General features: G+C 35.6%; 4 protein-coding genes, 1 non-coding gene and 2 pseudogenes across 18 annotated transcripts; all 7 read right to left on the reverse strand.

Annotated features, from left to right (window-relative positions):
• Positions 1–7927: 7927 nt before the first annotated feature.
• On the reverse strand, positions 7928–12722 carry LOC148696238 (uncharacterized). Of its 12 annotated transcripts, XR_015963551.1 has the most exons (11): positions 12421–12718; positions 12042–12164; positions 11900–11922; positions 11709–11824; positions 11141–11179; positions 10608–10686; positions 10226–10271; positions 8977–9030; positions 8627–8699; positions 8399–8518; positions 7928–8191 (listed from the first exon to the last, which is right to left on the reverse strand). XR_015963551.1 is itself a non-coding variant. In XM_088695711.1 (9 exons), the coding sequence occupies exons 4-9, from the start codon at positions 11733–11735 to the stop codon at positions 8059–8061; spliced, it is 405 nt and encodes a 134-aa protein (XP_088551837.1). In that variant the 5' UTR covers positions 11736–11824; positions 11900–11952; positions 12042–12164; positions 12421–12722; the 3' UTR covers positions 7928–8058. The 12 variants fall into 12 exon arrangements, 4 of the variants coding, with proteins under 4 accessions (XP_088551837.1, XP_088551836.1, XP_088551838.1 ...); XR_015963549.1 differs by lacking the exon at positions 10226–10271 and having other exon boundaries at positions 12421–12719; XR_015963552.1 differs by lacking the exon at positions 8977–9030 and having other exon boundaries at positions 12421–12717.
• An 837-nt stretch (positions 12723–13559) lies between these two features.
• Positions 13560–15231, reverse strand: LOC137711582 (hydroquinone glucosyltransferase pseudogene; annotated as a pseudogene). Its single transcript, XR_015963557.1, has one exon. The product of XR_015963557.1 is annotated as a hydroquinone glucosyltransferase pseudogene (transcript).
• A 4567-nt stretch (positions 15232–19798) lies between these two features.
• On the reverse strand, positions 19799–21482 carry LOC148696239 (hydroquinone glucosyltransferase pseudogene; annotated as a pseudogene). Its single transcript, XR_015963559.1, has one exon. The product of XR_015963559.1 is annotated as a hydroquinone glucosyltransferase pseudogene (transcript).
• A 928-nt stretch (positions 21483–22410) lies between these two features.
• LOC137710543 (uncharacterized) lies at positions 22411–30949 on the reverse strand (the record flags this gene model as incomplete). Its single annotated transcript, XM_088695714.1, has 13 exons — positions 22411–22851; positions 23188–23238; positions 23558–23602; positions 23696–23827; positions 24053–24152; positions 24741–24810; positions 25041–25177; positions 26232–26296; positions 26903–26967; positions 28403–28589; positions 29280–29363; positions 30286–30346; positions 30794–30949. Coding segments are annotated over 7 exons (702 nt in total), but the record flags the coding sequence as incomplete, so codon positions are not given.
• A 1988-nt stretch (positions 30950–32937) lies between these two features.
• On the reverse strand, positions 32938–33040 carry LOC148696240 (small nucleolar RNA Z103). Its single transcript, XR_015963849.1, has one exon. It is a non-coding gene; the product is annotated as a small nucleolar RNA Z103 (small nucleolar RNA).
• A 1917-nt stretch (positions 33041–34957) lies between these two features.
• Positions 34958–35470, reverse strand: LOC148696241 (uncharacterized). The gene has a single exon (XM_088695164.1). The coding sequence runs from the start codon at positions 35465–35467 to the stop codon at positions 34958–34960; it is 510 nt and encodes a 169-aa protein (XP_088551290.1). The 5' UTR covers positions 35468–35470.
• Positions 35471–37682: 2212 nt separating this feature from the next.
• On the reverse strand, positions 37683–58715 carry LOC148696242 (uncharacterized). The gene is made up of 5 exons (XM_088695165.1): positions 58665–58715; positions 41451–41537; positions 41205–41366; positions 40057–40138; positions 37683–39316 (listed from the first exon to the last, which is right to left on the reverse strand). The coding sequence occupies exons 1-5, from the start codon at positions 58713–58715 to the stop codon at positions 37923–37925; spliced, it is 1776 nt and encodes a 591-aa protein (XP_088551291.1). The 3' UTR covers positions 37683–37922.
• Between the last annotated feature and the right edge of the window lie 9552 nt (positions 58716–68267).

Below are 68267 nucleotides of genomic sequence, written 5' to 3' on the forward strand. Positions count from 1 at the left end.
ATTTTCATACCTGGCCGAAGTCCAATTCAACCGGAAAGTGGCCTAAAAATGCCTCAATCCGCCGGGTGGCCGAAAATTTTCGAACCTCGCCTCTCCTCCGTCGAAGGTCTGATGACAATGATTGTTGTTAGGTTTTACTCCTGCAAGGGAAGGCTACCAACCCCAGGTGGTGTGCCACCGTGATTGATGTTGGAAGAGAGTTAATTGCTCTAGGGTTTTCAGCAAGCTGCAAGCTTCTCGTGCTCTGTTAGTCAATTATAGTAATCCATAGGTGGCATTAAGGTAAGGGCTCGACTAGGTTCACAGTGAGGAACATTATGGCACCAGCCCTATCGTCAACGGTGGCCAGAATAAAGAGATATGGCTAGGTCGAGTCGGCAGGTCAAGGAGGGAGTTCACTTTCCTCCTTCTCCTCTTCCTCATTTCCCTCCTTTTCTTTTTTTCTGATTGGTCACCTCCCCCCTTCTTCTCTCCCGCAACTCTCATTTTCCCCCATTCTTCTGCTGCCACCTGGCAGCATCCAGTCCTTTTTCTTCTTCTTTTTTTTTTTTTTTTTTTTTTTTTTATCTTAAGCTCTATTTTCTTCGATTCACAAACGGTTTTCGCCTACACTTTCGTAGGGTCGAGCTCTATCCTTTTATACTTAGTGTGACCCCGTAAAGTCCACGAATTTTTAATGGTTACTAACCAAAATTCAAATTTCGTAATTAGTTTATTTAAAATCTAAATTTAATATAAATTCCCAAAAATAATATAAAATGTAATACAAATACGTAGCTTGTAATAGTGAAATCCAAGAATAGGATTGCATAGAAGGTATTAATTATAATGACACTTTCTCACATGTGTCTTCAAATTATTCAATGAGAATGATTATGGCCTTAATTGCACATTTTTATCTAGATTTACAACAAATGGATGGAAAGACAACTTTCTTGGATGGTGATCTCCAAGAGGATATTTATATGGTGAAGCCTAATGAATTTATTGAAAGGGGGAACGAGCATATGGTTGCAAATTGAATAAGTCAATCTATGGCCTCAAGCAAGCTTCATGACATTGGTACCTAAAGTTTGATCAAGTGGTTACAACACATGGTTTTGTTGAAAATAAGTTAGATGATTACATCTAGCTCAAGTTCATGTAACAAAGTTTATTATACTAGTTTTGCATGTTGAGATATCCTGCTTGCTAGTTCCTGCACTCAGTTGCTAAAAGAGACAAAGTCAATGATCAGTGCAAATTTCAAAATGAAAGATCTTGGTAAAGCGCACTTTGTTTTGGGAGTTGAGATTGCAAGAGATAGAAACAGAAAGTTATTAGCTGTCATAGAAGGGCTACTTTGAAAGAATTCTACACAAGTATAACATGGAAAGTTGCAATGGCTGCGACGTACCAGTAAATAAAGGGCATCCATTGTCAAATGAACATAATCCTCAAACTGATCTTGAAGTACAAAAGATGGCTAAAAAGCTTTATGCATCTCTAGTTGGAAGCTTAATGTATGCAAATATCTGCACAAAGCATGATATTGCCTACATTGTAGAAATTTTGGGTAAGTTTCAATCAAGTCCTATTGACGCTCACTAGAATGCTGCTAAGAAACTTATAAGTAGGCCTGGCAAACGGGTCATGTTTGTCGTGTTCATGTCGTTTTCGTGTAACATATGTTATCTTAACGAGTCATGTTGTGTCATACCCGTTATCTTAACGGGTCCTTAATGACCCGACCCATTATGACTCGTTAAGAAAAAAAAAAATTCTTAAATTTGCATATACCACACATTGCCACATAAATATTACTTCAAAACATTAAAACATATTTGTCATTTAAGTACTACATCTACACTCGAAAATAAGAGTCTAATAAACAAACATCTATACACTACTAGTCTATTACAAAATATTAAATGTGTAAGGATATGCAAAATGAAAGAGTTTTTGTTTTCAAGGTTGTGAAGCCTTTCTCAAAAGTTTAAACCTTGCTAATGGAACTCAAAGCTTGCATGTTATTCCTTCTACAAAATCCTCAATTTTCATAGATCATCATGACATAAGATTTTGTGGTATCCACTAGTGTAAATATTGTAAAGTGAAGATTGAATTCATTCATTGTATTCATATAGGGTCAAGGAGTGTAGCTGTAAAAAAAAATCATCAAAGTCGAAGTTAAAATAACCTTTAAATCGTGATTTTTCATTGATAACCATCGAAAATTCTTGTCCCGTTACTTGATCTCTGAATGTTTATTTTTTGTGATTTTTGGCGTATGCGATCTTGAAGCATATACAAACAAGTTTGACAGTTGGATAGTTGAAATTAGTTTCGTAGAATGCGTATCCCATCAAAACGATAGATTCACTAACACTTAGACTTTATTTATACTTTCATTAAGTATAACATAAGACTTTGTGGTATCCACTAATGTAAATATTTTAAATTGAAGATCGAGTTCATTCATTGTATTCGTATAGGGACAAGAAGTGTAGCTGTAAAAAAAATCATCAAAATCGAAGCTAAAATAACCGTTAAATCATAATTTTTTTGTTGATAATTGTCAAAAAGTTTTGTCCCGTTACTTGAACTCTGAATGTTTTTTTTTTTTGCGATTTTTGGCATATGCGATCTTGAAGCATATACAAACAAGTTTGACAGTTAGATCTTTGAAATTAGTTTTGTATAATGCGTATCCTATCAAAACGATAGATTCACTAACACCTAAGAGTTTATTCATACTTTCATTAAGTATAACATAAGATTTTGTGGTATCCACTAGTGTAAATATTTTAAATTGAAGATCGAATTCATTTATTGTATTCATATAGGGTCAAGGAGTGTAGCTGTAAAAGATCATCAAAATCAGAGTTAAAATAACTGTTAAATCATGATTTTTCGTTGATAACCGTCGAAAAGTTTTGTCCCGTTACTTGATCTCTAAATGTTTGTTTTTTGCGATTTTTGGCGTATGTGATCTTGAAGCATATACAAACAAGTTTGACAGTTGGATCATTGAAATTAGTTCCGTAGAATGTGTATCCCATCAAAACAATAGATTCACTAACACTTAAAGTTTATTTATACTTTCATTAAGTATAACGTAAGATTTTGTGGTAACCACTAGTGTAAATATTTTAAATTGAAGATCGAATTCATTCGTTGTATTCATATAGGGTCAAGGAGTGTAGCTGTAAAAAAATCATCAGAATCAGAGTTAAATTAATCGTTAAACTATGATTTTTCGTTTATAATCGTTGAAAAGTTTTGTCCCGTTACTTGATCTCTGAATGTTTGTTTTTTTTCAATTTTTGGAGTATGCGATCTCGAAGTATATACAAACATATTTGACGGTTGGATCATTGAAACTAGTTTTGTAGAATGTGTATCCCATCAAAACAGTAGATACACTAACACTCAAGAGTTTATTCATACTTTCATCAAGTATAACATAAGATTTTGTGGCATCCACTAGTGTAAATATTTTAAATTGAAGATCAAGTTCATTCATTGTATCCATATAGGGTCAAGGAATGTAGCTGTGAAAAAACATCAAAATCGGAGTTAAAATCACCGTTAAATCGTGATTTTTTGTTGATAACCGTCGAAAAGTTTTATCCCGTTACTTGATCTCTGAATTTTTTTTTTTTTTTGTGATTTTTTGCTGATGCGATCTCGAAGCATATACAAACAAGTTTGACCGTTGAATCGTTGAAATTAGTTTCGTATAATTCGTATCTCATCAAGTTCAATGGTATATATATATACATATATATATATATATATTTATTAGGTAGATTTAAATTTATTTATTTTGTACGTTAACACTTAGGAAATTGAATGGTATGTATATTCAAGCCGATCCAATGGTCACCAATTTTTAATATTTAATTTAATATAATTATTATAGTTTTTAGGGGTATAAAATTGTTAAATTAATATATATAATTATTATAGTATTTGTTTAGGGTTATAAAATTATAAAATTAATACTTTGCTTATTGTGTATTGTGTTACCCACGTGTATACCCGAACCAACATGTTATCTTAACAGGTGCTTATCGGGTTATCCGATTCGTTATCGTGTCGACCTGAACACTTGTTCATTTCTTGTTGTGTCGTGCCGTGCCGGGTTATCGGGTTGTGTTAGGAATTGTCAGGTCTAGTTATAAGGGACCTGTAACAGACTAAGAGTCGCATGCTTGTGTATGACAGAAAAGAAGAGCTTGAAGTTATAGGATACACTGATTCTGATCTGGCAAAAGGTTTAGATGAGAGAAAATCAACTGGTGGCTTTTCTGTTTGGTAGAGGTGCAGTGTCTTGGAAAGAGTGCCAAGCAAACCATCAGTGCAACTTCTACTATGGAAGCATAATTCATGGAATGTTTTGAAGGTATGAAGCAGCCAGTTTAGCTGAAGAATTTTGTGGCAGAATCAAATTTTGTGAGATCAATACAAAAACCTTTGTGATGATCTATCTAAGTTAAGTTTTATTCAACTTTTAGCTAGTTTTAATATCTTCATAATATTAGTCTTTCCAAACTGTTACGATTGATTGATCTTGAAGGTGGTTTTTTAATTCAGTTCGGTGCTTTGAATAAAAGGTGTGTTATTGAATTAAGTTTGATAGTTTTTCAAGTTTTTCAAGTTTGGAATGAATTTCAAGTTTTTCAAGTTTGAATTAAGTTTGATGGTTTTTAGTTCACTATTATATTGGAATGAATTTCAAGTTTGATAGTTTTTCTATCTGTTTTAAACATAACGTTTTTTAATTAAGTTGGAAATGGGAGTGGATAGTTTGAGGTCTACTTATGTCAGTTTGATCATAATTTTATGAGTGCAAATTGAACATGTGTGATCTAAGGGTAGCAATTACATAATGGTTGTAATTGAAACCTCTTTGGTCCTGTGTTTTGAAATGCACGGATAGATTGTTGATGATGAGTACTCAAAACACTTAGTGACCCACCTTATTGTAAACTTGATTGATCTGACTTATAGGTTTCATACTTGCTCAAGTGAGAGAAGTAAGAATATGAGCATGAGGATGAGGATGAGTATGAGAATTTAGTTATTGGGTTCAAGATTGAATAGAAAGTCTTGTTAGGAATGGATTTGTAATCCATATTGTTCTAAAACAGTTAAAGAACAAAGGAATTAAACTACTATTTGAAGAGAATTACTTTTCTGTGTAGATTTTAATAGGGAAATCCTTACAGAACTTGGCTAGGATTATGTTATATATAGTGGCCTCTACTCTCATAGTTTACGCTCTATAATTGAACTAAGGCCTATTGTTAGTTGGAGCAAACTAATTAGTGGAGAAAGGAGAAGGTTCACTAGTTGTTTGCTGCAAACTTTGGACATAGCTGCTTCTTCGAGTTCATCTGCAGGCATGTTCTAAAATGCTGTCAAGGCGGCCGCCTAGGTGCTGGGCGTTAGACCGCCGCCGCGATTTTTCCAAAAACGTTCAATAAATCGGCAAGGGTATTAGACGGTGTCTAGGAAAAACGTTCAATAAATCAACAAGGGTATTAGACGGTGTCTGGGCGGTCGACTAGGCGAGCTAGGCAGTCTCGATGGCGAACTAGGCGGTTCTGTCAAAAAATTACACATCGGTGTTTCACTACACAGCGTAGAAGAGGAGGGCGACAACATAAAATCTGAAAGAAAAAAAAAGAAAGAGAGCGAGAGAGCATAAGGGAAGAGAAAGTAAGAGAGAGACCAGTAAAAGGAATAATAGTGCAATTGCTGGAAAAAAAAAACGAAAAATTTGACCTGGACTCTTCGGATTTCTTCGCCGGAGCCAGTAATGTTTTCGAGGATCATTGATGTGCTAGACTAGGTTTTGGGAAACTTTGCAGGGCAAGAAGATGGGGAATTAGGCAGAGAAGACGATGGAGAAATAGGCGGAGCAATCGAAGAAGTGGAGGAACACTGGAAGAGGAAACAGGACACCTCAAAGTAAAAGCCTCCTGATTTCCAAGGCGTCAAAACCAAACTCCCCTTATCTGATTGATTTCCACTACCAACTCCCCTTATCTTATCTGATTGATTTCCACAAGTTATAAATTATAATAAAAAACAATTACCCACTTCACTATTAAATAATATATTATGTAATTACTACTTGGGCTTATAAGTTATAAATTATAATAAAAACAATTACCCACTCCACTATTAAATAATATATTGTGTAATTATTTGGAAGATTTATATATGGAGATCAAAACTTTAACTATATTTCAAGAACCTTCACTAGTGTTTAAACAAGTCAATAAGAAACTTGTTTAACACTTAAATAAGCACATATTATATGTTTGCTCCCCATATCTTTATTATTGTTCAATACTTCATAATATATATGTCATTCTATTTTTTAGTTTAAGATGAAATTATATATATTTTAAGTATAAATTGACACTTATTTACACGAAATACAATAGATTTACTTAAATCCGCCTAGTCCACCTAGGCCCCCGCCTAGCTGCCTAGGCGCTAGGCCCCAACCCACCGCCCGACTAGCACCTAACGTTTTTTAGAACCTTGTCTACAGGTAGGTTTTCTTCTCCGTGCAAACAATTATGAATTCTGCTTTGTGTTTTAATTGCTGAGATTCATATTACATGATCTTGGTTAATGTTTATGCTAACAGGATAGTGGGTGATGAGGAAGAGAGATTCAGCGAAGAATAGCCTCTGTGTGTGTGTGTGTGTGTGTGTGTGTGTGTGTGAGATAGAGAGAGAGAGAGAGATGAGCTTTCAAATAGAGGGAGGCTTGTTTAGTTACAGAGAAAGAACTAATTAGAAGAACAACAGATCACTAGAAAAGAGACGGAAAAAAAATTGTTTATTCACAGCTGGAAAGCTTACGAACCGACCAGAAATAAAAAATTGCAAGCTACAAGAACATATACAGAAGGAGAAGTGAGGATACACACACACACACACACAGAAAATGTAAAGCATCTGCCAGCCTCAATCCAATGAACGTTTAAGCATCTAAGTAAAGACTTCAACTAACAAATTAATAATGCAAAGCTGTAATTTTGTTTGATGTATTCATTACTTCAGCTACCCAACTACAGTTACAGCTCATTTACTCATTTTGTCATGGGTGTGATGGGAAGTGGGAGAGTAACTCGTATGGTGCATATAATAACAGGGCATCGTCAAAAATATAAAAGGCTTACCTAAATGTGTAGAATAAAAGCTAAAAGCCAAATAAAAATCAAATTCCCCCCAAAATTTAGCCCATGTGTGGTCACCACGAGCGAGACCTCATCCACATAGGCATGTCTCCCATGATTTATTGAATCCAACGGCTAAGATCAAATATAATTAAATCTAATGGTAAAACAAAGATCTAACGGCCCAAATTTAAATCCAACGGCTAAAATAATTAAAAAAAATTATTTAACTCAAAATTCATCAAAATTTAATAATTTTTCAATATTATTGGAATTTAAATATTTTTAAGTTAAAATGTTCATAAAATTAAATTATGATAGTGTAATTAATTTTTTTTAAATTACTTTAAAATAAAAAAATTAGCCTAAATTTATTCTTTAATAATCTCAGGTTAAAAAATTTAGACCAGAAGGGTTGAAGCAGAAAAACTATTTCTGGGTTAAAACCTAAATTTTATGAGCTAAAAATTTTAGGTTTTAGCCCATGGGTAGGAAATGATCCTAGAGAACTAGATATGCCACGAATAGTATTCTAGAGGAGAACAACCTGCATGAAATGGGTTTGCCAATTACCATCATGTGCATCTTTGACCTTCTAGAAATACACTAGAAATTTGTACCCGCGCGGTGCTGCGGGATTTAAAATTATATGAGATATTTTATAGCTTCAATTTTCATAAATAATGTTGAGAGAGAACAGAGAACTACGAATGGCAATGCAATTTATATGTATTATCATGAACGGATACCAAGAGAAAAATCTATTCCTTCAAAGTGCAAAGAAGAAGATAATTGTTCATTCAAAAAGTTGGACTAATGATAACTGCATAACTTACAAATGCAGTATTGAGAGTATACCAGTCAAACAAAGCTTGCTACATGCTAAATAAAGTTGAATGTAAAGCTTGGATACCAGACTTGTTCCTAGCTTGAGGAGTTTCCAAGGAAGGAAAATTTGACCTTTTGTTGTAATAAATTCCAGAGTGTCTTGGATAGTTGTGAATACAACTGCAAAACGTAACAAAGACAATTAGGCAATGATTAAAAAAAAATCAAAATTGAGTTTGGGAGCGTGGAGAGAGAAAGAGAGAGAGAGGTGGTAATTTGACTTGTGAAATTCTCAAATCAAACATTTAAATGAAGTTTAATCAAAATTTAGAACAAAATGTTAATTAGAAATGTGTTAAAATGGAAGTAAAAAAGATTGAAACTTGCCTAATGTGATGTGTACAATTTTACCATCTGTTTGTGAAAAATATACTGCTATGACATGCCATATGTTGATCTTGCCTTCTTGGAAGTGATATTAGTCGTCGATTTCCAAGTAGCTAAAATCTGTACAATATTTTAAATTATGAGACAAATTATTATGTCAAAGTTGTGCGATAAAAAATAATTTATATTTCTATATTGACGCAAGTTATGATTTTAATTTGCATATACCTTGGTGGAGTTATTCTGTGTATGAGTTTCTTACATTCATCATCCATGTTATGTGAAAAGCTGATTCCAAGTTCTGCAAGAAGTCACAAAGAAATGAAATATAAAATTGGACCAAAAGGAAATTTGAAAAAACAGAAGGAAGAAAATATTATTTCAGTCATTTTCCAATCTTTGAATTGGAATGACACAGAACATATGACTAAAACTTTTAACTTTCTAGTTAAAGTCTTAACTATTTTATAAATTTTTATCAGCCAATACTGGAAAATGAATGTAAGTAATGCTGAAGGAGGCAGACAATAAAAGTCGATATAACATGTAAAACCCAAAACGTTAAAAACATAACATACCTTTTTCAAAGACAAAAAATGTTGCAAAGGGAAAAAATGTGGTCTGCAGAAAATCTGAAAATGAGAAAAACCGAATTTGATAAAATTGTATTTGAAGAGAACTATTAAATATGCAGTGAAATCAAAATTAATACAGTTTTTGCAAAACAAACTCCATGAGTGATTTATTCAACCAACCCGAGTTTATTTGACCATAATGTATGTCATCTTTGATTAATATCATCTGAGAGAAAACATTTTGTTTTCTACACATCAGTAACCACTCATCTCTAGAGGCAGTATCTTTCTCTAGCTCCGCGAAATCCATGCATTGCCTTTTTTTTTTTTGAATTTCGCTTGGCTTGGATGAGAGGTTTTAGATCTGTTGAGGTGGAGGTGGATTCTACTACTGTTGTGACTCTTCTTAATCAGCAGGATAATTTTCTCCATCCTCTCCACATCCTGATCTGTGGCTGCCAAGCTTACTTGAAGATGGACTGGCAACTCTCCTCTGCTTCTTCAAAGCTCAAAACTTTCACACTCAATGGATCAAATAAGCCTTGTTTTTAATACCCTTTTGGAGTTTGATCTTTAAGTCTGTTAAATTTTTTATTTATTTTTTGTCTGATTTGAATTTGTGGGTTTTGTCTCCCAATATCAAAAGCTTATAGTTTTATATATGTCAGTAATAATCCACAATATCTCAATTTTTTTCCAAGCAAAAATAAATATCTCAACAAACCAGTGCTTCATTTGGTATTCTTCTTTCCAGTTCCATATCAAAATCTATTTACATCCCTATGTTCTATAAAGAACAATTGATATGAAAAAATTATCTTATTTATATCCATGTAGTATAATACACAGTAAAAAATTATCTGATTCGTTGCCAAATATTTGATTTTTCGCTGCGGTTTGTTATTTTAGCGAATTTGGTTGTTGATAATTCGTATTTTTTATCGTTCATTTGTGTTCTATTGGGGTTGTATTTTGCTAGAATTTCATAGAATTTGATTTGGCTGCGTAACTGATTGGCTTAAAATTTTGTGAGATTAAATATTTCTTGAATTTGATCATTAGATTTCCCTTTTTTTTTTCTTTTTTTTTGTTTTTTGCAAATATCTTGTTTTCTAGGTCCCACCTTTTAACATTGTTGTTCAGTACTTCACTCTTCTTTGCAGCAAAGAAATGTTTTTCATGTACCATGCATAGGATTTTTAGAAATGGATCAAAACTAACATGAGATATAGAACTTCTGTGTTTCACTTACTTATTGATTGGGTTACAATCTCAGCATGAGAAACTCACTCCATGATCTGAAAAACATGGAAGAATTATATAGCTACAGTAGACAAACTAACCTACGATTTTAGAAATACAAAGTAGGATAAATTTGCTACATGGAGATCCCACAACAGAACCAACTTACAAATATTCTAAACTCTCATCCAAAATTCAAACCGTCTGCAATTCTATGCAAAAATATAAAGTTGTATGACAATTACTACAATTTGAAGCAAAATTTAACCTATGCAATAGTTGAATTTAATAACTCAACAATATTAATATTCTCAAGAGAAAAAAAAAAAAAGCACAAAAAAATAAAACCCCATATAAAAAAATCCAAGACTTTGTACAGAACATAGGCTTACCTTTCTTCAAGAACTGCAATTGAAATTGCAGCAGTTGCGTTTGTTGGGTGGTGGGAGTCATTTCGCTGTGCAAGAGTTGCTGAAAATTTACCAAAATCTTAGTAAGATAAAGAACAAAAATAGTAATCACAAAACTCAAATTTAAAGCATAGTTTTGTAGCTCCTAAATTTTTTCTAAATAATGCAAACACTCTTGCCTATCTCAGATGGCTATAACTCATGAATCCAAATCTCATTGAATCAAGCCTATTCTCTTAAACCAAAGATGAAATTGTTTCATGATCTGCAACTAATATGATTTACAACTAAAAAATAAAATTAATCAACTCGAAATCAAATATAAATCCAATTCAATTTAAACCTACCAAGCATAACAGAACAAATCATAGATAAACAATCAATCAAACAGAACTGAATGAGATTTAGCTCCTTCAAAAATTTCACATTAAACCCAATTATAAAGCACAAAATCCTACCCAAAAATGAAAACAGAGATAAAACAAAGCAAAAATCGAACAAAAAGGGATGGGTACCTCTGTTTTTGACTCGAGATCTCTGCGCGCTTTGAATTTCTGCACACAAAATATATTACTTTATGTAACACTTGATAAAATTTGGAAGGTCCTTATATAATAAGATTCATGTTTGCTTATGATTTTTTTTTTAAATTCCCAAGCAAGAGGATTAGTAATGGTAAAGCTAAAGTTTGGGGATTCATGTGTGATTTGGCTTTTGATGTTCAAATGACGGAGAATGAATTTGTCAATGTAAGTTGGCAAATATTTGATCGAGTAAAAACTATGTTTAGCCACAAAATACTATCATGTAGTCAGATGGAAGCATTAAGGATTAATTTTCATTAATAGTATTCGATCTATTTGCAGACATTTTGTATGATAATCCTTTTTTCGTGGTTAGTCAGATCAATTAGGGATATATTTAACTAAAATGGTAACACATTTTAACTAAAAAGATAATACAATTCAATATCCTTTTCTTTGAATTGGAGATTAAGTAGAAAATATTACCCACAAATCATCCACATATTCATAATTATGCATGAAAAGTAGAAATTCGAAAAGCAAAAACTAAATCACTTACATGGCAGGTCTTCAGCAAGAATAGCATTGCTGCAACCAAAATTGATACCAATAAGCCGTATGAATCTTATTGATTATGAGTACCAATTCTCTAGATTGAGCACTGCGGGGTAAGATCTGCACTTGTGGGTAAAATCAAATTAGGTTCTATTTAATCACAGGTGCACCAGAAAATTATAAAAAATTTCATACCTTTAAGTTTCAACGTTTTTACTCTGGAATCCAAGAAAAACCCATATCAGATTCTAAGTGGGTTTATCACAAATAATAATTTAATCAGAAATTAACACTGAAAATAAATCAAAAACACAAAAAAAAATTGAACTTTTCGTACCTCTAAGTTTCTGGGTTTTTACTGTGAATCATATTGAGAACTAAGGGCGCAAATTGCTGGAGGAGAAGACGAAGAGGGAGGAAGCACGGGTTTGTTTTGGCGATGAATGGGAAAGCACGTCAACTTCCAAAAAAAAAAAAAAAAAAAAAAAAAAAGGGAAATCTAATGATCAAATTCAAGAAATATTTAATCTCACAAAATTTTAAGCCAATCAATTACGCAGCCAAATGAAATTCTAGCAAAATACAATCCCAATAGAACACAAATGAACGATAAAAAATACGAAATATCAACAACCAAATTCGGTAAAATAACAAACCACAGCGAAAAATCAAATATTTGGCTCCTGGGTAGTTGAGAAGAAGTGAGATTTAATTACCTGTTGAAGGCTAGAGAAATTGGTTGCACGATTAGGCGGCAAGGAGATCGCAAAGCAGAGACCAAAAAGATGAGGAAGCAGAGATCGAAGGGATCACGAAGGAGAGATGGAAAGGAACAGGAAGCAGAGATGGAAGAGATCGCAAGGCGGAGTGTAGGACGCATGATCGAAACCGCCAACCCGTTGCAGAGCAGCTGAGAATTCTGTGTTTCGAGTGTTTTCGGCAGAAGTCGAGAGATTTCTACTGGAAACCATGCGGAAACCATGGCCAAAACCGTCATTTTACTGTGGAAAACACGAAAAAAGCAAGACTTGAAGAGCAGCTGAGGGGCAAAAACGGAAGAACACTGACGAAGGAACAGTAAAAAGGACACAGAGGGAATTAAACAGAAAGTTAGGCGTTTAGTATATATATAATTTGATGGGTGCATTTCGACGTGTATCTCATATCGTGACTATTAAACTACAATTCTATAAAGACTAAAGAAAACTATATATTAATGATACTAAAAAAAATCTTATCTTGTGCTCTTCCAAGCATGCAGACTTTTTCAAAGTTCCATCACCACCCTTGCATAAAATTTCACGAGTTTTATATAATTTTATTTGGTAATTTTAACTTTCATGTCCCTTATTGAATACATGCATTCTACTGGTGTTATTAGATAAGAAACAAGCATGTTAATCAATATTTAATTAATAATTTAATCATTTATAATCATATTATTTAATTTGCAAATTTAATTTGAAAAATTTATTAGACATACTGTGTTGAGATATTTCAAACCCATGGTGGCTTGTATTTAACCATTGATGAATCTGATTAGTGGAGATTCTCTCGCAAGTTTTTCTTCACGAGTGGACAATTCTGTGTTACGTAAGCCCTAAACCCTACCTACTAGTATAACTCTTATGTACAGAGAGGAGATATAATTCTTTTTATCTTGGAATAATTTGAGCTATACAACTCCTATAATTTTGAATTGGAATTTTTATTAATTCCAAAACTTTTTGGATGGAACTAGAAACATGTATTTTCGATTTGATTCAACCGAAAATCAGACTTATTCATGAGCGAAAAATAGTAAGGTCTTTAAATTAAAATCATACTCGACCAGAAAAATTATAAGTAACATGAATACAGTAAAGAAGATATCATTTAAGATAAAAGCAAAAGAAATAACACAATATTACTGGTTAATTAGACAGCAATAATGGACAAATTAGGTTATTAATTAGTTCTTCAGTCCCTTCCATATTTGAGCAACCTCAGCAAGTGACTTGGTAGACGACCCTTCTTCTGCCAAAACCAATTTGGCTGCCTCTTTATACTCTTCCATCTTCTTCCTTAGCAATTTTCCTTCATCTCCTTCAATTAGGTCCCTAATATAATTAGCAACATCTTGGCTCTCCACTATGCCCTTCTTATTCTCTTTGACCCCCAATGCAACTTTCAAACCATCAACTAGTAGCACCTTATTCATCTTTTGCTCTGCATAGAGCGGCCAAGCAATCAAAGGCACACCATGCATGATGCTCTCTAGTGTCGAGTTCCACCCGCAATGGGTCAAAAACCCGCCCGTTGACCTGTGATTCAACACATCGACCTGTGGGGCCCACGTCGGCACAACTAGACCCACATCTTTGGTTCTCTCCAAAAACCCGTTTGGTAGAAACCCAAGTAGGTTTTCTTCGCCTTCACTAAAAAAAGAAGCATTTTTAACCGTCTTGTTTGGACTCTTGACTACCCAAATAAATCTATGCCCACTCAATTCAAGACCCAAGGCCAACTCATTCAATTGCTCTTGTGAGAAAGTCCCACCGCTCCCAAATGAAACAAATAAAACTGACCCATTGGGCTGCATATCAAGCCACCTCAAACACTCATTCCCATCGATCCCATCTATTGAACCGCTTTTTATCATCGGTCCAACCGGATAAACCGGTGGAATACCTCTCCCTTGATCCTTGAGAGCCTTAAAAGCACCCGGTTCCAAATCCACAAAGCTATTGACCATGATCCCGGCAACCGAACCATACTTCTTGCACATGTGAATCACAGCTTTGTAGGCCGGGTTGGTCCTATGTTGAAGCGGATCCGGGAAATCTCGACCATGAAGTGGCACACAGCCAGGGAATTGGACCGGTTCAGGCATGTCCCTATACTCACAAGAAGTGGTCTCATGAAGGTGTGGCATATGAAATATAAGCAACAACCCTATAGCGCTACTGGGGAAAAACATATAAGGGGACACTTGGAATTCAACGGCGACATCAAAAGCGTCCACACCAAAAACATCAACAATAAGTGACACAAGCCGAGTTGACTCGTTTAGTACCCTTACTGAGTCCCGGAGAGCCGAGAGGGACCGAGTCAAGGTGAGACCGATCTTGGTCTCGATCATGGCGTCATCAGGGAGGTCGTCGAAGCTCACCGGAGGGAGGAAGATGTAAGAAATGGAAAGAGAACTGAGGGCTTCGAGGGCCTTCCTTTGGGGTGTCAAAAGCGACCCGTCGTTCGGGATGATGAACGTGACGGAGAAGTTGTGATGGACGACGAGTCGTTTGGCTAACTCGATGAGGGGAGTGAGGTGACCTATGCCGGGGGTTGGGACAATGGCTACATGGGGTGGCGTGAGCAGTTTGTGGTGGTGGCTGCTGCCACCGCTATGGCATTGGGTGTCTAATGCCATTGTAGTAGGTGCGCAAGTCAAAGGTTTTGGTGTGATGAAAAATGAATTGGAAGCAAAGAAAGGGTATTTAAAGAAGAGAATGGAAAATAAACGACATCGCTGCTGTGAGTTGGTTTTGTGGTGTAGAATTTTCAATGGAGTGTGAACTGTGGCAACTTAATACTGTAGTGGTATTTTTTTTATTTATTTGTAATTGAAGAGTTATAAGTTTGATTATCTATAAAAAAGAATTTAAAATATATCATTACTAGTTTATTGTAAGATATAATCCAATTTCCCACTCTTCCAAAGAAAATGAAATCGTTTTTTAAAATAGAAAAATAAAATGTGGACCGTGAGGTGAGATTTTTGTTTTGTGTTGCAGACTTGCAGGTAAGTGTCACAGGTTCAACAACAGAGAGCTTTGCAAAAATTTTTACTTTTATTTTTGTCTATTTGCGTTTAAATTTTTTTAATTTGGGCGTTTGTTTTGTTTTTTTATATATTTTTTGTTTGGCAAACTGACTATTAAACTTCTTTTGAAAAGATGGGAACTGGGAAAAGTCATTTTTGTGACTTTAATTTTCTTCTTTTGACAACCACGTGCTTGGAGTTTCTGGATTTGGATCTCGCCGGATCTCCTCCGTAAAGATTTTAAGGATCAACGTACGTGGACCGTTGATTAAAAATCGTACGATCATAATTAAATATTTTTTATATTTTTAAAAGTAAAATAATCTCGTTTTGCGTGAAAATATAAAAAAGGAAAAAAATTATGGCCACACGATATTTTATCAACAGTCTACATGCGTTGATCCCTAAGATCCCCAGTGAAAGGATTCAGCGAGGATCCAAATCCGAAGTTTCTTCCCTCTCTAGTTCGACATCACTACTAGTCGTACAGACGGAGGCTACATGGCTATTATATCCTCATAAACTCAGTTGTTGGCATGTCCATTATTCTAACTCTGAGGGGCCTATGGAAGAGAAAATAGCGCCCCCATCGCGCAAATTTTCTCAGTTATTTTAGTTAGATATTTCGTGGAGAATTTTGTGCGCATTTCGTTTCGTAACAAGTCATGACATGCGGATATTAACATATATCAACATACGATGAGTATGTTAGTTAACAACTGAAAGTTAAAGGTCATAATATGCAACTAGTGTAAAAAGTACTAGTAAATTAAAATCAATTCAATCTAGGAGTAAGAGTGCACAGTGTAGAAAGAACCCTTACTACAAAATCAAGCAATGTTAGAGCGTGAAAAAAAGTGCAACAAAGGTAAGAATAATCTCATCCTGGGTAGGATGGATATTACACAATTAACAAGAAATAAACTATCTACATTCTCAGAAGTAGGTGTCAAAATCCGCCAATGATCCCTCCTCATGATAGAATTCAACTACTAAATTTTGAAGGAACGCAAAACAAAAAATGTAAGTAAAACAAAAGGATATACTAAAATATTTGTCACATCCCCGCCCGGGACAGATCACTTCCCGGGCTTGCTCCACCACCGTAGCACGATATTGTCAGCTTTGGGCTTACCATTCCCTCACGGTTTTGTTTTTGGGAACTCACGAGTAACTTCCCAGTGGGTCACCCATCATGGGATTGCTCTAGCCCCCTTCTCGCTTAACTTCGAAGTTCCTACGGAACCCGAAGCCAGTGAGCTCCCAAAAGGCCTCGTGCTAGGTAGGGATGTGAATATACATTTAAGGATCACTCCCCTGGGCAATGTGGGATGTTACAATATTGCTTTCCGTAATATAGTATTCCCTCACTATAAAATCCATATAATTTTTTAAAGAGTGCTACTAATCCCACCTCATTGTCCTATTTTCCCACCCACCTTTTAATAAAATAAAAATAATAACATGTTTAATCTTCTAGAAAAAGAATTTTCAACCCCTATTATGTTTCTCTCTCCTTCGTGCTTCTCTCTTTGGTTTATCCCTTATCGCCTTCTACATCGACTGCTATGGCTTCTCCACCAACCGTCACCGTCTCTCTCTCTCGTCCCATGTTTAACATTTTAGTACATAAGTTCTCTCTCTTTGTCCCTAATAAACGCCATGCACATGATGACACTTTTTAGGCGTCATAGAATTGTTTTTTATGGCATTTGACCAACGCCGTGAATCTCTCTCTCTTTGAATCTAGCGCATCCCATCTCACTCTCTTCGAATCTAGAATTTTTCTTTGGAGTTCGTTCGCACCTGCCCTCATAAATTCTGGCTATCTTCTGCAAATGAACTGAAATGTAGAGGAATTGAAATTTTGCACTCTCTAAATTGAAATTCCTTTATTCTTTGAATTTGAAATCCCGACTATGGTGGCCATTTTTTCCCCCAAAAACAATTCAAATAAGCTTGAATTTACCTAATTAGGGTTTGATTACTCTGCATATTATTCTATGCAAATGATATCGTCTAATATTGGAGTACGATCATGGTGATTGCAAATTTTGGGTTTGTTTTATAGATTAGGTCCCACCCAATTTTCAAGGCATCTCATTGTAGTGCATTTGGAATTTTTCAGAAATTTTTGGAATTTGGATATAGAAAATTTTTGCAAAAAATTTGTTTTATTAGATTAGGTTCCATCCAATCATCTATTTTGTCCTCTTGGTTGTGAAAACGGAACAATGGAACTGTGGTGAAGATTATTTTAGGAATCATGGTGGGTGGAAAAATAGGATTTCAAAATTTTAAAATTTTATAGTGGGTGAGATTATAATGTGGGTGGGGAAATAAAACAACGGAATGGATCTATCAACACTCTTTTTTAAATCATATTATAACTCAGTAAATGTTCCCACCATGCCAGTGCCTACTTTGGAGGAGTGCCAAATGAGCCCCATCTCCAGGGGGCCCCCAACTTTTAATTATATATATGCATAACTTAATTAAGTACAAATTTGAAAAATATCCAAATAATTTCCTGTTTTGGAGAATACTGTATCTTTTTATGTACTTTTTTTTTTTGGGTTAAAAACTTCATTTCTTTGGTATATATACCTTTCTTCAAATTCTTCCATAACTATTGTTTAGTAAATGTTACAAAGTTGACTTTCCTCTTAAGTTACGTACTCATATTTGATGAGTCCATATTATACCATATATTTTACCCTAATCTTAGTATTAATTTATTGGTTATTTTGGTAGAATTTTGATACTTTGTTATATATTTTCAATGTAAGACATTCGACTTCCTCTGCAGCAAAAAGTGATCAAACAGATGAATTTTGAATGATTCCAATTGGAGGATGTTCATGTACCTTTCAAGATGGTTGTGTCGAAATTCCAGATTTTTCTACCAAGTCGTTTGACCGTGGCAATGAAATTAAGGCCCAGCATGCAACTTTTCCAGATTGACGTTTCTAGACGTTTTGGGTATTTTTGAGGTCAAGATGGCATATTTTGAGAAAGATTCCTCCTGAGGATTTGTAGGGGACGTCTTCAGATTTCAAAAGAGACCTTTTGGGACCAAATCGGAGTTGATTTGGTCAGTCAAAAGTGTGATTTTCTGAGAACTCCGAATTCTAGTTCAAATAGAAAACCTTTTATTTTCTATTTTATTATTTAATTATGTTTCCTAGTTTTACTCTAAGACTTTTTAGGGTTTTATTTTGTATTAGTGCAAATAAGGCTTGTTAGCCATTAGGGTTCACTACGCAACATTGGGGGGAGAACGCAATACTTTGGCTTTAGAGAGCTTTGACAATTCAAGTTTATTTTCAAGGTGTTTTCTATCTATGTTCTTAATAATATTTTGTTTTATGGTTGTTAGTAACTAATTTCGTTTGCTAGGGCGAGGCTACAAGCCTTAGCAAGAATATGTAGTTTTTTTTTATTTTTTTATGAATTTATGCATGCAAGTTTTGGATTGTTAATCACTGTGCTTTAAACTATCTATTTGTCTTAATGATTGGCCACCATTATAATATTTAGAAAAGTAATTTGATGCAATTTTGACGGAGGGCTGTCCCTGAAATTGACTAAGGCTTCTTGTGGTTAATGTGTAACTTCTTAGGATGGACGACACGTCTTAAGGGTTTATATTTTTTCAAAAGGTTTTCACAAAACTTAATGAGTCTTGCATGTTCACATTCGATCTAGACATCACGGACGGATTACATGTTAGATATATGTTCTATGTTGGAGGTTCCAAGTAGGGCATACTTTAGGAAAACCTAACCTTCAAAATATGGATGTGTAATGCATAAGTAATTGAAAGAACTATGTAAAATTGTTAAGGTGACGGTAGAACCCTAGTGCTCAAATTTATTTTCAAAACTATTTTCTTTTGTTTTCTTTACTTTCCCAATTTATTTAATTATTTTTAATTAAATTCGTTTTTAATATTTTAGGTCATAAAATCAACATTTTCTAAACTTTGTTTTCAATAATTAATTAAGAGTTGGTTTTAAACATAAATTATTCATTCAATCCCTGTTGAAAACGACCTTGCTTGAGCCGTTTACACTACAACTACCTTGTTCTCTTACAAGTATTTTTAAGTGTTTTTATCCCTACTTTTACAGGTGGCAAAATCCCTATCAATATTCATTTCCAAAAATTTTTCGGTTGGAACTAGAACTATGCATTTTCGATTTGATCCAGCAGAAATCAACACACAGTCAAAAGCTAAAAATAGTTAGTGATTTCAAATTAAAATCATACTCAACCAAAAAAATCATAAGTAACGTTAACAAAGTAAAAGAAGATATCATTCAAGATAAAAGCCAAGGAAACAACACACACACAAATATATATTATTGTCACTGATCACTTAGGAAGCAATAATTGATAAATTAGTTTACAAATTAGTTGTTGAGTTGAATCCCTTCCATATTTGAGCAACCTCAGCAAGTGATTTGGTAGAGGACCCTGTTTCTGCCAAAACCAATTTGGCTGCCTCTTTGTACTCTTTCATCTTCTCCCTTAGCAATTTTCCTTCATCTCCTTCAATTAGGTCCCTAACATAATTAGCAACATCTTGGCTCTCCACTATGCCCTTCTTATTCTCTTTGACCCCCAATGCAACTTTCAAACCATCAAGTAGTATCACCTTATTCATCTTTTGCTCTGCATAGAGCGGCCAGGCAATCAAAGGCACACCATGCACGATGCTCTCTAGTATCGAGTTCCACCCGCAATGGGTCAAAAACCCGCCCGTTGACCTGTGATTCAGCACTTCGACCTGTGGGGCCCATGTCGGCACAACTAGACCCACATCTTTGGTTCTCTCCAAAAACCCGTTTGGTAGAAACCCAAGCGGGTTTTCTTCGCTTTTGACACTAAAATAAGAAGCATTTTTAACCGTCTCGTTTGGATTCTTGACTACCCAAATAAATCTATGCCCACTCAATTCAAGACCCAAGGCCAACTCATTCAGTTGCTCTTGTGAGAAAGTCCCACCGCTCCCAAATGAAACAAATAAAACTGACCCATTGGGCTGCTTATCAAGCCACCTCAAACACTCGTTCCCATCGATCCCATCTATTGAACCGGTTTTTATCATCGGTCCAACCGGATAAACCGATGGAATACCTCTCCCTTGATCCTTGAGAGCCTTAAAAGCACCCGGTTCCAAATCCACAAAACTATTGACCATGATCCCGGCAACCGAACCATACTTCTTGCACATGTGAATCACAGCTTTGTAGCCCGGGTTGGTCCTATCTTGAAGCGGATCCGGGAAATCTCGACCATGAAGTGGCACACAACCAGGGAATTGGACCGGTTCAGGCATGTCCCTATACTCACAAGAAGTTGTCTCATGAAGGTGTGGCATATGAAATACAAGCAGCAACCCCATAGCACTATTGAGGAAAAACATATAAGGAGACACTTGGAATTCAACGGCGACATCAAAAGCGTCCACACCAAAAACATCAACAATAAGTGACACTAGCCGAGTTGACTCATTTAGTACCCTTACTGAGTCCCGGAGAGCCGAGAGGGACCGAGTCAAGGTGAGACCCATCTTGGTCTCGATCATGGTGTCATCAGGGAGATCATCGAAGCTCACCGGAGGGAGGAAGACGTAAGAAATGGAAAGAGAACTGAGGACTTCCAAAGCGACCCGTCGTTGGGGATGATGAACGTGATGGAGAAGTTGTGATGGACAACGAGTCGTTTGGCTAACTCGATGAGGGGAGTGAGGTGACCTATGCCCGGGGTTGGGACAATGGCTACATGGGGTGGCTTGAGCAATTTGTGGGGGTGGTGGTGGCTGCTGCCGCTGCTATGGCCTCGGGTGTCTAATGCCATAGTAGTAGGTGCGCAAGGCAAAGGTTTTGGTGTGATGAAAAATTAATTGGAAGTAAATTGTGGACCGTGAGGTGAGATTTTTGTTGTGTTGCAGACTTGCAGGTAAGTGTCACAAGTCCAACAACAGAGAGCTTTGCAAAAAATTTTACTTTTATTTTTGTCTACTTACGTTTAAATTTTTTTTTAATTTGTGCGTTTCTTTTGTGCTTTATATATTTTTTGTTTGGTAAAGTGACTTTTAAACTTCTTTTGAAAAGATGGGAACTGGGAAAAGTCATTTTTGTGACTTCTATCACTACTAGTCCTACAGACGTAGGCTGCATAGCTATTATACCCTCATAAACTCATTGTTGTTGGCATGTCCATTATTCTAATTCTGAGGGGCCTATGGAAGAGAAAATAGTGCCCCCATCGCGCAAATTTTCTGTGTTATTTTAGTTAGATACTAGAAATTGTTGTCCGCGAGTTGCAGCGGGATTAGAAATCATATGGAAGATGGATAAGCTAATTCTAAATCATCAAATTTGCAACTGCATTGTATGACAATCAATTGAAACATTTTCTCTAAATTATTAAACAGCATTTAGCATAAACTAACTTGCAGTTCAAATGCAAAGGAAGATAAATTGTCAAATTTCATACATATCAAACTTCATTTAGGAAACTGAAAACCATAAAAAATAAATTGATAAACATACAAAGATAGTTCAAAATATATAATACGATGATCTATGTTTCTCTCATAATTATAGAATTTAAAGAACATACTAAATTACCAATCAAACCAATCAAAATTTCCACTCCTTGGCTAATTTCAGAGAACGTCAAATCCAAAATCCATGATCCCCACATTGTCAACTGAATCCTTACCAAAATTATAGCAAGTATTGTTATCTAATTCCAAAAATGATGTTCTAGTACTCCTTGAAAATGCACTGGTTGGTTTAGTCGTCTCTCTCTAAGAATAATTGTTAATAGTAATCATAATAACAGGTTAAAAGCCTTGTGAACTATGTTATCAAGGAATAAAAAATGTCCATGAGAAATAAAGATAGAGGACCTTTACTAGTGTACTCGAGAAATTGAGAATCATTAGCTGCAAATGGCCAAAATTCCCCGAGGATAGCTGTTCTGTCCAATACAACTCTTCAAGAATAGTCATTCGTCAATTTTAAGCAGGATTGGAAACAAAGCAGGCGTATTAAAGCATTAACATAAGGTTAGTTGGCCAAAAGCTTTTAGCTTCGTGTGTAATTAACCAGTTTGTCAATTACCTTAAGAGTAAGCATGTTTATAAGCTCCCCACAACTGCTTAAAACATTTCTTCTCATTACATGTCCCAGTATAGTTACACTCGTTACAACTTCCAGTTGAGGCCAAAACCCTTGCCATTTACGCTTACTTCAACTTTGACGTGCTGCTCGTATCTAGAGATGATGGTGAACCTTACTGCATAAGCAGCACAGTAGCTCCCGTTTACCTATAACAAATGAAAACCATTTGGAAAAAATAAATAAGTCTTTGGTTATAGCTTTCATTTGCTTACCGTTTCTGATGAGCTACAAAACACAGCCAACAAAAGAAAATCAATCAAATACCAAAAGAAGATTAAGCTCTCAATCAAGTAATTATAGCCAAAATATCAACTATTGAATTCCATGCTGCTTCTGCAATCATTTACCATTCTAAAATCATTATTAAACCATTACTCTATATTCAGTCCTTGTAGCCAGTAATTGAGTTGTGGATATAATTCTAGCCAAAGTTGGAAAGATTATGTAGTATGCTAGGTAGAGAGGAAAGTAAGAGGACTTACTTTTCCACCACATCGTCACCTCCAACTTTGTTCCAAACAACGTCCCAGTACCTGTATTACAAGTTTGACTTAAATCAAAGTTCAAACGAACGACAGATTATGCATGTATTTAGTAAACAAAAGAAATCAGCGTTGATATTTGTATATCAAAGATATAAAACTGTGTAGTTGCCCTCTATTCGATAAAGGCACTCAAAATCAAAAGATAATGGTGAATTGGTGATGCAGATGCTAAGATTAGCAATTGGATTAGCTTTTGTTCGACAATTGGGGATGCTAAGATGGCTTTGGAAAACAAAGTAATTGGAGTCACACCCTTCCAAATCAAGAGAAGCAAATTGGCAAAATTTATCATAAATTAGAGGTATACCTTTCTGAAGTGTGGAATCAAAGTCAGCACAAAACTGGTAGTACCCTGAAATTAACAATAAATTAAACAAATTGGATGATAAAAATCAAAACAGAGAATCCCTAAGAAACAATTAAGAGGGAAAGAGAGTAAATTTACGATGAAGTTCAGATTGAGAGGGTGTGATTTTAGCTTTTGGATCACAGGGCACGGTTGTAACCTATATTCATATTAGAGATGAGAGTAGAATCGAAAGCACTCCCAAGATTATACACCGTATTTTCCTTCAACCTAAAAATAGAATTAAAAATAGAATTAACCCTTCACATGTTGGGTTACGAAAATGAGTGAAGTCTAAAATATCAATTTCAATTTAATACTGACCAAATATCAATAAAAATAAAAGTAAAGCAAAGAAGAAACACACACACACACCATGCATATGCATGTACATTTGCTTACGCGCATGAAAAAGAATACACATGTGAATAAAATAAGACATTTTTAAACCTTTACCATCCTGACCACTATGAAAAGCTTTGTCACAGCTGCAGTCATAGATTGCATAACCACGCCTCTTCTTTACTTGGTCTTCTTAATCCTCTCCTTAATTTCACTACAAAATTCACACACATATAAATGACCAACCAGGGTCCTTGTAGAACAAAACTCAAAACTGAAGTTCTCATCCTAATCAATTGATTCAATTTATAATAAATACACATAAATATTAAAGAGTAACGTGCCATGTTGAACAAAACAAATGATTGATCAACTTAAAAGAGTGTCTGGGAATGCTTCGGCAAGGCTAAAAGCGTTTCCAGATACCAAAATTTGAGCAGAAATAACTAGAAGTGTTATTGAATAGAATTAAATTGCAGCATTAATAGACTTCAATATTAACCGTTTACCCTGAAAAGACACGACAACGATGAATAGAATTAAATTGTAAGTGACCTAATATTTTGTACCATAAATATATAAGGGATATAAAATTACATAGATATACATAAAGCATAAAGTCTCACATGTTTCCGAAACGAAAACGCTACAAATCCAAGATATACGGCCAATTAATTCTTCAACCACTAATGGATCGCTGAATATTCATTGCTAACTTTGTAGTTCTTGTTTGTCATATTTGAACACAACTCAGGAAAAATAAATATAAACACAAAGAGAGAAGAAGATATAAGACAATTACCTCTGTTTTGGCAGGAAGCTCATTCCCAAACATAAATACTGATATCTTCCTAAGCTTGTATTATATAAGCCTGTATTATGCAGGTAGTGTACTCAGTGAATATGCTTTTGAAAAAAGATCAACAAACGTGATTTGACATGCTAATTCACTGATTTGACCAAAAAGACTTTGGGATTAGAGACCTCAAAAACAAATGATGCACATACAGATCTTAATATGGGTAAAATACCAGCTGAATTTAATAAGAAAGAATTCAGACCACAATACTCCAGTTGATGATTAAATCAAGAACTCACTGACCATCTTCTTCCTTGACGAAACACTTGAGAAAGAAAGCGAAGCAGCTTTGAATCTCAGCTACTGAAGACTTTGTACTTCCTCCCCAACTCCTCCAAAACTCCCAGAAGAGAACTTTTCATGCGACCTCTGTCCAACAGCTGCAAAAAAAATATCAAATTTAAAAACGAATTCCAAAAACAAAGCAAGAGAGTGCATTTGGACATTGGTTTGGGCGCAGAGGCGGTGGAGGGACGGTGTGTCGGTGGTGTAGGCGGTGATGATGGAAATATTAGGGTTTTGATGGAAAAGAAGAAGAGGAAGGGGAGAGAAACCCTAGACACACCTCTGTCACTCTGCAAACTGCCCTCAACCCACTCTTATTTAGACCGATGGGACACCCTTTCTGCGATGGTCAACACGTGCACGGGAGTAGCGGTGGCATTTTGGAAGATGATTAACAAAAAAGATTCAATCAGAGGCCATAGAGATTCAGCGGAACAGAGAGAAAAAGATTATCCCAAACAAAATTCTAAAGAGAGAGGAGTTACCCTGAAATCAAAGCTAGTTGAAGATTTTTCTTCGAATCAGGAGAACCGGGACGGGATTCACGTTGTGCTTCCTGGAAAACTGTCGAGAGAGAATTGGGGCTGGGTTGGAAGAGCGTATTGGAAGCAAAAGGAAGAGAGCAGCAGCAGGAGGGGTGCGTAGAGGCAACGTGTTAGGACTTGGGAGCGGTTGGGAAAGAAGAACGTACCGGAAGCAAATGGAACGTACTGGAAGCAAAGGGAAAGGCCCGGCTTTTTCAGTCCTTTAATGGACGGACCGAGCAGAGTGTCTAAAAAAATGGACGACCTAGATTCAAAGTGGATGGTCAAGACAACATTGAAATTACACCATTAAAGTGAGGGCATTTTCGGAAATACACTGCCTATGAACAGTATTTCAGTTGTTTTTCTCTTTTAGTATATACTAGAAATAGTGCCCGTGCATTGCTGCGGGATTAGAAACAGTATGGAAAAATATGTTTCAAAGCTATAATAAAATAGTGTAATATGTGAAAGTTTCGTATGTATAATTCAAACATGCACACATTTATGCGTATTTTACCAATTGTTAGAAACTGCTAAGATAACAATTGGTATCACATAAGTGGTATGCTATTAACATAATGAAATCTGTGAAGCCAAAAAATGATATGGAATTTTAACTTACGATGCTAAAGAAGCTGTATAAGAGTAGCTGGGTCCTCTGTGCTTTATCCATCAAAAGCATTGCAACTGTAGATTGTGGAAACTATAAAAATTCATCCGGTCAAGAGACAAAATTCAATAGTTATGGGTAAAGGTGAATATGGAACCATGAATGTAAGATATAGTTGACAAATTTGCAAATTCATTACAATTTCAAAAAAAATACTAAAACTGAAGATCTTAAATTCATAAAGTATCCAAAATTTGATAAGTTTGTTAAAATAAGTATTCATCACAACAATGTTTGTTAAAATAAGTATTCATCACAACAATAGCACTGAAATTGAGTTCTTTTGTTTGCCAAGATTTTTCCAGCAACTAAACAGATGAAAGTATAGAAAGTGAAACGATCAATTGAATGAAAGACATTGAATTGAATCTTTATGACAACAAAGAAGAAAAACAATTGAAGTCGTTGTAGGTCATTTTAAATGAAAAGAAGAACATTGGCTTACATAGTTGGAGGCAGGTAGGTGATATGAAATCTGTCATCTATGTAACTGCAAAACATTACGGAAGTAGTAAAAACAATCCTCACAGATGACAGTAAACTAATAAGAAGACAGATGCATGACAAATGCATATTAAGGGGAAAATAACCAAAAATAGAAAAGGAGGCTTTTTAAAGCTTACCAAATAGAATCACCAAGGGATTTTCCAAAGCATTAGGTGATTTTTTGTAATCCTTCTTTGTAATTCTGCAAAAAAAAAAACACAGGAATAACCATATAAGCTCCTAATAAAAGTTAATAAGCTGATATAAATTGAAATTAAAAAAAAAAAAATAGCATAAATTGAATGATTAAAATCTCTGTATATCTATAAAGTAACGATTGTGATTTTTTCCTATTTGTCTTTCCTAGTAGCTATCTATGGACTAATTCAAAGATCTGTTCTTCCTGGATGTCTAGGGAAAGGAATAACATCTCTAATGTGGTCAATGCTGGTAGCAAATAAAATCATCCGTTCGAATCCTAAACCAAAACCACAATGTTTGATGGTCCCAAAGTGCGGCAAGTCAATGTACCACTCATACGGTTCAGTAGGTAGACCCATTTCCTGAATATGACTTCACTGGAAAGAATTTCAGTGAAAGTACCTCATCAGATGCCGTTTGGAAATAAAGAAATCATTAAATAACAGCTGAGTTCAGTGAAGCAGGATTATCATAAGGTAGTGCCAACTTAATTAATTGCAGTAGAAATGCGTGTTTAGACTACATATTAATGAAGATACTTGACAGCGATTTTTATAAGCTTTCGATAGACTAACAAAGTAAGAATTGTAATAGAGAGTGCAATTTTTGGTAGAACAGTTGTTGCCAGCATCAAAATACACCTTTGGTGCCTTCTTTTAATCATATGGAGCATGATAGTTGTAGTAATTTGTCAAAAATGACTTAGATACTACCACCATTCCAATTAACAGACTGAATGGAGCAGGATTGTGAGAGTATGATTAACCAAATGGAGAAAACTAAGTTAGTATCTATAACACATGGCACCTCACTTTCTCATAGTGGCTTAATGTGTTCTCGACCATTTAGCACGCTGTTTAATTCTAGTTAATATTACTTTGAAAATCCCAAGACCATATTAAAACTCATTTATGCAGAAATTAAGGTCTCGTTTGATAACCATTGTGTTTTTATCAACTTAAGTTAACTTCTTAAATGTAACAGAATGCAAAGGTTTTCAACTCAAACATACTTAAGTCAACATGTGCAGGAGTAAGAGTAGCAATATAATGCAACAAAAGGGTTAAGACTACTCAAAAGATTGTAGTTGAACAATCCATGTTCTAATTAGCACTAATCCTGACATGAATACACTAAAGTTCAAAGTTCAGCGAAAAACAACGGAAAACAGATGTATGATGACAAGGAGACACAAATGTAAAAAACAATCAATACCCTTAACTCTTTGTTGATAAACAACTCGGTAACTCATCACTAAAGTTGTAACCTCTCTGTTTAAAGGGTCAAAGGGATTGGTATATAGCAGAACTTGTGGCAAGAACACTTTAAATATGCTTGTAAGATCTGGAAACACAGGGTGATGTAATTAGAATTTGGTTCAATTAATAGTGCCACACAATTTAGAATAGTAGGAGTTTATGATAGTGAGTACTGACATTTTATCAACATTTGGGTAGTAAGTCTTATTGGCAAAGCCTATTGAGGGAGATTTATAGGGATAAGGATCTGGTAGCTCAGCTGTTATCCTCCACACACTTCTCTGATAAATACCTATCGCAATCCATAATATGGACGAAATGGGGGGATTACGCGATGAAAACAAATCACGGGCAATCCAAGTAGCTATTTGGGAAACCAAAATCATCAAAACGAATTAGAGCAATGACCAAACAACAAATTCCATTAAAAAAAGACTAATGATTGGATATGGACAGATACAAAAACAGTTTCCAATGAATAATAATGAGCATAAATATAATCGTTTCACATACAATAAGGTAGGCAAAAGATGACGGTGATTAATACAAAATTGTAACTGCTAATGGTTAAGATTGAGACGGAGAAGTAACACATATTGATGCTAAATTTGGTTCTAAAGGCTGGTAACAATTACGGAACAATGCTGGATATGATTGTAGCCCATGGTGAAGTTACTTTTGTAATTAATTAATGACTAACATTGGATTCATGGTGTAGTTCAAGGTTTTATACGTTTTTACCACCAATTGAGTTTGGTTCCAATGTGAAGAAAACAAAAATAATATGTTCAGGTTATCACTAAACACCTTTAAGATCAAAGTGGTTAAAATAGTTTAAAATGAAAGATATCACTTGAGAATAGATGGGTTGATCAAATTTATCCAATGAAAGATTACAAATTGAGGACAATGGGTTGAACAAAAGCAAAAGAGAAGCGGATAAAAAAGGGAAAAAAATTAGGAAGAAAGGAGAGGTACCAACGAAAGTAACAGAAAATTAACAACGCAAAATATTTGATACATTGAATACTAAATGGTTGAACGGATTATATACCTTCAATAAACAGCGGTGGTTCTTGAAAGTGAAGAAGAACAAAATCAGGCAGTAATATGAAACATTTGATTACGAAGACAAAATCTGTGGCATGGCAAAATGAGAATTTAGACATAAAATTTATCTGTAAATCAGAAATCAAAAAAAGAATAATAAATGAAAAAAGAGACACATCAAGAAAAGAGGCCTTACAACAGCTTCGTTAAACGCCAATTCAAAACGATTGCAGCTGGGAAACTATACTTAACACCATGCTGATAGGATGTAGAAATGGCACGATCAAATATTAACAGCATGGAGAATAAAGAGGTTGCAAAAGGCTTAAAACAAAATCTTTAAGTTGTAGAATGCAGATACAAAAGGCTAAAAGTTGTTTATTTACATACAGACGAAAAATATTACAGACATGCGTTGGATTTTAAAACTTGGAACCATCCTTCAAGCGCAACCAGCATTTGGATACAAAAAATTGAAGTGCTGGTCTATGTACAGGCAAAAAAGAATACGAAGTTCAAACTAGAGAGATATTTACATGGCAAACAAATGGGATAAATATTGTTTCATACACATTAACAAAAAAGTAATTAACACTTTAAAATCACTCCGAACCTCAAAAATGTAAAAAGTAATTAACACTATAAAATAATCCGGAACATACTAAAAAGTCAGTAGTTACTGTGAAAATCAACACCTCAGGCTCATTTGATTAGTGTGATGAAGACTGATGAAACTAACAGTTGTTGCACCATAGATTTGGTTAACTTCAACTTGGATCGTTTTCTTATGCAATATTATATAATCAAACACCCCTCCCTACTTAAAAGCTTGTGGTACCAATTATTTCATTTGACTGAAAATTATATGTTTGAATACTCACGGGCTGCTTGCTTGATAGCCATTTTTTCTATCTCAGTGTTTTTCAAAATCACTCATAATCATTTTGGTCCCAATTCTAAAACAGAAAAATGGCAAGAAAAGGGCTTTTTGCAAAAGCATAAGTACGTACCAATTCGGCAGTGAATTCTCGTGATTCGTCCTGGGACCTTGATGAGATTATTGCTGGTGATCTGAAGATAGAAAGCTTGAATTAGGGTGGACACAACCTAACTAAAAATCCCATGGATCAAAAGTTTAACCTAAAAGAACCCCCCACCCCCCCAAATCTCTCTTATCAAATGAGAACTCCGAAAGCAATTCAATGGTTGATAACAACCCATTTAAAATTGAACCCAAAAAAATTTAAAGCTTCTGACATTTAAAACTGAACAAAACACAATCCATACATTATAACAAAAACTGCGTGCATAAACATGCTAGAAATTCACCAAGACCCAAAGCACTGACCAAGACCCACAAAATCAGCCAAAAGATACAAAATAGGGTAAAAAAGCTAAATATGGAGGGAAAAAAAAGGGAGGGTTGCAAATAAAGTCGCAGATTGATTTCAAGCAAGAAAACGGGTGTTAATAATGGAGAATCGCAAACAAAATTCTAGAGAGGGCGAGAGGACTCACCGTGAATTCAAAGCCGCTTGAAGAATTTTCTTCCAATCGGGACAGAATCCGCGTCAGGTCGTCATCGTTGACAAAGAGCGTAAGAAATCTTCTTCGATATTGAGACCTTACGAAATCTTGGCGTCGGGAACGTCGTTGACCGAGTGCTTCTCGACCTCAAACTGGAGCTGGTGACCACCTGGGAGTTCGATGTTCTATTTGGCCAAGAATTTGGAGCTTCGGAGAGAAAGATATGCAGGGAAGTTGAAGTAGATGGAGTTCACGAAGGGTGGCTAAATCGGAGTTGGACGATAACGGCAAATGGAGATCGAAGGGTTTCTGGGAGAGAGAACAACAGAGAAGAAGGCAGATAGAACAAACGAAACCAAAACCACAGAACCCAAAACGAACGAAGTCAAATTAGAGGAAAAGAAGTGAGAAGCAACAGAAGGAAAAACAGTGAAAAGAAAGGGAAGATGCCAGAACACGCTGCGATAGCCGACAGCTGGAGAGGAAGGGCAAAACGACTTTTCATTGTAGACCTGGTTTGGTACGTGATTCTGAAAAAAGTTGGTATCAAAAAAAGCTGTGAGTTGTTTTTGTGTTTGGTAAACATTCAGCTTCAGCTTTTTTTCACAGTTTTGGGTGAAAAAAAACCAAAAACAAGAAGCTGCAAAACCCAGCTTTGAAAAATCGGCTTTTTTTCACATCTGTTTTACATAAAAGTTTACCAAACACTATAATACTGTTTTTTTTTTCAAAAGCACTTTTACAAAAAAGTTTATCAAACACTCTACTGCTTTATTTCACAGCCGCTTATTCTCACAGCACAGCAGAATCAGTTTTTTTTCAAAGCACAGCAATACCAAACAAGCCCGTAGATAAGCCAAAACAAAAGGCAGCCAGGACGGTATTTTAAGGGCATTTTCATCATTTTACTGTTAATAAACAGTAACCGAGAGTTTAGGTTATAGTATATACTAGTAATTGTGCCCGCGCATTGCTGCGGGTTTTAAAAGTGTATAAAATTTGTAAAAAGTTTTACGGATGTATATGTATTCATGATATTTATAGCAAGAAACGAACATATAGGTATAACAGATGGTTGAGTGTGGACTTGATAATGAAGTAATTGTAAGAAACAGTGCAGCTGTAATTCAAAGGTCAAAGTTGGTGTAGTGCGTGAAAGAATGTTGATTGAAGCGAGAGTTCGCAAATGGTTCTTTAGTCTATAAACTAATAGTTAAGATGCAGGGAAGTATTAAGGCAATTAGTATTAAACTAAGGCAAGAAATAATATTGTTATTGTTAATAACTAAATAGGCGAGAAATACTTTGAACAAAACACACAAAAGATAGTGTTAGAATGGTGTACCTTGTGATGAACGATGATTGGAGACAATGTTGTACATAGAAATTGGTTAGTGTGTCCACTAAAGAGTAAATATGTGAAAAAATATGCTAGAAAAGAACGGTAAATCAAGACTAAGTCGAAATACAGAGTTACATTCAAATGGTGAACAATCTGGAAAACACATGAGCATGAATAAAATTTTATGTATCTAAGTGATATCAGAATTGGAAAAGTTAGGAACGCTGGTAGTTAAGCATTTGCTAGAAAAAAAAATTTTGGTGTTTTTGTTTGAAAGTGATTCCAATGATGTAAAAATACAATTTAAATGTGCTTTCATGTGTAGTGTGGTCCTGTAAAATTGGAAATAAAAATTTATCTAATTTGCAACTGATTAATCATCTAAGGAACGGAGTGTGTCATTGGTTGTATTCATATGGAATATCTTAGATAAAAATAAGCACAAAGGAAGTTGAGAGATTGCATTGTTGAATCAAAGTGAAAACATGGCTAATTAAAGAATGTTGCGGACAAATGTAGGGGAAAATCAGTAGAAAAGGATAAGAAAAAATGTAATCAATATATTAAACATGTTAATGCAAGACTTTACAAAACGGAATAATCGGATTGAAACAATCTGATTCACTGTTTAGTTAGAAAGTTGGTGTTATGAATACAATAGTAAAAAAGGCAATAAATAAATTTAACCTCTAACCAAAGCATTCCTCGATCAAATTGAAAAGTAATATTGTTAATTAACAGATAATTTTGTTATCAATTGTTTTGTAAAAATGTAATAAGATATTCTACAAAGATGGATCAGATACGTTTGGTTTGGTGTTTTGGTGTAAAACAGAGGTATAAGCTGCTAAGTTATTTCAACTTGCATAATTTAGAGAAAAGATCATCATTTCCATCTTTCCTCCTCAGAGGAATCAGTTGTTATCAATTTGTAGATAAAGACTTTCTTCTATTGACTTGGTCTTAATACATGGTTAATGATTGGCCTGATCACTGAGGGGTTTACAATGGATGTCTAAAAGTATAGACAAAGATGTTCCTACCAAAGATGTAGTTGTTCCAAATGTTCTGTGGTTGAACTAAGGCATGTGGAAAGGGTATATCTCAAGCGGGAACGTCTTGAGTAATACTTTTAGATATTGAAGTAAACTCCTGAGTGATCAGGGGAAGGATTAGTTGTGTATTATAGACTAAGTTAAAAAAAGATAGTGATTATCTACATTGATAACAGCGAATTCCCCTGAGGAAAAATGTTAGTAAAGATTGAATGTAAAAGCAAAATGTTAATTATAAAAAAAGGTAATAAAGCTTGAATTCTTGATACATACCGATGAAGCCTTGAACTGTAATTTAGGATATAGAGCAGAGAAAGGATGAATTGAAGATGTTAAGTAAACGCAAGGATTTATACCTTAATTGAATTTCCAGATTAATTTTCTTTTGGAAAAATGTGAACCTACAAAAGAAAATTGAATTTATGATTAAGGAGAAATGAATGTTGAGGAACTGAATAGAACACAGAAAAACATTGATTTTATTTAGGCAAAATTTTTTGAGTGAAAAACTTGAAACCCAGAGATTTCTAATTTTTAACCAAAGATTAAAATATTGGATGAATACATGAAACAGTTTTTGGTGTTTACTATAGTTAAGATATTATTTTATTGCATTCTAAGCATTACTGACACATCATTGGTAAAAAAATGAAAGCTCATATTGTATTTAATTAAACTACGGAAACAACATAGTGATAGAATGGAAATGGAGATGGATATATTATTTGACAATACCAAATCACGGTCTGTAAAGATCAATAATGTATGGTTTGCTAGAAAGCAGAAACATTATCTCATATGGATTAAAATAATTAACAAATTCTTAGCGAATGAACACGAAAAGAGTATCAAAAAGTAACCCGATTTTTTAATTAGAAAAATGGCAAAGATTAAAAACAGGTTATAAGTTGTCAGTTCTAACCATTACCAAAACGATCATATCGTTTATATTCGCTGTTAGTTCTATTTTTGTCATTAGATTTTGCAGAAGCAGTAACTTCAGCCAGCAACATATCTTAATTAAACTTTAATCGATATTTTATTCATTAATTAAAACAGTCTTTCGATTTAAATGAAACACATGAAATTTAATAAACAATTAATTGCAAGCCACGATTGAAAATATAAACTTTATATCCAATTTAAAAAAAAAAAAAAAATTTTTTTGCTCACCAGTTTCCAGTTTTTGGTGCCTGTTCTTCGATTTAATGTCAAAAGCGGGAGCCGAATGTATCTGTTTGTAGTTGTTGCCAGCAATGTACCTGAGGACAGATATAAAAAGAAAGAAGAAACTGTAAATTTGGTCAAAATGAGTAATTGGGTAGCAAAAAAAAAAAGATGGTTTAGTTTTTTAAGAAGCTGAAAGCTTGTAATTAATCGGAAGTTGATACTCACACTTATCAATTTCCACCTAATTTGAATGTGAATGATTTAGGCTTGAAAAAATTGTACAAAATTTTTGAAGAAGATGAAAATTTAAGCAAAGGATAAGGATTGGGCAATTTGGACTCACCCAATCATAAGAAATAATTGCACAAAAGTATTAACACATTAAGTAAAAATTAAAATCATATTAGTTTGAAACTGATATCATGTTTATCATAAAAAAACATAAACAAATAATTTAATTGAAAATTTGAAATTCAGAACAACTAAGATAAACATAAGCAATTTATCATGGAAGATGATCAAAAATGTTTTTATTTACAGTTAATGAATGCATGGATTGTTCAATATGTAAAAACGATGGTAAAAATTCTATTGGAAATTTTGAAGCACATCTTTAAATACTATATTTGTTGTATAATTGTTTGCACTGTTTTCTCCGTTTGTTATCAAAATTTTTAAACCTTCTCTTGATGTAACTCTAGATAATGCAACATATAATTGACCATGCGTAAAAACAGGTTCGGGAAGATATAATCCAACTTGTTTCAAAGATTGGCCTTGACTTTTATTAATAGTCATTGCATAACACGGCCTAACTGGAAATTGACGTCTTTTAAAAATAAAAGGCCATTTGCTTTCAGTTGCTGCAAGAGTGATTCTTGGTATAAAAACTTTGTAACCAATATTAGTTCCAGTAAGTATTTTAGCTTCGATGATTCTATCAAACATTTGTGTAATAACCAATCTAGTTCCATTACATAAACCAAAAGACTGATTTAAATTTCTTAATAACATAATTGGCATTCCTATTTTTAAAATTAGGTTGTGTGGTGGTAAACCATTGAAATCAAGTTTGTTTAAAAATTCTACAGGATACATTGTTTCAAGATTTTCAATATTTCCATTTGAAGAACACAAAGAATCATAACTTAAAAATGCATGTTGTTCTCCAGGTAATAAATTAATTATATAATCATTTATATCTGATACGGTTGCATTTCGAGGTGTCACAATAGCTCGTTCTCTTAGATAATCAAAACTGTGAAAAGAATTTTGAAAATCAGGGTAAGTTGCCAAAAAGATTGAAGAAATTGGATTTGTAGAATAATGTATTATGAAATCTTTAGGTATTTGAATCAAAGATGTGTCTGCATCATTTGAATCAGTTGGGTTATGTATGCTATCAACCTTTCCATCACCTACTTTTAAAATCCAATCTGCAAAATCTTTGATTTTTTTCTTTTCATCAATGCTTATATCACTTCTTGATAATCTCATATTTTCTTTTAAAACAAAAATTTTAAAATGTGACCATAGATAAGAACTGTTTAAAGTCGCATTTATTATATCTTCTTTGTTTGCTCCAGGAATAACATGTAATATTTGTCGAAAATCACCACCTAACAAAAATTTTTTATTTGAAACATGTACATGTGATAAAATGTCAGAAAGCGATCTATCCAATGCTTCAAAACAATATGTATGATTCATAGGTGCTTCATCCCATATAATCAAATCTGTTTTTTCAATTAATGTAGCAAGATGAGTTTTTTTCTTTATCGTACAAACTGAGTTATCTGTAACAACCAATGGAATTTTAAATCTAGAATGAGCTGTTCTACCACTGGGTAGTAATAGTGATGCTATTCCTGAGGATGCCACAGCCAAAACAATTTTTCCTTCAGATCTAAGCTTACTTATAATTGTATCCCATAAAAAAGTTTTTCCAGTACCTCCATGACCATAAACAAAAAATAATCCTTGTTTTTTTCTATTTACAACATCTATAACACAATCATACACATATTTTTGATCTTTATTGAGCTGTGATTTTAAGATTTGATGTTTTTTAGATAATTCTTCACAATTGTAATTTAATTCTTCTCTCAGAAGTTTATTTTTTATTTCCAACATTTTTTGTTCATCAGGCATTGGCAAATTATGTTTTTCCAATGAGGTAGATGCATTGTTAAAAAGCAACTCTAACTCAAATAAAACAGAATTTTTTAATTCATTCTCTGGTACAATCATATCAGGTATCGCAAGAGTTTTTCTCAGTTTGTATAAAATATCATCATATATATTTTTCCAATGAACATTAAAAAGAACTTCAGGATTTGCTACATCACAAAACAAAATTATTGTAACAAACAATTGCCTTAATTGAGAAGATGACGCAACATGGGTAGCAGTTGATAAAGCATCTAACCATTCTTTATCATCACCTAATAATCCTAATGATTTACATGCAGCTTGATACGAAGAGTGCACCACACCATTAACAGTTTTGATATCATCAAAATTTAAAGCACCTTTTTTAAAGTTTAAAAGCATTCTTAAATAATATAACTCACCAGATGCAGGGTGCACATATGCTATTCTGCCAATTGATCCCTTGTGTTTTCTCGGTTTCCAACATTTCTTTCGCGCATCATATAAGAATTTGGATGGCATCTGTGCATAAGTCAGTAAACGTGCTTCATTATAAATTTTATTTGTCTCAAACCAACTTGTCAACATTGTGTGTTCAAAAGCTCTTTGATTGATAATTGATATGAGCGATTGATCACCACTGAAAACAATGTTTTGTTCTAATGGTAAATGCACTGGTAATCGTTCAACAGAAGGTTCTCTATGGTGTATCGAATATTGAAACAATCGCCAAACAGCCTCATAAGGTGATATGTATCTACAATTGAGATATGTTAATATTTCATCATTTATATCTTGCTGAAGAACTAACCGTGCTCTATCTGAACCTTTGTTAACATATTTGAACAAATATTTTATAAGCATAGATTGACAACATGATTCAACATTTATATGTGCATTATATCTCAAAAGTAGCTCTGCATTATATGGAACAACAAAACTGTTATCAATTTTTATTCTATTTTTTATGAAAAATTTTGTATCATCATCACGACGTTTATAAATTGGAAACCCATTTGATTCAAGAAAAGTCTCATTTCTATAAGGTTTTGGAAAATTTTTAGAACACCTATTTTCTCGCATGCAAGGAGATTTTAAATTAATGTGACCACATGGACCATGAATCATAAATTGATTAACAATATCATAAAGCTTTGGATTAAGAATTTTATCTGGTATTTCAGCTGAAATAATAGAATCAATATCAGACGGAGAAACACATTTGAAGTTTGACTTGAGCCATATTAATATATGAGAATGAGGTAAACCTCTTTTCTGAAATTCGATCGTGCAAACATCTGCTTATAAAAAGAATAAAAATAAGACAAACAAAGAAAAAACAAATGAGGTCAGTTTGATTTAAAAAAAAATTGCAAATTAATATAAGCAACAAAATAAATTTTTAAAACTTACTTGCTTCGACTTCCCCAAAAGGCTTTCCAGATTTTATAAAGTCAAGCATATCATCAAGTTTCATTTTAAACATGCGGGAAATTATATCAGGCCTATCCTTAGGTTTGAATCCTGGTTTTTTCTCAAATTCTCTAACAATTTCTGGCCATTTTATATTGCAAGTAAATGTTATGAACAAATCAGGAAGTCCATTTTCTCGACAAATAGCCATTGCATCATGATAATTATTAATCATATATCTAGGACTTCCTGTATATGAAGCTGGCAACACAACTTTTTGGCCCAAATTACTTGCATCGTTATCACCCTTTGCCACCGCATCATAAATCCCTTTGTAAACCTCACTTCTTAAATTTTTTTGGTTTTGTCTAATGTAATCCAACCTATCTTCTTCAAGTGTTGCATAAGAATCTACCAAATATTGTTGAAAAAGTCTTCCTCCTTTTAACAATGTTGTTAAACATGGTTCTCGTTCTTGAATTTGGTAAGCTATAAAAGCTCTCATGGGTATTCTTTGTCTTTTAGTTTTTGGACCTTTATAATTTTCACTCCACTTTAAATCTGGTCTATATCCATCTTCACCATATGGAAAAAGAATAGGATATTGCAAAGACATAAATTTTGGATTTAATTTTGTTACACGCTTTAACCCTTCACTTTTAGACTCTATAATAATGTCTCTATTAGAATCAGCAAATCCTATATCACCAACTATTAAACCACTTAATTCATCACTTGTTGGTTGGTCATATTGCTTGCTATCCGTTAGTTCTCTTGCTAATATTCTCATTTTTAAAGAAATTAGTCCATCAGTTTCATATTTATCCCTTGCTGTTCGAAATAGCTTAACTAACTTATTTGATGCATCAAACATTTTAATCAAACCTTCAACAATTTTTGGATCAAGTTTTTTATTATTTCCATCAGATTCAAAGGCTCTAAGACGATTCTGAACTTCATTATATGTATCATAAATATACAATTGAGCAAACTTTGGAGACTCATTGTCAGCTGGTAGAAGAGATCCCATCAGATGACAAACTTGCCCACTAATTTTGAAAATATAAGGGCTTGACCCATCATTAATTGAGTGATCAACTTTGGCACCCATTGAAGTAAATGAGAACATTGAATTGTATGCTCTAATGTTTTCTCGAAATGCTAAACTTTTTTGGCCTCCATTTGGATCAAGCAAAGATTCTAAAAAAGGTGGTGTCGCTTTTGAAGTTGGAAAAGCAATTTTTCCTTGTTGACAACAAAGAGTAAAAACAGGTTCATTTTTTTTAGATGCTTGTTTAAGAGATTCTTTTAACCAAAAGTAAGCACCACAGTGGATACATTTATAAGTTTTATCCCCAAAGTCCACATAACCTATTCCAACTCCTGCATAAAAAAACACACACATGAAAAGAAAAAAAACAAAGAAAATAGGACTTAAAATCAATACACCAATAACTAAATATCCAATTAGTACAATAAGGAATAATTTTTTATGTTAAAAAACATACCAGTTTTACTTTTCTGGAAAAATGCTTGACCCTTGCTCATAGAAAAGTGATTCTCAACATGAAACGTTTTTTCAAATGTGTTATCAAGATTACTCAAGAAATTAACAACTTTTTTTCCTTTTTGATCAGAAACGCAGACAATTTTTTCAGCAGATGTGACATGTTGTGCTTCATCACTATTAACATCTTTAATACCACATTGGATAACATCAGATGTGCTAGCACTACAATCATGTCTAAAATGTGAAGTTTCACATAGAAATCCATCAGTCTTGGAGAAAACAGCATTTTGACAATTTTCCATATAACTGGCTCTACACACTTTTCTTAGATGGCGGCTATATTCAACTGAGAGATTATATTCATCATCACTACTGTTTTCATTTTGGTCCACAACATCATTTACCAGTGCATTTATAGGTCTTTTAGACATAATGGAAAACAACTGTTATAACCAATTCAAAAACAAAGAATTGCAAAGAAGGAAAAAAAAAAGGACAAAACAAAAGAGAAAAAAAATTAATAAATATATAAGACAAACAATAAAAGAACATAATAAATATTAAATATAAGCCAATCAACCACATTGAAATTTCAATTCATAAAATTTTTTACCTCTTTTCTTTTGCCTCTGTATCAAGTGTGAAGAAAAATTATTTGTCTTCAGCCAGGGTACAGGTTGGAATTTTTTAAACACCTATGCACCAGAGAAATTTGTCACATTACACTGACAAAGTAAATAACCATTAACAAATTTGTACCCATGATTTCAATTCAAACATATACCAATCGGTGAGGAAACTCAAAATTCAATCCATCAACTTCAGCTCAGAAGTCCCATCTACGCATTTTTTGACAACAATAACAAAATTATTTCTTTTATCAAATCCCCAGAATAAAATGAAACATAACCCACAAAATTCCATTGATTTCTCACTTCTACTAAGTTTTCACAGCCAATCCAAGTACAGAAGCAAAAGGCAAACATTAAGCGTAAGAAGAAAAAAAAACCAAAATTACCAATTTTTCTGGATTCTTAATTATCTTATATCAACACATAGTGGGCATCCCCAATAACCCAAATCACCAAAAGTTTCAAACTTTAGCAAAAATTATCAAAATTAAACAAAATGGACATTGACTCAGAAACATATACACATAGCTGATGAATATATTCATATTCCCTGCAGAATAACCTGACCTACATCAAAAAGAGTAGGCAACAATGAATAATGAGACCTACACTTATCAATTTACACATAAATTCCAATTCTGAATCATTTAGGCTTCCAAAAAATTGCTCAGAAATGTTAAAGAAAATAAACAAACTGAAACAAAGTAACATGTACTGGATAATGAAGACTCACCCCAAATTCATATGAAGGTCTGCTACACACGTGATGACACGTTTACAAAGCCTTTCAAAGGTTGAGATTCAACTTTCAAATACGAAGACTTCAAGCCACAATTGTTCTTTCTAGCTACTTCAGCTACATAACCAGAAAAAAAATATATATATTTTAATTATAGTTAACCAATCTGGCTTAAGATTAATCAAAAAGCTTGGAAGTTTCATATGTAAAATCACACTTCAGGCTGCAAGTAGAATCAAAACCATGGAATTTCAAAACCACTCACCCTAAAAAGAGTGTACTGTTCACTCATCCCTCTCTATTTCTATCTTTGCAATCCGTACTGCTCCCTCCCTCTTTTTCTCTCTGTAACACTTACAGAATTATAGATCTCGTATGAACAGGTCTTACTTGCCCGTGTTCACGCCTCCCTCTCTCTTTCTCTCTCTGTAACACTTCCTCACCAAATCTAAACACTCGGCCCTCGATCTCACCAACTATAACCCTCACCCCTCCCAAGTCTAAAATGATAATACTGCGTACCCAACCCAATCTAAAACATCGAATCACACACTGAGATGCACAAAAAGACATTAACAAATCCAAAACGGAATACAAAAATTAAGAACCAGCAAGCAAAAAAATCAGAAAACTCACCGGAAAAAAGACATGAGCATCGACGAAGAAATCGCCCAACAAATGTGATTCAGAAGACTTCCTCTCTAATGATTCAAAGAAAACGCTCTGTTTTTGCGATAACGGTATCGCACAATACCAATTTCAACTTTTTTTTTTTTTTTTTCCAGCAAACGCCAAAAAACGTGAGACAAAAATGATATTTCTAGCAATCCAATCCTTTTGAACCACAAAAAGCACACTTGCTAATTCACTGGGGCAAAAGAAAGATGGGAAATTCAGAAGCAGTGCAAGAGGAAAATTTGAGGCACAAAGAAAAGCAAGGCAAGAGTAGGCATCAACGGCAGGACAACCAAAGAAAACCCTAAAGAGAGAACCAACAAAATCGAAGCAGGAGAACGGGCGATGATAGATGCGTGGCATAGGAGGGCATTTCCGTCATTTAACTGTGCAACCAAGAGTAAAAACGCCTGGTGGAAAACCAAACAGAGGGCATTTTTGCCACTTTACTGTCCGTGAACAGTAAACCCGAGTTTGGGTTTTAGTATAGGATAATAAATATATAATTTCGTCGAGAACTTTATGCGCATGTTGTTTGTTGACAAGTCATGATATGCGGATATCAACATACGATGAGTATGTTGGTAAATACCTGAAAGTTAAAGGTCATAATATGCAACTAGTGTAAAAGCACGAGTAAATTAAAACCAATTCAATCTAACAGTAAGAGTGCACAGTGCAGGAAGATCCCTTACTACAAATGCAAGCAGTGTTAGAGCATGAAAAAAAGTGCAATAAAAGTAAGAATAATCTCACCATGGTAGGATAGATATTACACGATTAACAAGAAATAAACTCTCTACATTGTCAGAAGTAGGTGTCAAAATCCGCCAATGATACCTCCTTACGATAGAATTCAGCTACTAATTTTTTAAAAAACGCAAAACAAAAAATATAAGTAAGTAAAACAAAAGGATATACTAAAATCTTACTTTTCGTAATATAATATTCCCTCGCTATAAAATCCATATAATTTTTTAAATCATACTATAAATAAGTATGAAAAATCGAAGTGAAAGGTATGCGAAGAATGCGAGTGAATCACAAATAACTCAGTAAATGTTCCCATCACCATGCCAGTGCGGACTTTGGAGGAGTGCCAAATGAGCCCCATCTTAAGGGGGGCCCAACTTTTAATTTTATATATACAGGAGAAATTTGAAATAGATCTAATTCTATAGCCCAACATTGGGATTAGTCCAATTTTAGTTACTTTTGACTTAGCTCCAATGACTAGGATTCCATGTCAGCAATTTTTCTGATTAGGTTGATTTTTTTGTATTGTTATTACTATTTTAGCCTCTTATAGATTTTGCATGTTCTCCATATATTTCCCACGTTTTAAATTTTTATCAGAATTCAAATTCATTGTTCAATGGTCCTTCATCTTTCTCCCAGATTTCTTGATAACAATTTTTGAATTTGAATTTCTTATCAATCTATTTTTAAGGAAGGCTTAATCACTTTTAACTTTCTAGTAACTTTCTATACAAATTACATGTGTTTATACGTGCAGATTTCTTCAGAAGACCTATTCTCTAGGTAAAATTTTTATGATCATGTTTTTCCTTCGTGGTTTGTCGATACTCAACCTTCTCCATCTATCAAAGGACTAAAACACAGCAGATTGAATGCCAATTAACTTTCAAGTAAGGTATATTATAATTGTTTTCCACTTTATTGTGCGAAGTCAGGTATGTATAACTTAATTAAGTACAAATTTGAAAAATATCCAAATAAATTCCTGTTTTGGAGAGTATTGTATCTTTTTATATTTTTTTTTTTTTTTTTAGAAAAACTAACGAAAATGATTTGAAAATTTTGAGTTTTAACAATAAGGACAAAATAAAGGGTAAAGTGAATAGTACCAAGATTGACTTTTTAGTGTAAAATATGGTTTTTCGTTAAAGTGAACAGTACCGAAAGCTTTTTGTTAAAGTTTTTTTTTTTTTTTTTTGAGGTTAAAAACTTCATTTCTTTGATACATATACGTTTCTTCAAATTCTTCCATTACTATTGTTTAGTAAATGTTACAAAGTTGACTATCCTCTTAAGTTACGTACTCATATTCATTTCCAAAAATTTTTTGGTTGGAACTAGAAATATGTATTTTCGATTTGATTCAGCCGAAATCAACACACAATCAAAAGCGAAAAATAGTTAGTAACTTCAAATTAAAATCATACTCGACCAAAAAAAAACATAAGTAACGTTAACAAAGTAAAAGAAGATATCATTCAAGATAAAAGCCAAGGAAATAACACACACACACACACACAAATATATATATATATATATATATATATATATATATATTATTGTCACTGATCACTTCGATCGTTGAAATTAGTTTCGTAGAATGCGTATCCCATCAAAACGATAGATTCACTAACACTTAAAAGTTTATTTATACTTTCATTAAGTATAACATAAGATTTTGTGGTATTCACTAGTGTAAATATTTTAAATTGAAGATCGAGTTCATTCATTGTATTCATATAGGGTCAAGGAGTGTAGCTGTAAAAAATCATCAAAATTGGAGTTAAAATAAAGGTTAAATCGTGATTTTTCATTGCTAACTGTAGAAAAGTTTTGTCCCGTTACTTGATCTCTGAATGTTTTTTTTTTTGTAATTTTTGGCGTATGCGATCTCTAAGTATATATAAACATATTTGATGGTTGGATCGTTGAAACTAGTTTCATAGAATGCGTATTCCATCAAAACAATAGATTTACTAACACTTAAAAGTTTATTCATACTTTCATCAACTATAATATAAGATTTTGTGGTATCCACTAGTGTAAATATTTTAAATTGAAGATCGAGTTCATTCATTGTATTCATATAGGGTCAAGGAGTGTAGTTGTAAAAAATCATCAAAATCAGAGTTAAAATAACAGTTAAATTGTGATGTTTTGTTGATAACCGTTGCAAAGTTTTGTCCCGTTACTTGATATCTGAATGTTTGCTTTTTGTAAGTTTTAGCGTATGTGATCTCGAAGCATATACAAACAAGTTTAACGGTTAGATCGTTGAAATTAGTTTCGTAGAATGCGTTTCCCATCAAAACAATAGATTCACTAACACTTAAGAGTTTATTCATACTTTCATTAAGTATAACATAAGATTTTATGGTGACTAATGTAAATATTTTAAATTGAAGATTGAATTCATTCATTGTATTCATATAGGGTCAAGGAGTGTAGCTGTAAAAAATCATCAAAATCGGAGTTAAAATAACCGTTAAATTGTGATTTTTCGTTGATAACCGTCAAAATGTTTTGTCCCGTTACTTGATCTTTGAATGTTTTTTTTTTACAATTTTTGTATTATACGATCTCGAAGTATATACAAACATGTTTGACAGTTGGATCGTTGAAATTAGTTTCGTAGAATGCGTATCCCATCAAAACCATAGATTCACTAACACTTGAGAGTTTATTCATACTTTCATTAAGTATAACATAAGATTTTGTAGTATTCACTAATGTAAATATTTTAAATTGAAGATTGACTTCATTCATTGTATTCATATAGGGTCAAGGAGTGTAGCTATAAAAAATCACCAAAATCAGAGTTAAAATAACCGTTAAATCGTGATTTTTTGTTGATAACCGTTGAAAAGTTTTGTCCCGTTACTTGATCTCTGGATGTTTATTTTTTTCAATTTTTGGCATATGAGAACTTGAAGCATATACAAACAAGTTTGACGGTTTGATCGCTAAAATTAGTTTCGTAGAATGCGTATCCCATCAAAACAATTTATACTTTCATTAAGTATAACATAAGATTTTGTGGTATCCACTAGTGTAAATATTTTAAATTGAAGATCGAGTTCATTCATTGTGTTCATATAAGGTCAAGGAGTGTAGTTGTAAAAAATCATCAAAATCGGAGTTAAAATAACCGTTAAATCGTGAATTTTTGTTGATAACCGTCGAAAAGTTTTGTCCCGTTACTTGATCTCTAAATGTTTGTTTTTTGCAATTTTTTGGCATATACAAACAAGTTTGACGGTTAGAACGTTGAAATTAGTTTCGTAGAATTCGTATCCTATCAATATCAATGGTGTATATATATTTATTAAGTAGATTTAAATTTATTTATTTTTTACGTATATCACTTAAGAAATTGAATGATATGTACATTTAAGCCGATCTAATGGTCACCAATTTTTAATATTTAATTTAATATATATATATATATATATATAAAATTATTATAGTTTTTAGGGGTATAAAATTGTTAAATTAATATATATATATAATTATTATAGTATTGTTTTTAGGGTTATAAAATTATAAAATTAATATTTTGCTTATCCTGTATTGTGTTACCCACGTGTATACACGAACCAACCCGTTATTTTAATAGGTGCTTATCGTGTTACCTGATAACAACACGATTCGTTATCGTGTTGACCCGAACACCTGTTAATTTCGTGTCGTGTCGGGTTATTGGATCGTTGTCAGGAATTGCCAGGCCTACTTCTAAATATCAATGTACCTACAGAATTTTTTATTTTTTATTTTTGAAGTGTCATCACAACCATTCATCAGCATCTCATTAGGTCCCCCAAAACAAGTGTTGTATTCGAATCGCTTGGATTGGAAGAGACATTAGATAAATGCATTTCAACTGATTATGTATCTTTAGGATGGCCAAAATACCCACGAGTATGAATAAACACGGTTACCCGTTTATTTAAAATTCACAATTACGGTTTATGATTATAATCGTTACCTGTGAAATATAAATGGGTGATTATGGGTAGTACCCTCGATTACAAATGGTTATCCATTTAAATGTTTATTTTAATATTTATAAATTTTTTTTTAAAAAAATTAAAACTAAAAACGTTAAAAACTATTCTACCTCTCCCAAAATCTCATCGCCGCTCATCTCTCTCCTCGATTACCTATCTATCTTGTGGAGCCGAAAATAATTCCAAAAACTGTGGAGGTGAAACGTAAATTTTTGGACGAAAATGATGAGATTACCCTCGAGGCACATTGGAATTCTCATGCGCATGCAACAGATAATAACGGTTCAATCAAGAAAGAGTCAAAGGTGATCAATATGAAATTTATTTCATATTCCTCTCTTCACTCCTCATTTATCCTTTATTTATTTTATTCAAAAAGTAATTCCCAAAACTTTCTATTTAAATTAGGAATAATTGTCATGTTAATTGCAAGATATTATTTCATATAATATCTTGCAATTAACACCCAAATACACCACAAAAGGCTGGCCACTCGCACCCTAAGGGCTGACCACCCTCATATAAAAACCACTCTTATCCCACCAAAATGCTAAGCCATTTTGCTACCCACAAACTCCTAAATACCTTCTTTTTTTTTTTTTTCAGAATTCTAACTTTGGCATTGGAGATTCTTCGGCCAAAGCCCCCCATTCATCATTGGCGCGTGAGGCTTTTGGCCTTAATCGAATGTGTTATTATTTTGCAGGTGCATTTTCGTCAAAGGAAGAGATGGCAAAAATTTGCATCCATAAATTGGTGCTTTCATTGAGAGTTTGATTCACACGCTCAATGAAGACTCTTGCATTCAAAGTTTCTCATTTCTCATTCGTTCGTAGATTTTTCGTACGTTCTTATTCCTAAATTATTTTATAAAATTCTTTGCATAAACATAAAAGAAAAGTATAATGATGGGAAATTCGGAAACCACGACGAACTAAACTTCCAATGTTCCAAGATCTAGACCAAGTGATGGAGATTATGACATAGTCCCACCACACCGATCCAAGAGGCTCAACACGGCGGCAAAATGAGTAACTTTGCCACCACAACGGTAGCCATGGCAACCATCATGGCAGTATGGAGTGGGACAGCTCCATGGCAGCAAGGCCACGAAGCAACAACAGCTACCACCTTGCAGTAATGAGCCTAGGCTCATGCCATAAGGCAACCCAGATCTAGCAGGCCGACGACGCTGTCATAGCAGCTGAGGCCTAAACATGGCCCAAGCAGTTGCAGTTACGACAAATGAAGTAGCCCAACAACGCGGGCCCAAGGCCAGCGTAAGCCCAATGCACCCTTGGCCCAAGGTCAAGCAAGCCAGACCACACTGTGCCCATGCGCCCCTCACATGGCTTGGTCCATTTCTACGGCCAAACCTATTATCGTGGTCCACCTTGCGATCCTGACCGGTCCAAGACCAGTTGAACCGTCCAGGCTTCAAATCTTAGGACCGACTATTGAATCGGGGTATTTTCACCCCGATTTTCTACAAATTTGACATATCTAGGCTCAAATTTTGCACCTGGAGTCCACTACACTTTTAGCACCCGTGGAGAAACTTACCGTCCAAGCTTTTTCATCCCCATGGCGAACAACACTTGTCTCAACAAGTCATAGAATTGACAAGACTCTCGCGCAGCAGATGATCTTGGTAAATCAGCTTTTGTAGTGTACCGAAATGCAGCGTGCCCCAAATAAGGGGTCTTAAAGTAGGACAAGGGTAGACGATGACCCTCTCCAGCAGAGTCCCGGCAATCAGCCTCTCAACCAGCCACGAATGAGCGTTTTAGCGATATGCACTCCCACCTAGGTCCCCGAGATAGCGTATACTTTCGTCTTAATGCGCAGAGAAGCGTGCACTCTCGGTTTGGCCTACAAACGAGTATACATTCATGGTTATGGGCCACACTCCGATAAACAACGTGGATAACCTTCCAAGTGAAGTGTTCATTTGCAGCTAGCCTCGCAAGGAGCATCATTCACCTCACATCGAAGTAAGCAGCACAACAGACGAAGAGAAGTAGTCACTCAATCTGTCTCAAGTTTAACTGGTAGTCTGCGAGTAGCCCACTTGCTTGCTAGGAACGTACTACATACAACCGCAGCCGCGATATAAAAGAGTCGAGCACAGAAAAGTAACCTAGACCAAAAGGTCACGACCGGGTGCAGCCAGAAGCTTCGTTGCCCATGTAGAGGTAAATTCAGGAAGAAGTTAAGAGGATCCTGACCAAATAACTGTGCGATTTCCAGCGCAACGAAGCTACTGACAGGGCACTTTGACGATACATGACCAACATAAGCAGGTCACCTTTCATTGACAAGATCGAGTAAATATAACCATCTCACATACACTGGCGAATACAATAATTACTTCTGAATAGACAAACGCATCAACTTAGCCTAATGGCACGCCAAGGAAAACAGGTACCAGAAGGACACACCAGCCCAACCACCAAGAACCAGAGGCAGGTCTTGTTTTCATCACTCTGAACGATTCAATACTAGAGCAGCACATTACCAGTAACTAAGCATTGCGGACCTAGTGGTCCAATTCCTCGTGCTACTCATAACCTGGCCCAAGCCAGCCTCAACCCCATGCCCATAGTCGTGCCTACCTACGCTCAAGGATTGAAATATCAGCCGATACAGCGATATATCGATATTTTCAACTGTCGATACCGATACTGGGGGGTAAGGCCATATATTCCCCTATATCGACAATATATCCCCGATAAGTGCGATATCTCCGATATTTTGCCGATATTCTCGATATTTCACAATACCTATAATAAAACCCAAAAAAATTCAAAAGTTTTGAAGCAAATTGAAACCCAAAAGATTTTTTAGAGGTATGTGGGCAGTGATTAGATATGTGTGAAGGCTTTTGGCAATATCCAATTCAAAAGATTTTTTGGAGTATCCATTAATTATTACTATAAATAATCTATGCACAATGAATTGAGGGGACATACGTGTCTTATCTGAAGAGAAAGAAATACAAAAATCCAAATATTAAATTTCTGGTCAAATATATCTTTAATATCCGTAAGAAAATGATGCACATGTGTCTAAAAATGACTACATAGACCTTCTTGACATTGCATGACAACCATCTGATGATGATAATAATCCAATTCAACAATGGATTATGACAGCTCACTTGGATGATGAACAAGGCAACCTTGATGCCGTTATAGCACAACATGCTGCCCAAGAAGGAGTTAATGTTGATAGAGTCATATCCTAAGATGTTAGGAGTGGAGATACTTCATCATTTGAAAGGGATATGCTTGGCACTCGGCAAGGTCAAAGACGTCCCTTGAGAGACGATGCCAGTACTAGTAGAAAGGAAAGTTCATCCAATTCGTCAGATAATGATGGAGGAAGTAATGATGGATCAGGAGTATTGAAGAAGGAAGACAATATAGCCCATTTACTATCGAGACTGATTTTACTCATGCCACCCAAGATGAGGATCATGGATGCAGAGAAGTTGGACTAGGCATTGGCACAATTGGGAAGCAATACTCAGGGAAAAGAAGTCAACCAATCAATCCATCTAAAGATAACATGGCGATCAGTTTTGGATCTATGAGCATAGGAACTAGACCTAATACTAACTCAAATGAATCTTATGATGGCTATGGGTATGTCATGTCTGTTTATAGTGGAACTAGTTATGGAGCTTAAGATGATGAAACAGACTATGGACCTACTAGTTGGGTTAATCCTAACTATCCCATGTATGAGAGGACAGTAGGGAGCTCAAGAGAGACATATGTGCACCATGTTCAAACATGGCTTACAAACTACTTGGGTTACATAACTTGGTATGACTATTGTATGAATCTAGATGGTTGTTCCCCATTGTTTGAACCTCATAGGAGCTCTTCATTTATGTAGTTAGACACTTATCTAAATTGTAATCTAATGTTTAAACAAACTATGGATTTATGCATGGTTTATTCATTCTAATAAACATTTTATTAGAAAACTTTTCGTTAACGCGCATTACATACCACTTATATTTCATCATATGTATATCTTATTATTAGTAAATTTTGAGTTTTATTTGTTCAATACATTCATTGATAATGTACACAACATCTATGAAAGTTTTAGACCAAAATTATGTGTTTCAATGCCTATATTTGTCATTTTTGTTGATTTTTTCCCGATACCTAAAACGATAACGATATATCCCCCGAAATATCAGTAAATTGGAGGCCCGATATTATCTGCACGGCCGATATTTTAATCCTTTCCTGCTCCATGACTCTTGACCACCTTTGATTTGTCATCATGGCTCTTAGCCGTGCTGATCTTGCACCACGGCTCCTAGTCGTGCCATGCGGCTCTTATCTACGTCAACCAAGCCCACGACACTTCAAACTTCAAAGCATCCAGTGATGAAGCAGAATACGAGGCTTTATTAATAACCCCTATTAGCAAAAGACTTAGTGGTGAAGAAGCTTGCAATCCATTCAGATTCTCAGCTGACCACCATCATAATAATACACGATGAAACATCTAAGGATGGCGCAATACTTGGAGATGGTCTAAGAGCAGCTCACTGTGCTTCCCAACTACACCCTTACGTGGGTTCCACAAACAGTTCGAAGTCTCAAGAAGATTGCCGAACAAGACCTCACAGGCTGAGGATTATTTTAGTTGTTCGGTAGTCTAGCTTTCTTCAGCTGCACTCAGAACAACAACTTCCATGCTCTCCAGTGTGAGACGGTAAACCAATTCACTGACACCCATTTGGTTAAGCTCTCCAGTGCAAGAGGGTAAACTAATTCCTTAACACCCATTTGGCAAAATTATTCAGTGCGAGAAGTTAAACTAATTGATCTCCAGTGCGAGAAGGTAAATTAATTCCCCAACACCTTTCTGGGTATGCTCTCAAGTGCGAGAGGGTAAACCAAACCCCCGACACCCAACTAGGTAAGTTCTCTAGTGCGAGAGGATAAACTAATTTCCTGACACCCATCTGAGTCTGCTCTTCAGTGTGAAAAGGTATACTAATCCCCCAATACCCATCTGGGTATGCTCTCCAGTGCGAGAGGATAAACCAATTCCCCAACACCTATTTGGATTTGCCCTCCATTGTGAGAGGATAAACTAATTCTCCGACACTCATCTGGATCTACTCTTCAATGGAAGGGGGCAAACTGCCTATGAATTTCCACATAACCACTCATGTTGATTTGATTAGTTAATGATCTTCATATTCCATAGATCTTTATTATGTTGTGATGCAAGCCACATATCTCAAATGATCGAATACTCGAAGACCAACTAAGCAGCAAATGGTTAAATGGCAACATCCGACGACAAACTCAACAATTCGATGCCCAAGAAGCTAAAATCACAACCATAATGATTCTGTGGGATTGTTAGCTTTTTCGAAGTAGCGTGCCTAACTAGCAGTTCTGTGGCTAAAAGTTTTGCAACACGTTTCAACCAAGCTACTTTCAAGAAAAACGAAGATGGAGTAAAGCGAAGAAAGCGGTTTATTTCTACAAATTGATAAACTTACAAGAAGGTTGTCACAATTTGACATAAGCTAAACAAAATATACTATTCATTTAGCAGTTTGGATGACATTGGGCTCTCCAACAATGATTCTGCCCTCAGCAGCCACTTCGCACTCACAATTTGTTTAACTAACACTTCATCATCAGTAGCTCTGATCTTGGTAGCTCCGTCCTCAATTGCTCTATCTATGGCTGTTGAGAAATCAAACGTAAGCAATTTCCTCCTTCTTGGCAAGCAATATAAACGTGGCAGCCCAAACCGTGGCCTATGCCATGCCATTTCCTCAACGTATACTGAGCCAGCCTTTAGCTCCAGCTAAGTCGAGCAACCTAAGTTGTGGCCCCTGCCACACCACTTCCTCGATCCATGCCAAGCCGACTCCTAGCCTTTGCCAGCAGACGTGTCTCACCACCCCGACAACTGCCCCGCAATAGCACTACCCAAGAAGAAGACAAAAACAATTAAGTTTTTCTTACCTTGGTGCGGCGCAGAGAAGACAAAGAAATCAACACAAGACAGTTTTTTGCACAGGCAAACGAAGAAGAATGCTAGAATAAGGGAACAAGTATCATCTAGCTTTCTCTCTTTCTTGTAAGGATAAATAATTGCCTTCCGAAGTTGATTTAATCCCTTACTTAAGGTAGACTTAAATAGGTTTTGGTGGCAATTTATTTTATTTTCCTAGAAGATCTAATTTCAAGTCCTAACGGGAATCTGCACTAAAGTTGGAGATCTCTACACCTACTACCTGTGGGGGCATTTTTGGAGCAAAAAATAATGCCAAAAATCGTGGAGGTGACAAGTGGATTTTTGGACAAGAAGGATGAGATTACCCTCGAGGCACACCAGAATTCTCATGCGCATGCAACGGACAATAACGGCTCAATCAAGGAAGAGTCAAAGGTGATCAATATGGAATTTATTTCATATTCCTCTCATCACTCCTCATCAATCCTTTATTGATTTTATTCAAAAGGTAACTCCCAAAACTTCCTATTTAAATTAGGAATAATTGACATATTAATTGCAATATATTATTTCACATAATATCTTGCTATTAACACCCAAATACACCATAAAAGGCCGGCCACTACTCACCCTAAGGGCTGGCCACCCTCCTATAAATACTCCTCTTATCCCACTGCTAAGCCATTTTGCTACCCACAAATTCTTAAATACATTTTTTTTTCAGAATTCTAACTTTGGCATCGAAGATTCTTCGGCCAAACCCCCCCAATTCATAATTGGCGCGTGAGGCTTTTGGCATTAATTGAATGTGTTATTATTTTGCAGGTGCATTTTCGTCAAAGGAAGAGGTGATGAAAATTTGCATCCACATATCTCTCATCTCCATAAAACAATCAGTTCGTTACCCACTCTTAATCGTTGACGATGGCAGCTCCCACCAAAATCATTGACCTTCGTTAGCTTAATAAGAATATGCATAGACATATAAATTTCGATGAAAGAATACGTTACAAGTGTTGCGGAGTAACTTTACGATCACACACAGATACTTGTTTTCTTCACGTTATTCATAGAAAGTACGTCCTCTCTTAGTATGATTGTAACTAATTTTCAACTTCGAAGTAATAAGCTAATAAATACATCATGTTTATTTCTTCAGATCGTAATCCTTTCCAACCTTGAAAATTCACTACTAAATCATATATCAACAGTAAATTATGAATTGATATTTATCAACTAAAAGTGGAAATATTAACCCACACAGAAACACAAAATAAGTAAATATACAATTTTATTTATTTATTATTATTATTATTATTTAATCAAAAACTGTGAGGGCAAGATGGCCGCACCCGCCTTGCATATTTCAGCTTCCACATATTTCAACTGTAAGATGTTAAACACTAAGTTGTAATTCCAGATTTACCTGGAAATCTGAAAAACTGAGGTTTTAAATCAGCCAACATTTGGACAAGGTTCTTCCCCAATCCCCCCCATAATACACACTGTGACCAACGATGATTTGCTTATATCGTTTGGTTAATGTCTGGTTGTTTGTAGTAGTTAGTAAGATGGAGACTCAAACATGAATTTGAACCTCATTATTACTAACCAATTGTGAGGCTAAACTCACTCTCCTCCCTTTTAGTGTAGATAGTATCGTTTATTTAAAAAATAAAAATAAAAATAAAAAAAAGATGGAAACTCAAAGCAAGAACCAAAATAATGAACCAATTAATCTTGATCAAGATTTGGACCAATGTGAATCGAACTTGGATGATGACTCTGGTAGAAAGAGAAAAATAACCTCAATTGTCTGGCAGTATTTGAAGGAAAAAAAAAGTTTTGTGGGGAGGAGAAAGTTGTCTGTAACACCATTGGAAAACTAGGTTAGCCTTGAGCTCCACTATAAAACGTCATCTTTATGTTCACATTTTAGAACATGTCCTCTAATGACGACAAAGAAGAAGAGTCCAAGTATAACAGTGATGAGTCTGTTAAATACAAATATTATATTATATTACGTTTATTCATAACAGTTAAAAATATCTTCAGTGATTTGTTATTTTAATTTTCAGAATGGTATGAGATTAAAAGATTGAAATACGGAAATGCGTATTAAATGTTCTTATAACGGCATTTAATTGTCAGAAAAAAAAATTATGAAAAGGTTTATTTTTTAATTTTCAACTTGTAAAAACCGGTAAACGGGTAAACAGTTAACAACATGTAAATGGATAAAGGGGTATACGGCTATGGTTAAACGGATAAGCGTTATGGGTACAGTTAACCATTTACAAAGGGCTATTCCATACCCGTTTATGCAATTACCTAATAAGTAAACGATTATGCGGGTAAAAACTTAAACAATTATGGATAAATAACTGCAGTTACCCGTCTGCCATAACCGTTGTCCATTCCTAACCTCTATTACGTCAATTTCCAATATTATATTAGTCCTATCTGTAAAATCTCATGGATTATGTACGCATACCCTTTTTTGTCCTTTTAAAACCATGCATTCTAGTGGTGTCATGGACATGGGGAGCAACTTGCATGAAATCAGTTCTCCGTCTTGTGACGTTTTGGATTATAATGCAATGCTACATAGAAAAATTTATACATAATTTGATTACTAGATCAAGACGTTATGATGACAATGAATCCGTTCTATACAATTCATTCTTCATGGTCCTGATGCTAGTTTAGCAACAATGAGCATTATTTTAAACCAGAATGTACAGCCCTTTTGACCAAGAATAATGGCACATTTAGTTTCTTTTTTTTAGTAAACGATATTATCTATTCTAAGGGAGAGAGGGGTGGGCTTAGCCTCACAATGGGCTAACAATTATGTGGTTCAAATTTTCCTTTGGCAAGAATCGAATCTAAGACATCTCACTTACAAATGAAGAGGAATACCACTAGACCATAGTACTAAGTGGCGTCACATTCAGTTTCTAGATGTAGAAGCAATACCTTAATTAAGCAGCTTCATTGCAGGATCTTAGAAACCAAAGCCGGACTAAATTAACAAGCTAAAGTATATTATATTGTTAAAATATGAACGTTACTAAATTAACAAGCAGACCAAACCCGTATTATTCGAAGTTATGTCATCAATTTAAGAAAATAGCTATTGTACAAAAGCAAAAGTTAAGAGTGCGCAACCTAAAAGCTTAGGGTTTAGGTTGAACAAAAATCTAGAAGTTGAACAAATATTTGTGTGGTTTCACCAACTTATTCGCGTGTATGCATTCATATATATATATATATATATATATATATATATATATATATATATCTATTTGATTTCAGTAATATCTACCGTGTTGTCACTCTTATATATTATAAGAGGTAAATTAATTTTATCACGTAACACGCTGAATATAATATTCAAATAAAAGTTTATACTTTAATAAAAACATATATAAATATACCATTCTGACAATTTTGGTTCTCCCAATTTTTTTGGGGCGGTCATCTAGCTGCAATGGGCTTGGGCTGGTCCTGATCGTAGAGAAAAATATGTACAAAAAATGAAGGATGAAAAAAAAGTGAACGAATAATCGTCGGAGAGATGTAGAAAAAATATATAAGTAAATGCACACATAATGAAAACTAAAACCAAAACCCATAAACCATTTGTAGTCTTGGCACAAAACTTATAGCTCAATTTTTTAACTAGTTAAAACTTTTACCCTAATAGGGTATGTCATGAATTCAAATGTTTCTCCATCTATACATCTGCATAGAAGAATAGACCAAAATTTGAAATTTTGTAAGTGAGTACTTGGGCAAATTATAGCTTATTTATTCACCTGGTCACAAGATTTGATTATTATTATTTTTTGTTGAAAGTAAAATATCATTAATGGAATGGAATATTACAATTTGTGATAGGTGGGCCTAAATTCAAACAAAACAAAAAAATCTTACATAAACAAAGCAAAACATAATAGAGTAGACAAACTTAAGCAAAATCATATCTACAACCCAATACATAAAGGGAGACCGACAGAAACTTAGGCCGATAGGCAACAATTCTAAAAAATAAATAAATGAACTCTAATCTCAAGCAGCAAAAAAGCAAACCTCCACCTCCACCGCATCCTCTTCAAAGAAAAACATTGCTCCAAACTAAAAAGTGCACCCAAATCAAAATTAAATTTGAAAGTGTTATGCAAAATTAATCTGCCAAAGGGCCACAACATCCACGACCATAGAGGTGGTGTCACGAATGACCTTGTACATAAAATCGACATTTTTAAAAACATGGAAGCCCGCTAGGCCCACTCCATTAAACTCACTAAATTGCTTGCATTATCTTTCTTTATTTTGGGGTCCATCACCCGTGACCAATCAATTATAAATCATTAATATTGTGAAAAAAAATTAGACTAGGTCGAGTCTTATTTTTGAGTTTTGATTCTAGTAGGCTACAATCATACATAGTTGTTTGTATCATAATTGACCGAGCAAGCAATGTTAATCCGGCCGCCTGGAAACAACATTACAAGTATCACTCACTCATTAATACCTATATCTCGTATCATCTAGTAGGTTTATAACAGTATTGTTTTAGACAATCATAAATTGAATGACATGTGTAGATGCAAATTTTCACATTCTTCTTCTTTGATGAAAATGCACCTGCAAAATAATAACATCTAAGATTAAGGTTAAGAGCTTCACGTGCCCAAGATGAATGGGAGGGGCTTTGGCCGAAGAATCTCTAATGCCAAAGTTAGAATTTGAGAGAAAGAATTTACAGAATTTTTGGGACAGAATTAGACTTAAGTTTTTGGAGAAATGAAAGGCTATATATAGGGTGTGGCCGGCCCTATTTGGAGAAATAGGGACCGGCCACTTATAGTAGAATTTTGACCTTGATTGCAAGATATTATGTCAAATAATATCTTGCAATCAATTTGGTAATTAATCAATTAATTTGAAAAGAATAATCGGGAGTTAGCTTGTGGGTGATGATTTGACGAGGAGTGATGAGAAGGTTTTGAATAAATACAATTTTGATCACCTTTGACCTCGATTGAGCTATTATTGTTTGTTGCATGCGTGTGGGAATCCCGGTGTGCCTTAAGGGTAATTTTGTCCTTTTAACCCAAAAATCCATGTGTCGCCTCCATAATTTTCTTTATTATTTTTGCCTCCACAAATGCCCCCACACCTGTTGGGCTGCTCGTAGGAAAAGGCAGCAGGTGTAGAGATCTTCTTGTTTTAGGAAACATATGATTGTTTCCTATTTTGATGTAGATTCCCTCTTTAATTAGAAATTAGATCATTCTAGGAAAAGGAAATAAATTACTTCTAAAGTCTATGTAAGTCTACCTTAAGTAGATTATTAAATCAACTTCAGAGAGGAATTTACTCTACTCTACAAGAGAGAGAAAGCTAGAGGATATTTGTTTCCCCTTCCCTAGCAATCTTTTACACTTGCCCATGCAAAGGACCATCTTTCATTGCTTTCTTCATCTTCACGCCACACCAAGGTAAGAAAAAATTAATTTTTCCTCATCTTCGTAATTTTTGGGAGCAACAGAGCTTGAAATTTAGCTCGATGAGGGTCGAGGATGTGTGAAAAATTGGTTGGAGAGGGCCACGACATGGCTGCTGTTGGCTTGGTGCGGCGGTGGCTAGTTGGGCCAGGTGCGGCTCGACTCGGGCCGAGCTGATAAGCGCTTGAGTGCTGGGCCAGACCTGGCATGGGCCAAGTTGGTGAGATGGACTTGGGCTTCGGCCCATGCGAAAGAGTGTCAGAGAGAGGGAGGCGTGAGGGCGCCAGTTCTCTCCAGTCGATTTGGGTCTTGAGGCCTGCGGGCCGAGAGGGAATTAGGCCAAGCTATGGAGCTTGGCGCGGTTGCTGGGCTTCTGCGGCTTGGGTCGTGGGGCCTGGCACACCAACTTTTTATTTTTATTTTTTTTGTGCAGCCATCTAACGAATTTTTCCTCGCATCTTTGTAAAATTTCATTAAGAATGTCTTCCTCAAGCCATAAGAGTGACTATGGTGTGCAGCCATTGTATCGTCAATGCAGGTCGTTGAGTAAGGTGGGCTACTTCTAAGCTGCTCATTTCAAGATTAGCTCCGATGACTCGTTTAGAGACTTCCTTAAGGTATATAAGCATGCCATTTCGTCAAGGATGCGCGTGAAGCGTATCAAGGAAGGTAGCTTTCATGAGCCATGTAGTAGGGCTCAGCGAGCTATCAAATTTCACCCTTACTACTTTGTGTTGGGATTTACTTTTCCCATGCCGTGTTTCTTCCAAGAAGTGCTTTGTTTCATGAAGTGTGCCCCCGCTCAATGTTCTCCAAATGCGACCCGTGTGATGGTGGGGTTTCTCAATCTTTGACTGGATCTAATTGTCAACAAATTCTGGTACCTCTTTGACATTGGCCATATCGAGGGAGTCGGGCAGCTGTGATCCCGTCATAGGCTCTTTGATCATTCTAGTGAGGGAGATCATGACTGGGCTAAGGAGACTTTGGAGATAAGTGGAGAGTGAGAGTCTGATTCTTCCTTCAAGCTGCGTGTTTCGAGGGTTTTCATCTCCGATAAGTAGGCTGCTTTATACTTTTGCTGAGCTGCTTTCTGATTTATTGATTGTCCTCCTCTGCTCTTGTAGATTTGGAATTCAATTCAACTCCCAAGACTTCTCTAGATATGAAGAAGGAGCATGTTGCACTAAGTATCCCTTCTGAGTATCTTGAGTGGCGTTGGTTGCTTAGTCCTCTTCACCGAGAAAAAGGTGGGCTGCCCTGAAAGAAGAGATAAAGCGAATCAAGGCAGAGATGTTGGCTCGTCCGATTGCCATTATGGAACCTGCTGCGAATGAAGGTGTAAAAAAATGATCTTCCCAACCTGCTCAAGAGATGTCGGTTGAAAAAAAACCGAAGACTTCTTTCGCTACTCGTGAGGATCCGTCTGCTACAGAAAAGCATGTGATTGACTTGACTTCTTCCAAGGGGAAGAAAGATTAAGGCTGCTAGATCTGAACCAATGATGCCTGCAGTGACAAAGGTGGCTAGTACAATTGCTGACAAGATTGCTCATCGTAGAGGATCCGTTGTGCCCCCAGTGCTGAAATTTATGCCAAAACGTCCGTCATGGGTTAAGTCTGGTTCACTTTTGGAGAGACTTGCTACTATGAAAAGTGATAAGGTGGACTTTGCTGCTCGAGCGGCGCCAAAAACTACTTCTCTAGCTGCTGAAACTGATTCACTTGCTGAGAAAGAAGGGACTGCTTGTGTTGACAGTTGTGAGAAATCCACCAAGCCTGTTTTTGGGGAGGCTACTGAGATTTGTGCACTTTTGAAACCAGATCTGCTTGAAGACACGGACGTGTGTGCTAAGTTTGTAGGTAGCGTTAAAGGGGTTGTCTGCGCGAAGCATACGACTAAATATAGGATGACTGCTCTACTTGCTATGATGCAAAAAACGATGATTCTGGCACCCAAGTCTATGCTCATTGACCAAGAGGATATCAAGGCTGCCAAAGGGGTGGCAATGACTATGACAGCCGAAGCTTACTCTTTGGCTGAGAAGATCAAGAGGTTGGAGTCTGAGCTTATTGCTTTGAAGGGTTTAACATCTTTGCCACCACTTCTCTACAGCTTGAGACTGCTCGCCAAGAGATCGTTGATTTGAAGACTAGGCTTAATGCGATCCAAGTTAAGTATGAAAGTGTAGAGAATGAGATTTGATGTTACATACCTCAGATTCAAGATCTTGAACGTGTTGTCTCTGAGCTTCGTTTCGTTGCTTCTGTAAAGGATGAAGAGCTAATTGTTGCTTATAACCAAGTGATCCACTTCAACAAGGTCGTTGATAGGCTTGAACCTCAAGTGTTGAAACTACATGGTGCACTGAAGATCAACGATACTCTGAAGAAAGAAGTGGATAAGCTGCAACGCGTCCGTGTTGGCCTGCTCAAGGAGAACAAACAGCTGAAAGGTGAGATGGCTGGGCTCGAGACTTCGCTTGTTCAGAGTCAAGCTGATTTCTATAAGTTGGGCTTGTAAACTATCTCATTAGGAGGCCGTATGACTTTGAGTTTGCTAGGAAAAACTTCGAGACCTTCTACATTTCTCTGGAAGACTTGCTCGCATTTACTTTCGAGGCTTTCATTGGTGACGTAGTCAGAGAAATTGGTGCCGTGGCAAGGGCAGTAGAAGGTGAAGCGCCGGATGATGCCGCTACTGAGAGCCTCTCGGCTACTGAAAGTGTGGCGGTTGAGTAGTCGTGGGATGTCAAAGCTGCTGAAGAGTAGTTTTCTAGGTAGTCTTTAGGATTTTCTTTGTTTTCCTTGTTGTTTTTTGTTTTGCTTGAACTCTTTCAGCCTTTGCTAGTTGTTTATCAAATTTGCTAGAAAATTTAATTAACTTCTTTCACTTCTTTTGTTCATGACCAACCTTTGACTTCTAGACCAACGGTAGGTGTGCTACTTGTTTATAAGCAAACAGGCCCACGTAGCTTATGCGGCTGTGAGTGTTAGTGTAGAACTTTTGCAAAGTTGTTAGCCATAGGGTCGATAGCCGAACGCCTTACTTACAGAAGCAGACGAGTATGTGTGACCACTTGGCTATTAACCTTGGCTTTCTTCATTCCTTTGAGTTGTGTGGCCATCATCACAACTTACTTTATGTAACCAATTACGTGGGTTGCATAGCAAGTATCACAACACTTTAGGAATTAGTATAGATCATTCCGCACTTTGGCAAAAATGAAGTTTATTGACTGTGTAACATGTCGGCAATGGATGAAGCTTCGTATGTGCGCGTTAACTTGTTTAACCTTTCATAGAAACTTGCGGTTGTATAAGTTTAGCGCGGCTTATTGCTCGAAGGGCAAGCCGTAGGCAATCTTCTGGAAACCTTAGGCTACCTTAGTTCACTCTGTATCAGCTTTAGGGTTCCAGAACAGTCGTCCATAGGGCATGCTGCATAATGTGCATTCTCCGTCTCTGAGGCCCGGTTCCCCATGGATTAAGCTAAGAGATTCAAAATCCTTTAGTTAGCTATGCCTTGAAAAAGACCATTATGGTTACTTCTAGGAATCCCTGCGCAAGCCATCGTGCACCTAGTTATACTAAAGCAGCCTGACTCATCCACGTCTAGATATTTGGAGTGTAAAGTTTATCCTCCCGTATTGGAGAGCAGACCCATGTGGGTGTCGGGGAATTAGTTTACCCTATTGCACTAGAGAGCATGGTTGGTCCCTATGAGGGAGTAGTTCCTGCGATGAGTTTCTAAGAAGTGCACAATCTTCTTTTAAAGTGCAAGAGTGATAAGTTGTTGTAAGCATGCAGTTGAGCCAAGTTGCAAATTACTTCTGAATTACTCATTGAAAAACGAGTGAAATGAACGAAAACTTAGCTGTAAAATAAAAACTACATAATAAGTGGATAGTCCTTGGCTCGCGAGGTAGTGCCCATTTAGCCGCTTTAGTCTTCGGGCTCTAATGTAGCGGGATGTCATGCGTGGTACTTTCTTAGATTGTAGACATTTCACTGTTTTTCAATTTCTTTGTAGTTCATGGTGGCAAGAGTGTAGCTACCCTTGCCGCCTACTCTGCTGATCTTGTACGAACCTTCCCAGATGGGCTCCATTTTTATGGAGCCTTCTCTCTAGGAAGTGATGAAGGCTTTCCTTAGGACTAGATATCCAGGCTGGAACTGCTGGATCTTAGCCCTTTTGTTGTAGCTGGAGAAGAGCTGCTACAAGTAGGCTGCGATGCGGGTGGTGACCTTCTCGCGTTTCTCATTTGTTAGATCTAAGCTTGTGGTCATCTCTTTTCCATTCTTGTTGATGCTTAGTAGTAAAGTGCTGATACTTGGCATGATGACATTGGGAAGAATGATTGCTTCCGAACCAAATGCAAAAGAGAAAAGAGTCTCATCGGTTACTCGTCATTTGGTTGTACGATACGCCTATAGACATCCAAGAAGTTTGTCTGGCTATTTTCCCTTCTTGTTGGAGAGGGACTTTTTGAGGTAACCGAAGATCGTGTTGTTGGATGCTTCGGCTTGTCTATTGCCTTGGAGATACCTTGGCGTGTACATGTGTTGCTTGATGCCATATTTTTGGAAGAACTTTGTCAAATCTTTGCCCATGAATTGCGGACCATTGTCGGTGACGATAAATTGAGGAATGCCAAATCGACAAATGATGTTCCTCCATATGAAGAGCTATATGTTTGTCTGTATTGTGGTTGTCATAGGCTCCACTTCCATATACTTGGTGAAATAGTTAGTTGCCATGATCATTATGCCTTTGACCTTAGTAGCGGACGACATTGGCCCTACCAAGTCAATTGCCTACTGCATGAACGGCCAAGACCTCGTCTGCGAGTGTAGTTCGCTGACTGGCAGTGTTGGTACCGACTTATAGCGTTGGTAGCTGTTACACTTTTGTACTAATTCCTTAGCGTTTTGATGCTTGGTAGACCAATAATAGCCTGCGTTAAGAGCCTTTTGTGCTAAGTATCGACCTCCGGAGTGATTTCCACAAACACTTTCGTGGATTGAACTCAGAACCTTGAGGTTGTCAGAAGGCGTTAGGCAGCAGAGATGTGGTCTAGTGAAGGATCTTCAGACGAGAATGCCGCTCCACATGTAGTAGCGTGCTGCCTTTGTTTAAAGCTTTCCAGAATCTAATATTTCCATAAGGAGCGTGCCATTGACTAGGTAGTCTATAATAAGACTTTGCCATTTTGGAGTTGTATTAACCTATGACACCTCGCTTGGTGGCTCTACCTCTATGCTTGGCTTGTCTAGATACTCCACAGGAATAGAGCGTTTGAGTCGGTGATCAATAGCGGAGCCTAAGCCGACTAATGCGTTTGCGTGAATGTTATCTGCTCGTGAAACTTAAGTAAGGGTGTAAGTCTGAAATGCTTCAAGTTGCTTTTCTACCTTCTCTAGGTATTGCGCCATCTTTGGATGTTTTACCGTGTACTCCTTAGTAGTCTAGCTGGTGATTTAGCTGGGAATCATAATGAATTGCAAGCTTTTTCACTGCCAAGTTTTTCGCCATTCAGAGGCCTGCTAGTAGGGCCTCATACTTTGTTTCATTGTTGGATACTTTGAAACCTAGAGTGATCGCCTACTCAAGCATTGAACCATATGAGGTGACAAGGATCACGCTTGCTCCTGAGCTCTTGTAGTTAGATGCGCTATCGACATGCAAATGCCAGAAGTCTCCATTGTGCAGAGCAGGCACGACTAGGGTGGGCTCGGTTGCCTCCGGGGCATCATTGGGCCGTTCTATTACGTCGCTTAGGCTAAGCGTGAATTCTGCTATGAAGTCTACCAAGGCTTGGGCCTTTATTGTCGTGCAAGGTGAAAAAACTAAATCGTATTGGCCAAGTTCTAATGCCTACTTCATCACTTATTGAGAAGCGTCTGGACCATGTAGGATTGATCGTAGATGATACTGAGTCATGACGACGACTTTATGAGCTTGAAAATACAGTCAGAGCTTCTGAGCCGCAACAACTAGCGCCAAAATTAATTTCTCGATCTTCGGATATTTAGTTTTCGAATCAAGAAGAGCTTTAGAAGTGTAGAATACCGGTAATTAGGCCCCCAACTCTTTTTGTGTGAGGGCAAAGCTCACTGCTACTTCTAAGACTACCAAGTAGATGTATAAGTCCTCCGCTGCTTTGGATAGTAAGGAAGGCGATGTGAGATACTTCTTCAGGTCTTGGAATGCTCTTCCGCACTCGTCATCCCATTTGTCTCATTGTACCCTCTTGATTGCTATGAGAAAAGCTTGCATCAACCAGTAGACCTCGAGAAAAAATGGTTAATGGCGGCTGCTCGTCCGATCAAGCTTTGAATTTCATTCAAGGTAGTTAGAGATTTCATTTTTAGGATTGCTCGAATTTGCTTGGGATATGCTTCGATTCCTCGTTGGGTTACTAGGTACCCTAAGAATCTGCCTGAAGATGTTCCAAATGTGCATTTGGCGGGATTGAGCTTCATCTTTTACTTTTTAAGGATGTCGAAAGTTTCCGCCAAGTTGTCAATGTGGTATGATCGCTGTTTGCCCTTCACTATGATGTCATTGACATAGACCTCCATGGTTACTCTAATTTGCTTTTTGAACATCATGTTTACCAAACTTTGGTAAGTGGCTCTCGCGTTCTTGAGGCCAAAGGGCATGACCTTGTTGTAGTAGATGCCTCACTCGATCACGAATGCGGTTTTCTTCTTATCGGGCTCATACATGGCTATTTAGTTGTAATTGGAGTATGCGTCCAAGAAACTGAGTAGCTAGTTCCCAGAAGTTGAATCTACTAGTAGATCGATTCATGGAACTGGATAAGGATCTTTCGGGCATGCTTTGTTGAAGTCGGTGTAATATACGTAAACCTTTCATTTGCTCTTCTCTTTCTTTATTACTAGCATGACGTTGGTGAGCCATGTTGAGTGTGCTACCTTTTCTATGAATCCGGCCTCCAACAACTTGTCAATTTTCACTTCAATGATTACCACTCGCTCGGGTGCGAAATGTCTTCTCTTTTGGATTATCGGTTTGGCAGCGAGGTTGACGTGCAGTTTGTGGCAAGCTATCTTGGGGTCAAAACCATAAGTTTCTCATTTTCCTTCGGGCTCAAACATGAACCTATTCTAGCAGTTTTCTCTAGCTGCTGGGGATCAAGAATGATGTCTTCGGCGTACTCTTCAAGTTTCCATCTTATCTTGTCTGCTGGCATGTTGATTTGGACCCCATCTTCTTGATCCGTTTGCTATAATTGCTATTTGGCAACTTCGTCGTCCCTTTGGACCTTGGTGGCCTCTACAGGGGTAAAGGTCTTCTTCCTTGATTCCTTCAGTACTTACACAGTACATTGTCGAGATGTGGCCTGGTTAGACTTGATTTCTCCGACTCCTCTTCCAAGGATGTGGAATCGAATTTTTGACACTTGACGAAGGTGACAACATCCAGCTTTATCAACCAAGGTCGCCTTAGAATCCCATTGTAGGGAGACGGGTCGTTTACTATCGTGAACGTCTACTTTGAGACAACTGGCGGTGTTCTCACATCAAGTGTGATGTTGCCGATGATAGTCGAGGTTTGTTCGTTGAATCTGGTGAGTACCTCTGCTCGACGTACTATTATGCTTTCCGGCTCATCTTCTGAACTACTGAGAGCTGAAGCAGGTTGACTACACTTCCATTGTCAACCATCATTTTGCTGACTATGACATGGGCTAATTGGACAGATACCACCAGTGCGTCGCCATGTGGGAAAACGACACCTTCAGCATCCTACTCGGTGAAACCAATGATGGGTCTAGGATTGGGTGTTAATTGCCTGAACTTGTGAGACCAGTAGGGCATACTAGATTTTCCTCTTCTTAGAATTATTGGTGGCTCCTAAGTGCTCGGATTCGACGAATATGCCATTAATATGAATCGTCTTAGTTAGCGGCTCTTCGTCGGCGTTTGCGTTCTTTCTAGGCTGCGCAGTTAACTTATCCAAGTATCTGTCAACTTTGCCTTCTTTCATGAGCTTCTTTAAGTAGTTTTTCCAAGTTTAGCAGCCATCAGTTGTTTGACCATGACCTTGATTATTTTAACTTCGATTTTGATGATTTTTTTACAGCTACACTCCTTGACCCTATATGAATACAATGAATGAATTCGATCTTCACTTTAAAATATTTACATTAGTGGATACCACAAAATCTTGTGTCATGATGATCGGTAAAAATTAAGAATTTTGTAAAAGGAATAATATGCAAGCTTTGAGTTCCATTTGCAAGGTTTAAACTTTTGAGAAAGGCTTCACAACCTTGAAAACAAAAACTTTTTCATTTTGTATATCCTTGCACATTTAATATTTTGGAATAGACTTGTAGTGTATGAATATTTGTTTATTAGGCTCTTATTTTCGAGTGTAGATATAGTACTTAAACGACAAATGTGTTTTAATGTTTTGAAGTAATATTTATGTGGCAATGTGTAGTATGTGCAAATTTAAGAAAACAAATATATTTTTCTTAACGGGTCATAACGGGTTGGGTCACTTTACCCACACGATCCGTTAAGATAACATATGTTACACGAAAACGACACGAACACGACAGATACGATCCGTTTGCCAGACCTAGTATTACCCACCGTTACAAACAATTATCCATTTAACAGTTTATTTTAATATTTAAAAAATTTAAAAAATAAAAACGAAAAACTTTAAAAACTTTTCTTCCTCTTCCAGAGTCCCATCGCCGCTCTCTCTCCTCGATTACCCTATCTATTCTCATCTCTTCAAGAACAATCGGTTCACAAAATAAGTAAATATACAAAAGTTTTTTTTTATAAAAAACTGTGAGGGCTCGCATATTTCAGCTTCCATATATTTCAACCGAGAGTTATATGTGGAAAGCTCAAGTTTAGCAGCAGTCAAAAATAAGTTGTAATTCCAGATTTACCTGGAAATCTGAAAAACTGAGGTTTTAACTCAGCCAACATTTGGACAAGTTTCTTCCGAAATCCTCCCCATAATACACATTGTGACCAAATATGATTTGCTTATATTTGGTTAATGTGTGGTTGTTTGTAGTAGTTAGTAAGATAGAGATTCGAAGACGAATTTGAACCACATTATTACTAGCTAATTGTGAGATTAAACTTACCCTCCTTAATGTAGTAATATTGTTTGTTCAAAAAAAAAGAAAAAAAAGATAGAGACTCAAAGCAAGAACCAAAATAATGAACCAATTAATCTTGATCCAGATTTGGACCAAAGTTAATCAAGCTTGGATGATGACCGTGGTCGGAAGAGAAACTGAACCTCAGTTGTCTGGTAGTAGTTGAAGGAAAAAAAAGTTTTTGTCGGGAGGTGAAAGCTGTCCCTAACCATTGGAAAACTAGGCTAGCATCGGGCTCCAGTATTGGTGCTTCATCTTTATGTTCACATTTTGGAACATATCCTCTATTAACGACAAAGAAAAAGAATCAGGCTTAACTAGTGATGGGTCTGTTAGACATGATGAAAATATTATATTATATTACTTTCATTGATAACAGCTAAAAGTATCTTCCGTAAATTATTATTTTAATTTTGGAATGGTATGAGTACTTAAAAATTGAAATACAGAAATGCATGTTCAATGTTTCTGTAACAGCGTTTAACTGTCAGAAAAGGAAAATTATGACAAATTTATTTTTTATTCAACTTATTAAAAAAAGAGTAAACGGATGAAAAAAAGGGTAAATGGTAAAAAATGGGTAAATGGGTTAAAAACAGGTAAATGAATAAATGGCTATGCGGTTACGATTAAATGAGTAAGCGGTTATGGGTACGGTTAACCATTTATAAACGGTTATCTTATACCCATTTATTCAATTACCCAACGCGTGAATGATTATATGGGTAAAAATTTAAACGGTTATGAGTAAATAACCACAGTTACCCTCACACCTTAAACGTTGCCCATCTCTAATCTCTATATCGTCAATTTCCAATATACCTAGTCTCATGGATTATGTGCGTATACCATTTTTGTCCTTTTTAAACCATGCACCTTAAACGTTGCCCATCTCTAATCTCTATATCGTCAATTTCCAATATACCTAGTCTCATGGATTATGTGCGTATACCATTTTTGTCCTTTTTAAACCATGCATCCTTGTGGTGTCATGGAAGTGGGAAGCAACTTGCATGAAATAGTTCTATGTGTTGTGAAGTCTTTGATTATAATGCAATGCTACACATAGAGAAATTTATACATAATTTAATTATTAGATCAAGACGTTATGATGAGAGTGAACCCATTTTATACAATTCATTCTCCATTGTACTAAATGAAAACTAATAAAAAAAAAATTTGAAAACTTTAAGTTTTAACAATAAGGACAAAATAAAGAGTAAAGTGAATAGTACCAGGATTGACTTTTTAGTGTAAAAATATGATTTTTCGTTAAAATAAACAGTATCGGGAGCTTTTCGTCAAAGTTCCTTGCACTAATGCTAGA

The sequence above is a fragment of the Pyrus communis genome, chromosome 6, assembly GCF_041283825.1.
Source record: "Pyrus communis isolate YQ-2024b chromosome 6, ASM4128382v1, whole genome shotgun sequence".
Lineage (NCBI taxonomy): Eukaryota > Viridiplantae > Streptophyta > Magnoliopsida > Rosales > Rosaceae > Pyrus > Pyrus communis.

Excerpts from the sequence above, each read along its gene's own strand:
- LOC148696238 (XM_088695712.1), bottom strand. The coding sequence starts at position 11,735 with ATGCTATTCTTGCTGAAGACCTGCCAT. Across the intron at positions 10,687-11,140 it reads ATCTCGAGTCAAAAACAGAG|CAACTCTTGCACAGCGAAAT; the intron begins GTACCCATCCCT and ends GTAAATTTTCAG. Across the intron at positions 8,192-8,626 it reads CACAGAATAACTCCACCAAG|TTGTATTCACAACTATCCAA; the intron begins GTATATGCAAAT and ends TACGTTTTGCAG.
- LOC148696241 (XM_088695164.1), bottom strand. The coding sequence starts at position 35,467 with ATGTATCCTGTAGAATTTTTAAACAAACTTGATTTCAATGGTTTACCA.
- LOC148696242 (XM_088695165.1), bottom strand. The coding sequence starts at position 58,715 with ATGACGGGATCACAGCTGCCCGACTCCCTCGATATGGCCAATGTCAAA. Across the intron at positions 41,538-58,664 it reads ATATGGCCAATGTCAAAGAG|AGCGTTTTCTTTGAATCATT; the intron begins GTACCAGAATTT and ends TCGCAAAAACAG. Across the intron at positions 39,317-40,056 it reads ACAGAGGCAAAAGAAAAGAG|GAGTTGGAATAGGTTATGTG; the intron begins GTAAAAAATTTT and ends TTTTTTATGCAG.